The 62,598-nt window shown below is 40.3% G+C and overlaps 3 protein-coding genes and 1 pseudogene across 6 annotated transcripts; 3 read left to right on the top strand and 1 right to left on the bottom strand.

Moving 5' to 3' along the window:
• Positions 1-3,297: 3,297 nt before the first annotated feature.
• On the bottom strand, positions 3,298-8,320 carry Mrpl32 (mitochondrial ribosomal protein L32). Its single transcript, XM_052727264.1, has 3 exons — positions 8,131-8,320; positions 6,601-6,782; positions 3,298-5,921 (listed from the first exon to the last, which is right to left on the bottom strand). Exons 1-3 carry the CDS (start codon positions 8,252-8,254, stop codon positions 5,667-5,669), a joined length of 561 nt encoding a protein of 186 aa, XP_052583224.1. The 5' UTR covers positions 8,255-8,320; the 3' UTR covers positions 3,298-5,666.
• A 111-nt stretch (positions 8,321-8,431) lies between these two features.
• Psma2 (proteasome 20S subunit alpha 2) lies at positions 8,432-19,668 on the top strand. Its single transcript, XM_052727263.1, has 8 exons — positions 8,432-8,554; positions 10,909-10,985; positions 11,590-11,722; positions 13,474-13,596; positions 14,922-15,003; positions 17,554-17,627; positions 18,880-18,937; positions 19,026-19,668. Exons 1-8 carry the CDS (start codon positions 8,514-8,516, stop codon positions 19,140-19,142), a joined length of 705 nt encoding a protein of 234 aa, XP_052583223.1. The 5' UTR covers positions 8,432-8,513; the 3' UTR covers positions 19,143-19,668.
• A 3,868-nt stretch (positions 19,669-23,536) lies between these two features.
• On the top strand, positions 23,537-30,352 carry CUNH7orf25 (chromosome unknown C7orf25 homolog). Of its 4 annotated transcripts, none has more exons than XM_052727261.1 (3): positions 23,537-23,966; positions 25,950-26,145; positions 28,431-30,352. In XM_052727261.1, exon 3 carries the CDS (start codon positions 28,709-28,711, stop codon positions 29,972-29,974), a length of 1,266 nt encoding a protein of 421 aa, XP_052583221.1. In that variant the 5' UTR covers positions 23,537-23,966; positions 25,950-26,145; positions 28,431-28,708; the 3' UTR covers positions 29,975-30,352. The 4 variants fall into 4 exon arrangements, with proteins under 4 accessions (XP_052583221.1, XP_052583220.1, XP_052583222.1 ...); XM_052727260.1 differs by having other exon boundaries at positions 23,537-24,048; XM_052727262.1 differs by lacking the exon at positions 25,950-26,145.
• LOC128104897 (uncharacterized) lies at positions 27,617-27,682 on the top strand (annotated as a pseudogene).
• Positions 30,353-62,598: the final 32,246 nt, after the last annotated feature.

Genomic DNA, 62,598 nt, shown 5'->3' with positions numbered 1-62,598 from the left:
TGGGACTAACGGTATGCATCACCATACCCAACTTAAAAAACCAACCAAACAAACCACTAAGTCCAGTTAGTATTGGCATATGTGCATGGGTGGGGCCATCCAAGAAATTTTTAAGAAAAATTACATAAACTTAAATTCACATATTTCCACAAAGTTTTTAAACTTTAACTTTTAAATTTTGTTTAATAATTTTTTTGTTGGATATTATATTAATGTAACATAGAAAATTGTAGGAAGAAATATCTAAGGATGAATATGACACCTAAGGACATCTCTTTTCCACAGGTGAGTAAATCTGTTTTCCCTTATTCTTTTTTATTTTCTGTTTTGTCTGAGACACGGTCTCTCTATATAGCCCTGGCTGTCCTGGAACTCACTTTGAGAATCAGGCTGGCATCAAACTCAAGGAGATCCGCCTGCCTCTGACTCCTGAGTGCTGGGATTTATTTTTCCCTTATTCTTAAATATCACAATAATTTTGCTTCACTTAGCATCATCCTGAAATTCTGTTCTGTGGTATAGTCAAGAATTTGCCTTAATTTTACATTTTATTTACTTATTTAGTGTGTGTGTGCACTTTCCTAGTCTCAGGTGTGGATGTCAGAGTATTTCTGAATTTGGATTTACAGTCTATAACTCAAGAAGCTTGGTTTAGCAACTCATCCTTGAAAAGTCAATTAAAACAGCCAAATTAATAGCAAAACAAAGAAAAGAGATTTATTCAATGTGGGATTACTCACATTGGGAAGAAGGCCCAAGAGATTCAGGGAGACACCCCCGCCCCTCCCGCCATCTTCAGGGCCCTGAAATGAGATTCAAGTTTAAACAGAGGGCCAGGAATATGTACATTTTACCAGTCCCATTCAAGTTATGGCCCTGCCAATCATCTGGGCTTCATTCTTAACTTGCAAGGCAGTCTTACAAATCAGAGTTGTGTGAAATATCTTTTCTGGGAGTCAATACATTCCTCTGCCTGGCATCAAGTTTCAGTGTTTTCCTTCTTCCACCAAGAGATCACTGATGTTCATTGTCTTAACAGTCCGGCAGCTAAAGGAAGGGAAAGGGAGCTTCCTGGCCTGCTGGCAGCAGTTATGGGCCGACTACCCACTACCTGATGTTTGCACCTTCTGGTCTCTATACCACCAAATGATCACCAAATCTAGTTTGTCCTGTTTCTGAAATAGGACAATTTCCATTAGTTTTATATATATCCTATCTATATATCCCATTATATCTCTCTATATCACCGTCATGGTCTGTACTACATCACTTGGTCCAGGTAACTAACTGCCAACCTGTATTCTAAGTCCTTTCTTGCCCCACTCCCATGCATTTCCCTTCCTGTCTCTCTAAATTAAATGTCTTTGGAGACAGAGGATAAAGTCAAGTTATTGCTCACTAACTGCTGTGCTTGAGAAGGAAAGAGAAAAACAATATGATTGGAGTTTTGCTGAAGCAACTTGATTGTTTTCAAAGTGGTAAAGCAGGGTACAGATTTAGCTGGTAGGGGTGGGTGTGAGTGGCAAGTGGAGATGGGTGTGAGTGGCAGGTGGAGATGGGTGTGACTAGCAGGGGAAGATGGCTGTGATTAGCAGTGCTTTTAATGTTCTAACCTCAAAATATTAGTTTGTAAAGTAGCTATATTTACTGAATACGCAAACCAAGCTAGGCTACCAGAGAAGCAAATCTAAGGAGAAAGACTGAAAATGTTGAGGTTGTGATGTGTTCAAGGTTTAAGTGATATTCTAATGGACAACTTGTACTACTTGGATATTAGAGAGCAGGGTAGAAAGGAAAATTAGACTTGGAGGCACAGACACAAAAGCTATCACTGAGTTTAAAATATGGAAAGGAGCCGGGCGGTGGTGGCGCACGCCTTTAATCCCAGCACTTGGGAGGCAGAGCCAGGCGGATCTCTGTGAGTTCGAGGCCAGCCTGGTCTCCAAAGCGAGTTCCAGAAAAGGCGCAAAGCTACACAGAGAAACCCTGTCTCGAAAAACCAAAAAAAAAAAAAAAAAAAGAAAAAAAAATATGGAAAGGAGAGGATGGCACAGTGAAAAAAAATTATGTCACATCTAAAAAAATTCAAAAGAGAATTAATTTTGACTAAGATAAGGGGAAATAATGAGTATCATTCCTGACTTCTACTGAACAGAATTCAGTAGCTCCCAACCTCAGCAGCTATAACCCATGTCTACAGATATTGTGTCAAATATCACAAGGGTACAGACAGGGAATTGCTCCTGATTAGCACTACTGAATTTGCCAGGCAGTGGCGGCCCATGCCTTTAATCTCAGCACTTTTGGGGCAGAGGCAGGTAGATTTCAGTGAATTCGAGGCCAGCCTGGTTGGTCTACAAAGTGAGTTCCAGGATAGCCAGGATTGTTACACAGAGAAACCCTGCCTTGAAAAACAAACAAACAAACAAAGAACTACTGAATTCGAATAGTACTGATGAAAAGGTATTTTTCAGCCCCTAAAATCTTGCTATTGGAGAGACAATATTTTTTATCATTCTGAGCTTATTTATCCTGAAAAAATGCTCATGCCAAGGAACTTGCATTAAGCAGGCTGCATGTACCCAAGAATGTAGAGCAGGAAAGGAGGCTATGAGAGAGTATCACTTGACTCCCAGGTGGAGTTAACAAAGTACTAAACAGAGTGATGTGAGACTCAATTGGTGGTCTTCACTCACCACTACAGACTGCTTTTTTTTCCCCCTTGAAGTAATCTTGCCCTCTAGTCACAGGCTGGTGGCTTTGATAGAAGCAGACCATGTCTTTAGCATGGCTAGGCCTGACAGTTTATTACTTGAGAAGACTCTGCAATTAACTGTGGTCCTATAGTGTGGCTGCAGAGTGATGCTTACCTGAATTATGGCAGTGGTTTAAAGGCAGAAACTGTAAAGCTAGCTGAGTTTGCCTACCTGGGTCCAGGAGACTCGAATATGTTGGCCCTCTAGTTTTCTTCCCATTCTCTTCCAAATTGCACCCTTAACACTAGTGACTTCATGAACTTGGAAAAGGTGAATGAATACACAGGTCAATGGGGACACATGAGAAACATTGGTAGGTAACACAAAGGCCTTCTAAGGTGCGCTTTCAATGAAGTGAAGAGCTGCTCCATTAAGACTATGCCATGGTGTCCAATGAGCACCATGCTGATCTAGATGCCCTTTGCTGTGGAGACCAGTGAAGAACAGCAATTGGAAAAGATACTTCTGTCAGAGAGATAGAGACAATGAAGTTATTCAAAACACAGCCCCCCATATGATGCTGCTACTCAGGAACTGTAGCTGAAGATAGAGCAGTCTATTTATTTAATGATAATCACAGGCAGTAGAGTTCCTTATCACAGATCTAAACCCAGAGACAAATCTTTTCCCTAAAATTACCAACTGCATATAGAAGGGTGTGGGGGTAGGGTGAGGCTAGAAAAGAGTTCTGAGAAGATAGAACCAAATTTTTATCAACTGGTACTTTAAAGGCCCTACTCTGGGTATTTACTAAATGGTTTATCTTGGGTTTGCTGCACAAAAACTAAGAAAAAATAACTCATACTTTAAAAGAATCTTTTAAAAACTGAATACTTCTCCAAGGGAATTAGTCCTGTGTGTGAGGGGCTCAACCCTTATAAACTGCCTCCCAACTGAAAGATTTGTTACCTAGCATACATTTTGCACTTTTTTTTTTTTTTTGGCTTTTCGAGACAGGGTTTCCCTGTGTAGCTTTGTGCCTTTCCTGGAACTCACTTGGTAGCCCAGGCTGGCCTTGAACTCACAGAGATCCGCCTGGTTCTGCCTCCCAAGTGCTGGGATTAAAGGCATGTGCCAACAGTCTTTCAATCAAAGGTACATCCAGTGAGCCTTGGCTTTCATGAACCAAGGATTTAACTTCAAGTAGATCCAACTAAAAGTCTGACATATAGCACATGTCTGACTTGCCAAGATAAAATAAATCATTTGTGGAGGACTGCTTTAACAATGTCCAAAAATCCATAACCAACTCCTATGTTTTTTTCTCCTTCTTGGATTGAGTCAATCCTTCAAAGAGCTATTTACTGGGGTTCTATGCTCTCTAGGTTTAAAAGATTTTTGTTGTATATTTTGTTTGTATTCTGACAAATAAAGCTTGCCTGGAGATCAGGGGGTGGAGCTAGTCATTAGTTAACCATAGAGGCTAGGTGGTGGTGGCACAAGCCTTTAATCCCAGCACTTGGAAGACTCACATGTTTGATCCCAGCATTTGGGAGGCTTACACCTTTAATCCCAGCACAATCAGGAGGTGAAAGACAGGAATATAAGGTGGGTGGAGACACAATCTTGGCCCCCCTTTCCGTCTGAGGATTCGTAGAGGTAAGAAGTCTCCAGAAGCTGCTCTGCTTCTTTGATCTTTCAGGTTATTACCCCAATAATTGACTCTTGGTTTTTATGGTAAGACTAATTAGGATCATACTTCAGATTTGCTTCCACTGGACTACAGTTTAATACATTCCATGAAATTGGTCATTTGTCTGTAGAACACCCACATGGATGACCTTATTATATTCCCTTCATTTGGAAGCCCCATGGGAGAAGCATTTGCCCAGTTTAGTATCCAGAGACTTCTAGACTCACATGAATATTCCTTCTCTTCAAATAAAAGTTCAGAGTTGAAATTATTTTCAATTAGTAAATGTTCAGATTATCATGGCACATACTTTGTTTTAAGTATATTCCAAGTATTTACTGTGGTTCTTAAAAATTTTGTTGTTTTTCATTTAATTTTAATTCCCTTACTTCAGTGAGCTATCTTTATTGTACTTGGAGTGAAAAAATAAGCTAGCAAGCCATGGGCTACAAAGGGACTCAGAAATTGAAGTGAAAATAAGAAATGGATTGAAGAATGTTAAAGATGTTATTGCTCCAAGTTAGGAAAAATACTAGAATATAAATTAAACTAAAAAGTTATAGTGGTAGAAAAGTTGAATCTATATCCATAGTACATTTCTTTATATACTAGAATTTATTAATCTCACTAAAAAAAACTTTCTCCAAACAATCTCACAAACATCTACAATGACACTGGGATGTGATTTTGATTACTGTAAAATGAGAACTATTTCTATTATTTAAGTAAATTACTACAGTATATTCCATAAAAAGTAAATCCTTCCAAAGACAATTTTGCTAAAACAACAACAAAGAAGAAAGTCTCTCTCTTTCCTTTTTTGAGACAGAGTCTCACTCTATAGCCCTGGATGGCCTGGAACTTGAGATCCTCCTGCTTCTACTCCTGAATGCTGGGATAAAAGAAGTGTGCCATATGCCTGGCCTACAACCTTTTCTTATTGACACAACTATCATTTAAAAAAATCTGCAAGAATTCAAACAGACTATATAACCTGCTATGAATTTTATTAAATTACTTTTTGTTTTGGTCTGGAAATTTTAGGTTTAATTAAAACCCAACAGCATTACAGGAACACACATATTAATCTACTGAGCCTTTGCATAAACATATTGAGTTTATTAAAGATACACTTTTCAAATTACCTCATTTAAAACTAACAGCTACTAAAGTCCATTTTAAAACACACTGATGATATGAAAACAAAGACCCCTGATTTGAGAGACTTACTATGGAACCTTCCTTACTATGAACTCATTCTTTTAACTTCTTCAGTGTCAATTCTGGGTGAACCAAGATGGCCTCTTCATGTTTCGTTCAACAATCCTCTTGCCCTGATCTTGCTCTGATGGTTTCTCTCCTGTGTACAGTACCACAGTCTCGACGGTGGGAGCTTTAAAGGGGCCCCCTTCTTGAGCCCATATTTGCTGTCGGATTTTTGTTGTTTCCTTGCGTACTTTCTCATAGCAATAGCCACAAAGGACATGTTTCTGCTTCATGTGACCACATTCAGGGCAAATGTCTATATTGTTCTTGAAAACAAAGAAAAACATATTGACAACAGGCAACATAATACACAATCACCAGCAGGAGCCCTAAAATGCTGACACTGTAGCTTTCTGAGAAGGTTCATGCTATGCGAGGTTATAGACTATCTTGTTCAACCTTAACAGTAAAACTGAGAAACTAGTAACATTGAGTTCAAATTAGTAAGATAATTGGGGCTACAACTCAATCTAGCATACTTTTATTTGTATAGCCTATGAATAAACTATTCTCAGATTCTCTTGTCTACCCTCTGGCCTGAGTAGAATATTCTGATTATGTAAGTCCCGTGACTTTAAGCATTCCACATTAAGCATAGCCAAAGAAAACTTTGGAGATTTTTAGAGAGGAATTGTTTGTGAGGATCCCATGTGACTTTTGAATTGAGAGATCTTTCAGTTCTCTAATTTCAAACACTAAATAATCAACAAGGAGCCCATCAACACAATGAGCTGAACCACTAAGGGTAACTTAAAACATCAAGGAAAAGTGAAATTCCTTTTCAATTTGTGTGGCGCCAAACAGATGATTAAGACTATTATAAAGCCAGTTCCTCTCCTATATAGATATGAGGTTATTCAACAGTAGGCTTGAGGAAAAGAGTGTGTGTGTGTGTGTGCACACACCCACAACACACACACACCCACACACCCACCCACGAATTACCTTAATTGCAATAAGCTTCCGGGGGTTTCTTCTCCTACACCGGTTAACTTCAATGGTGCGTCTGTTTTTGGGGGCTGCCATCCAAAAGATACTATCTAAAAAGCTGGACTCCTCTTTATTTCCACTGGTATGATGTTCTAGTTCTGTGAGTATGGGTGGACCCTGGACTGCTAATGCTGGTGCTGTAAAACAAAAGGGAGACCAGAATCAACTTCTAGTCCCTAAATGACTATTTATACTGTTCTCTTTAACAATCAACATGTCACTAGACACACACATGTATGTGTTTGTGTGTATGTACGCACACATGAAGGTCGGAGCTAGTTCTCTCCTTACACTGTGTAGGTCTTGAGGCTAGAACTCAGGCCTTGAGGCTTGGCAGCAAGGCCCTTGACTACTGAGTCATGTGGCTGGTCTGACATACATAGTTTAGCATGTTAAACTAAACAAATATTAATAATAAGCCCCAGCTATTAAAATATACTAAAGCTCACACAAAAGGCAATTTTAAATAATTCAAATGAAATGTTTTCTTAATCCAACCTCCTGAAGCAACGGGTCTGTTAAGCATTTCTTACTTTATGCAATACAGGACGCTGTGGTTTAGTAGTAAATAACGTACAAGTAAATCTAATCTTGAGATTCCTTACATGCACTTTTCCTAGCACTGAGATGACTACCCTGGCCATCACCTGTACCATAGTATTCAGACCCAGTTAGCTACTTTAGAAACCACATATGTTTCTAAAGTCATAAACTTTTTCCTTAATATTTAATCTTGACCTGTGTGCTAAGAAAAGGAGCTTTATTATTTATGAGACCATCCAGTGTTTCCCTTTTGTTTTTCTAAACTGCTTAGAAAGGCACTCCTTTGCCCTTCCTTTTTTCTTCACACTTGAAATAGTTCGCTCTATTCTTTGGACTTTACCAGTACATAAGCTGTCCAAGCACCGGCCTGAAATCCCAGAATCAGGAGGTTGAGGGCAGGAGAATCAGGTCTGCCTGGGCAGACTGGACATGGATAAGAGACCTTGTCTCACCCCTCCCTCTCCACACCGCTGACCAAAAAGAGTAAAAAGTACATAAAGCTTTCTATACAGGCATTCTTTCTCAACAGACCTTTTAAGTTTTACTACACATAGCTCAGCCTTTTATAACAGCTCTAGACTGCCTGCATGACCTTGGGGATTTTTTGGCCTATTAGACACCCAATGGATTGAAATGATTATCTCAGGTAGCAGATGGAGACAAATATTTATTACACTACGTTTATGATCTAATGGAATATATCTCTGTTCAGACTGTCTGGGTATTATCACTTCTGGGATACGTTGTAAATGCTATAGCAATTTAAATTTTAACATCCAAGATACCAGTAGCTCGAAGCTAGCCTGGGATACACAATGAGTTCCAGATCACCCTTAGTTAGCTACAGGGACAGTCTCCAACCCAAAAAAGCACGCCCTGTTTCTCTCATACAACTCGGAAGCCCCCGCCAACCCACTTCCCACCAACTCTCGCCTTACGGACCCCACTGAGGACTGGCAAGCCCGTTCCAGCTCTGTTGCAGTTGCTGCAGCAGCTCCCAGCACCTCCGGAGCGGTGCGGGACGCGCGGGGCACGGAAACGACAGTAACAGCAAGGCGGACGCCATGTTTCTCACTGGAACGAGATGCGTGCTGGGACCTTGCGCAAGCTCTCGTCTCCCCTGCCTCCCTGCGCAGAGCATGCGCAGGGCCGCTCCTACACACGCGCACCGACTCAGAGCTCCCGCTGCCTCGGATCCTCAAACTCCAACTCCCAGCTGCCCCTAGAGCGCTGCTGACTCTCCTCCAATCAGTGAAAAGAGAAAAATTAAAGGAAACAGATGCACTGCGCATGGGCGTGGCTGTTTTCCGACTTCCCGGGTAAAGATGGCAGAGCGCGGTTACAGCTTTTCGCTGACTACCTTCAGGTACCCGGGAGACCCCAGGTTCCACGCACCTCAGGTCCCAGGAGCGTCTCAGACATGGCCCCCATGCCCTGGATCTGGCTGGTGTTTCCGCAGGGGCGCGTGGGGCTGGAGCTGGACTCGCAGCTTTGCAGAGTCATGTGCGGTGCCAGGCCTGCTCCCCGGCTGGGGCCCGCCGCGTTTGGGGCTGAGGGTCAGGAGGCTCCGAGACAGGCACTGGCTTTCCCTCTATAGATTACAAAAAGGGTGCTTTGGGATAGCCTGTTTCCAGCTGGTCCATTCAGGACTAGGATTTCCTTCCTGGCCCAGATAGGCCTGTGCGGGAGCTTCGGAAACTGGCTCCTGTTCAGACGTGTGAGACGCCCGTTTTCTTTTGGGAAATCCTTCTTTACTGTTAGTCCGAGACTTAGTCTCCCGCTTAGGAGCATGCACTTTGAAGCTCACTCAGCTTTCGGTTTCTACTATGCTTCAATAGAAGCCTAAGAGCTACAGAATGAAAGAGCTGATTTCCTGGCAGGTTTTCGTGGCGCACTCAAACCGATAAGCCAAAGTTGATGTTTTGCTTGATTCGTCACGAAAAAAAAAATGCTTTAAAAAGATTTTAGACCTTTCTGTTATGGGACAGAGAGTTAAATATGTTTTCTCAAAGTACACTTGGTGTGTACTTTGTTTCCTCATCGTTCTCTGTTTAAGAAAATTTATCACGGAAGAATTTAAATAAACGACTGTGGTGTGACCATTTTCTTAAGGATCCGACTGAAGGCAACCAGGATCTACTTGTTGAATTTAACTGTAACTGGTTTTTCCACTACCACTATATGATGAGTTATGAATGAACTAACCACAGCCTAAACAATTGAGCATTTTCAAGGTTGTTCACGAGTAGCTAAGTCGATATTCAAACTTTGTTCGTTTTGAAAACAAAAATTAGTGTACTTTTCGTTACAATATATTGTTTTTCTTTTGAAAATTGCCTTTTTGTAGTTTAAAATAAAAAGTGAGGGTATGCAGTTTTGCTGTCTATGTTTTGGATACTTTGAATGGATTCCACTTAATTCCTTAGCAAATAATTTAATTATATAATATGACAGAGACTAATTGTGCTTGGTAGTCACTTATATTTGTAAACAAAACAGATGTGGTCCTAAGTTTGGTTTCACTGGAGCAGAAACAAAAGAATATAGAGCATAAGGGGCTGAAAATTTTTTTTAATTCCTCTTTGAGACAGAATCATTTGTAGCCTAGGCTAGCTTAAAATGGCCAGTAACTAAGGATGACCTTCAAGTGATCTTCCTGACTCCGCTTCCCCGTGATGGGATTATAGTAGTGCACTGCCATGCCTGGTTTATGCTGTGTCATGCATTCTAGGCAAGCTCTCTGCCATAGGAGCCACAGCCTCACTCCCCAAATCTTGTACAGCAAACATCTGAATGTTTTCACAACAGATTTCTTTCCTATAACAATTTTTTTTAACATGATAAGATTTATCTGTTTAGGAAGAAAGTACTGTTTTTAGTCTTAAAAACTACTAGTGGTGCAAGCTGCCAGAGATAGGAAATGAATTGAGTTTTCTTCCAGTTTACATTTGACTGAAGATGGTAAATGAGCAAAAGAAACTGGTGCCTACTGGTGCAAATTCTGCAAAATACTTTTCTGTTAGTGGAAATCTTATTGAAAGAGGTGAAAGGAGTGTAACCTCAGACTGAGATCTCAGGAAAGGCCTGTGCTTGGTGAATTCTGAAACTAGAAGATGAAGAGGAGCTGGCTGCTTGAACACTTAGGAATAAAGAGAATTGTTGACAGGCTAAACCATAGTGAGGAAGGAAGCAGTATGGATGGGGCCAAACATGAAGGGTAGACAAGGGAACAAGAGTATGCCTGCCAGAGTAGGTAATTTTTGTTTGAACTGAACTAGAAGTTTTTGTGGGATTTACATCAGAGTGACAAGGTACAAAGGAACTGAAGATGAGAAGTAGTCACCGGCCTGTTGAAATTACCCCTGGTTGACGCTGGTGTTTGCCAGTGGGGTACGGGGATTACTGACTGCAGAAACTGCTTGATTGCTCGGTACACTTGCCTAAAGTCAAGGCTGGTGAGTGGTGGACAGAGGCAATAGTAATAATGCTTTACTAACCAGCGCGGGGGAGAGAACAAAGCAAAGGAGAGAGAATTAGTGCGTGACCCTGAGCGTATCCAAATTGTAAGTATAGTTTCCAAACAGCTTCATGGCAGATCTCAAAGGCCAGTAGGTTTGATTAGTGAGGTTTGACCCATATGTCTTCCATCTGTCAGAAGTGTGCCTATAGTAAATATTTGAAAATGTGTGAACATAGCAAATACCTTTGTTTCTTTTTAAGCCCATCTGGGAAACTTGTCCAGATTGAATATGCTTTGGCAGCTGTAGCTGGAGGGGCCCCTTCAGTAGGAATTAAAGGTAATTAAATGTTTCATTCACTTTGGATGCTTGTTAGTAGTTACCTGAAATAGATTCTTAACAGTCTTTTGGTTAGATTAGAGGATTTTGAAGTTAAAATAGCATTCAGCCCAGTAATTTAAATTTCACAGCAGATATAGCATTTTAATCTATTGTAATAATCCATATGTAGTCTTTTCCTCAGGAAACCATTATTATTTTATTTTTCGACGAGTCTCTTTCTTTGGAAGTTTTATCTTACTTATAAAGGGCTAATTGTAAAATATCTAAAGATAAAATTATTGTATGTTCTAGTATCCTTGTAGAAAAATTTCTTACTGTTTATATTAGAAGAGTTAACGAAGTTTATTGTTTTTAAACCAATAAACCTGAAAATATTGAGAGGGACTGGGTAATACCTGCAGCTGTGGGGATTTTTTTTGTTTGTGTAGTATAAATGATCAGTGACAGAAAAAGTGATGTATTATTTCTTAGGTAATTTTTGTATAAGAATCCAGAAAAAGGTTTTATAATCTAGAGAAAGCAACAGATTTGTTTAATGCATCTGTAAGTAGAAAGCTAATGAAAAACACATTATAATATTTGTCTTTTTTTTTCTCTTAAGCTGCAAATGGTGTAGTATTAGCAACTGAGAAAAAACAGAAGTCCATCCTGTATGATGAAAGGAGTGTACACAAAGTGGAACCGATTACCAAGCATATCGGCTTGGTGTATAGTGGCATGGGTCCAGATTACAGGTATTATATACTGTTTACAGGGTTTTCTCATCATCTCATATCTTAGTCTTTCTTTGTGGTTGTTTCATTTAGTCCTGGCAGCCTAATGATACCTAAGTTTAGTTTACTTGTAAGGTTTACTTTATGGAGGTTGATCTTGTGATACACAGTTGTAAAAGAGGTGATAAATTACCTACTCACCTGTTTTTTCTCATCACTATCCCATTTCATCCATCCAAGGACTTGGTAGGAAGGGCTTTGGTGTTCTGATGCACCTTAAAATTGATCAAATGCATTCATTTTTTATAAAATATTGTTAAGGTGATTTAGGCAACAAGAGAAAGCATGGACCATGTAGAGTTAACTTCATTCTGTTTATTTCTGCTCTTGTCAAAGGACAAATGTCTTTTAGGCCACTGAAGGCTTCTGAATGGCCAGCCGGGATTCATAGGCTTATAGAATCACTCCCTTTGTATTTCACCGGAAAAGAGAGAGTATCCCTGTTATACTGGGGCACCAGTGAGTTGAAAGAGATGGATACCTTTCTTTTGTCATATACAAATAAAAACAAGATTACTTTAGTTTTATGAAGCAAGATAGAGTTTCACTTGGAATTATAAGCCAACAGGGTTACCAGAATATGATTAGCTTTCCTGTTGTGGAAAATTCTACACCACTGTGTAGAATGGACACTGCAGTAGACTGTTGCTAATAAGCTAAACTTCAGAAGGAAGGACAGGAGTGTCTTAGAGATAATGTGAATATTTCAGATAAGTAAGCATGAGTGGGTGAAGATAATCATCTTTGTCTTAATATCTTTGATTACTATGTGGTTATATTTGTCAGTGTTCTCTAAAGGAACAGAACTAATAGAAGACACACACACACACACACACACACACACACACACACACACACACACACCCCCCGTGGGATTTATTAGACTGATTTACAGGCTGTGGTCTGGATAGTCTAACATTGGCTGCATGATGGCAGAAAGGCTGAGAATAAGGCAGTTGTTCAGTCCATGAGGCTAGATGTCTCAGCAGCTCAGTCTAGTGCTGGAGTCCTGGAAGATTCCTGCAGGGCTGCTGGTCATCGGTCTGTCTTGGAATCCTCAAGAAGTTGTGTTTAATACTGGTGGCAGCAACAGTATAGACACCATCCAGCTAGAGTGAGGCCAAGAAGGCTAAAAGCAGTTTCCTTGTTCTGTGACCTTTTTATCTGGCTTGCCACCAGAAAGTATAGCCCAGATTTAGGGTGGGTCTTCTTGCTTCAAATAATCTGATTTTTAAAAGCCCTTGCAACATCTTGGATCCCAGTTAATTCCGATTGTAGTTATGTTGACAACCAAGATTAACCATCACAATAGTACGATTTTCATACCTTATGTAACAAGAAGTTTCTTACTGTTTGTTTAATCTTTGAAGACTATTCTGAATTGAGGCAGAGCTTAAGGTAGATTACAGAAAAGACGGAGGCTGAGGGATAGAAATATGCCCAGAATTGAATGTGTGTATTCATATGCATCTGTGTTCAGGGTGGCTGGAGTGAAGTCTAAATAGACTCAGGACAAGGAGGTCAGTTTGGTAGGAGTCATAGGAGGAGACATGAAGCTCTCATTTTGTAAATTAAATCTGTTACCTGCATATATGTCTGCACTATGTGCATACACTGCCCCCAGCGGCCAGAAGAGGGCATTGGATCCCCTGAAAAATGGAGTTAAGATGGTTGTGAGTCAGAATTTTAATTGTTTTTCTTTATTGCCTTAGAGTGCTTGTGCACAGAGCTCGGAAACTTGCTCAGCAGTACTATCTTGTCTACCAAGAACCCATTCCCACAGCCCAGCTGGTACAGAGAGTAGCCTCTGTGATGCAAGAGTATACCCAGTCAGGGTAAGTTGTTTTTATTACTTGAAGAAATGAATCATGAATTTGAAGAAGTAAAAGAAAACAGATAAGTAGGAGTCTTATTCTTTCTGCATTTGCTGAACAAATGAATAAAATCACTATGATAATGAATATTTTTTATTTTGACTTGAAATAATTTAAGGTAAAAGTGTGACTATATATGGTGGTGCACACCTGTAAACTGAGTACTTGGGACATTTAGGGAGGTAGATCACAAATTCAAGGCAAATCTGCATTACATAGTTAAATAATGTCTCAAAGGAAGAAAAAAGAAAAAGAGAATGTGTTCTTATTCAACAGCAGAATAAAGCATCTTGCTTTTAAAAGAGCCATTTGCCACTGATTCTTTATAGGTAGTCTTTAGTGCTCCTGTACTTAGCTTTTCAACCTAAAGTGATCGAGCATATGAAAACAGCAGTAACATTTTAATTCCAGTATTATTTTTAAAAAGAATTACTTGTTTATGCATTTTACTTATGTATGTGGATGTTTTGTCTTTTTGTATGTCTGTACACTAGAAGAGGGCATCTGATTCCATGACAGTTATATGAGACTACAGTTATTAGACAGTTGTGAGCTACCATGCGGGTGCTGGGAATTGAACTTGGGATCTCAGGAAGAGCAGCAGCTACTGAGCCATCTCTCCAGCTCCCCAGTAGTCTTAAGTTATACTGTGAATGAGCTAGTTTAAAAGTAATTGCTGATACATAAGCCTAGTGGGAAAGAAGTGTTTATTAAATTTGTTAGTAATGCTTTGATAGTAACACCTTTCTAGGCATGTGTCTGACTCCACTTTGTGTTGCTCTAACAAAACAGGTTTTTAGTTCAGAGCTCTGTGAGTCCAAGGATGTGGTTCATAGTTGTTAGGTAATTTGGTTTTGTTAAGTTTTTTCTGGCAGATTGTATTGTATGGCCAGAGGTCACACAGTAAGAGAAAGAAAGAAAGTAGGTGATGACCTACTTCATTGAAACTAATCCACTTCTGCAACACCTAACCCACTCTGAGAAACAAGCATTATTAATCCTTTCCCAGGATGGCACCATGTTCCACCTCTTGACACAATTTTGTAATTATGTTACACTGAAAATGAACCTTCTCCTGAACTTTTGGGAACCAAACCATAGCAAAGTGCTACATCATTTGATTTAGGCTTACTGCTGTTCCTAACTGTAATAAAAAGAATTCATTTTAAGTGAGTTCATTTAGAACTTAAAGCTAAGAAGTCTAACTCAGTTAACTTGGTAATTTGCTTTACTTGTGAGTATATATAAATTCTTTATGCCAAATCATTTTCATTTTCTTTCTACAGTGGTGTTCGTCCATTTGGTGTTTCTTTACTTATTTGTGGGTGGAATGAGGGACGACCGTATTTATTTCAGTCAGATCCTTCTGTAAGTATCATTACATATATTTGAAACATTTATTAGAATTGCTTTTTATATATCTAATAAAAGTTGAAGCCATAAAACTTTAAAATTTAGCATTTTTTTTCACTTGTTTTTAAAGATTTATTTTTACCTTTAATTATGTGTATTCCTGTGTGTGTCTGTGTGGGTATGTACATGTGACTGCAGGTGCCCAGGGAGGCCAGAGGAGTCAGAAGTTGAAGTTACAGGTAGCTGAGAGCCACCTGACTTGGTCTGAGAGTAGAATTTGGGTCCTCTCCAAGAGGCGTATGCGCTCTCTTAACTTACCTAAGCCATTGCTCAAGCCCCTTCACGTTTTTGGAAAGTTTAAAGTAGTACACGTTTGTTTGCACATTCAGCAGTTTTGTATTCAGCACTTTCTTTGATAAAGAAGCTATGTGCCACATTAGCTTTTGCCCTTTTTTGGTCATCTTTGTTAGCATGTACTAGAATGAGTTGTTGCAGTTGCCAAATTTCATTAGGTCTCTCGAGCTGTTATTTTGGCAAACACATCAGTCAGAGATGTGTAACAGGAGGCCAGTGTTACATTCTTTGCCATCACTTGATGCTGGGCCTATTTTGAGTATGACTCAGAACAGAAGCACTGCTCTAACAATCTTGAATTCATTGATTTACAAAATGACGTGTAACAGTGTCTTGGCTGAGCTGTGTTTTTCTAAAGTAGAAGGTTGATATCTGGATTTAGTCTACATTGTTGATTTGCTGTGAGAAGCCATAGGTAAAGCTCAAGGTTAGGGAGTGAATTTTTTTTTGTTTATAAATTATTAGATAATTGCAGGTTCTCTCAAGGCAAGCCTTACACTCTTACCTTAAAAATTGAAAAGGTAAAATAAAAGTCATCAGATTGGGAGGCCTTCTGTGAGCTTCTGGAGGTCAATGTCCTGGGTTCGGTCTTGCCTTCCTAGCCAGTAGAGGAGGGCGGTGTCGGGCACGGTGTTCACCCTTGGCTGTCCTCCTCCTTACGGACTCTAAAAGGCAGTTGTCTAACCCACGCAGTGAGCTTTCCTTTATGTGCATATCTTCATCTTCCCAGGTGAGGCTGTTCCATGTAGTGCTTCTTAAACATTCCACTTGCCGCCCTTTTTCACCTGGTACAGTTGTTTGTAACCATGGTAAATATAAAATACATAAACAAGCCAAATATTGACTGACAATAAATCACAAAGAAACCTGTCTTAAAACAGTTATTTGATGTACTTACAATTTTACCTTTTATTAAAAACAAGCAAGTTTTTTTTTTTTTTTTTTTTTTTTTTGGTTTTTCGAGACAGGGTTTCTCTGTGTAGCTTTGCGCCTGTCCTGGAACTCACTTGGTAGCCCAGGCTGGCCTCGAACTCACAGAGATCCGCCTGGCTCTGCCTCCCGAGTGCTGGGATTAAAGGCGTGCGCCACCACCACCCGGCAAAACAAGCAAGTTTTTAATGAGATGGATGGGCTCATTTATTTTTACAGAAGGAGTAAATCATTATAGGATACTTGAATCTACAGGCCCTTGGAGTTTCAGAGTTATTATTTTGATTTTATACTTGTCAATGCTTAAGGATACCATTTCACATAAATACTCACTACAGAAATGGCAGAAAATGCTTAAGGCCATTTCAAAAATTGTTGGAAATTTAATCCCAATCCAAAATTCATTTAATAAATCTTTTTATGAAACTTAAGTCAGCAACCCAAACAACAATTAATATTCTAACAGTGGCATCTAGGCTGAGGAATGGTGATATGAAAACATCGACCTCTATTTCTTGTAATTAAATCGTATGTTTCTATAAAGGTAGAAAACTTTTTTTTAAGCACAGTAAAAGCACCACACTCCCTAACATACAGTAGTCTGAAGTCAGTGTTGATTGGTGTGGTGGTGTGGCATGATGGCCTAAACAGTGCCAAAGCTGTGGTGAAGTCATTTAGGTAGCATGGGAGAGAGCTGCCAAGATCACCTTGGATTCTTTTACACATTGATTTTGAACTAATTTTTGATTGTTAAATGTTTAGAAATCTTTTGCTGTTGCCAAGTCTTTATGACCCTATTAAAATGTTCAAAGGTTCTGATATTTGAATGAAAAGCCATCTCTGTTCACTAAAGATGAGTGATCACCAGTTTTCAGGATGCTGTGACACAATCTTAGGTCCATTCAATCCATTAAGCTAAAGCATTACTTGGTATTTTACTTTAATTCCTACTTCCTTTTATCTGGTTTTGAAAGTACATCTTATATACTTTCAAAAATATAGATGATTGCTCTAACTCATTGTCACCGTTTGGTGGGTTTTGATATGTATGTGTGTATGTACGTGTATAAATGCCTGAGTAAACCGTTACCACAGTCAAAATTAACTTCTGAGTTTCTTCCTGACTCTGTCATCTGTTGTATAGCCTTTAAACAAACCTATGCTGGAAATTTAACTTCAGTAAATAATCCTGACTTTAGAAGTTAGAGACTAATTAGTGTTAGATACAGCTGTCAGAGCAATAGAGTTGTGGAGGATTTAAACTGTCTCTCTCCTGATTAGGGGGCCTACTTTGCCTGGAAGGCCACAGCAATGGGGAAGAACTATGTGAATGGGAAAACCTTCCTTGAGAAGAGGTAGGCCGCCCAGGATCGGATGATCTTACGAATTTCAGGACTCTTGAGATGATTAATTTCATGGATCTAACAGATTGGTTGTATCACTCTGTATTTGAGTTTAGTTAGAAATAAAGGAGAAAACAGTCCTAATATCTTGATTTCCTAGTTTTCAGTGTATTTAGTGTTAAAATTATTCATTTCCTAAAGATACTGCTCAGCCTTTTTTCATTTTTAAAATATTTATTTATTCGGGGGTTTGGGGGTAGCTGAGACAGGATTTTTCTAGGTAGTCCTGGCTCTTCTTAAACTTGCCATGTAGACCAGATTGGCTTCTAACTCACAGGGATCCACCTGCTTCTGCTTCCTGAGTGGTGTCCCAGCAAGCCCAGTCCATTGGTTGTTTCTTAAATGTTTACTTTTTAGTTCATTTCCCCCAGCATATTTTTTAAAAGCCATTGTATTTAGAGTAGAAGAACGTTTAATAATGACTTATGGAAATTAAAAAATTGAGGTAGCTGAATGTGGAGGCCCATGTCTGTAAGCAATTGTGAGCTGAGTCAGGAGAATTGCTTCAAGTTAAAGCAGCCTGGGCTACAGAGTGGGCTCTGGTCCAGGCTGTGCTACAAAATAAGGGCTTGTTTCAACAACAACAACAACAAAGATTGTGAGACTAGTAGTTGGTATTGAGCAGATCCCATGTGTGTCTAAGAATGGAGTGCTGTGGGAAATCTGCTGTCAGTGCTGAGCACACACATAGCTGCTGCTTCCCTTACTCACAGTTACATTCCGGATTCAGTGTTGTCGCTGCCCTCCACTGTCTCTGAGAGTTTGGACAGGAGGTTTTATAACTGAGGTCTAACAGATGATCCTTTGTCTATTTTTCACATAATATTCATGTTAAGTTATTAAATATGTTAGACTTTTAATCAAATTATAAACTCAATCTTAAATTTTACTTGTTAATGATTGTGTTCAGCGTGCTGTGCTATAACTAATAATAACAATGGATTTTAGCAATGGTTTGACTTTATTGTATTACTAAAACATACAAGTGTTTTTTTTCATGGTGTTAGAAGTTCAGTAGAAGTGTCACTCACTTCATTATTGGGGAAAGCTGTCATTGAGATGATGAGGGACTGCTTTTACAACTAGTATTTTTAAGAGGGTTAGATTTTTAAAAGATTTCATGTCTTTGCTATTTTTTTATTTAAAATAGCCATGAAGAATCTAAACTGCCATAACATCATTGTTTTTCAATATTTTTCTTTAGATATAATGAAGACCTAGAACTGGAAGATGCCATTCACACAGCCATCTTAACTCTAAAGGTTAGCCCATATCCACTCATAGTTTTAAAATGATGGTTTTTCTCAAAACTTCTGTGAAGTTGACCGTTTTCCTCCCCTCCTCAATTAGGAAAGCTTTGAAGGGCAGATGACAGAAGACAACATAGAAGTTGGGGTCTGCAATGAAGCCGGCTTTAGGAGACTCACCCCAGCTGAAGTGAAGGATTACCTGGCCGCCATAGCGTGATAAAGACGTGCCTGACAACCCAGATCTCACACAGTCTATCTGTCTACTTACACATGTGTAAAGTACCTTTTGTTTGTGCAGACTTATTTCTACATGGTTTAATGGAGTCACATTTTTAAAATAATAATCATAATAAACTGTCAAAACCAATTTCTAGCTTGTAAGAGTGAAGTTTGAACATACTTCTTTCTTACTTTATCATAGTTAATTTTGGAAATTATATTGCAAAGTAAAATGATAAAAATCACTCTAATTTTCATATATTTTCGTTATTAGATTTCACTGCCCCTTTTACTACCAAACATGCCTATGTTTCCATAAAAGACAGCTCTGGGTTTTAATATATACATCATGACTTTTAGGACTGAACGAATCTGTATACTTTGATAAATTCATGAGACAGACTGAATTGTGATATACACTTTTGGGTATGGATCAGTGATGTCCTGGAGTCTTCTGAAGTTGTACTCCAGCAGCATTGGTCTCCTCTCAGAGATATGTGAGTGAATAAACATGGTGTGCGAGAGTCTCTTTGTTTCTCCTTCTCATGTAGGTAGACATTTAAAAGGATTCCCTAGATTGTGGAAGGACCTTTCCTAAGGGTGAATGTAAATACTGGTAATAAAATACTAAGGTCAGAACTGCACCTCCCTCAGTAGTGTGAGAAGAGCCTTCACTGTAAGTAGCAGTAAAGCAAGCAGTTAGGCATTTAAGCCCATTTCCCTTGTGGAAGCACGGTGTATACTTCTAATTCCGTTTCCTCCCTCAGGCATCATAGGGTAAAAGACACTCTTACAGAACAGACTGTTTATGAATGTCATCAGTATGAAGAGGTAGGCAGTTCAGTGACTTAAAAGTAATTGAAGAGATTTTGACCAACATTAAATTTTAGAAAAACGTAGCTTAGAATATTTTTTGAGAGAATGTGTGCTGTTTTGCTACCTATTGTCACTATACATCCATATGTTGTTAATGGGAGGCAGTAACATTTTAAGAGATGGGAAGGTGGCACCTTGACCTTCTGGAATTATTCATGTATTTATTGCATGTGTGTGGTGTGTATATGGGCATGTGTGTTTGTGTGGGTACCAGTGATGTGGAAATTGGTGTTGGGTGCCTTCCTGAGTTACTCCACCTTATGTATTGAGACCCAGAGTTTGCCTGATGACTAGCTAGTATAGCTAGTTTACTCTGGAAATCCTGTCTCTGCCTTCTGAATGCTGGGACTAAAAGGCTGCCATGCTTGCCACACATTCCTGTGGGTACCTTGTATCCATATTCCAGTTCTCACACTTCACTGCAGGCAGTTTAGCTGGTGAGACTTATCCTCTGCCCTGCCCTTCTCTTTTAAGATATGTCTAAAGGAGCTGGAGAGATGCTCATCAGTTAAGAGCACTTGTTGCTTTTGAAAAGAATTTGGGTTCAGTTCCCAATACCTACATGGTGGCTCACAACCATCCATAGCTCCAATTCCAGAGGAGCTGAAATCCCCTTATGGGTACCAGGTACACACATGTGCACAGATACATGCAGACAAAACACAAATTAAAAATAATGAAAGTTGTGTCTTGAGAGCACCATATCTCTAGATAGGCCTTAGTGTATTTGAATCTAGCACAATAATAAGCATAACATTAAAAAGGGTTTTTTAAAGTCAACTAATATACTGGCTGAGTTTGTAAAGAGCAGTGGTTCTCAACCGGCGGCTGCCACCCTTTTGGGGGGCGGTTGAAGGACCTTTTCAGGGGTCGCCTAAGACATTCAGAAAACATTTACATTATAATTCATAACAGCAAAATTACAGTTACAAAATAGCAATGGAAATAATTAGGAAGGCTGAGAACCATTGAATTAGAGAGTTGTTTTCTTTTTTGGCTGAATTTGGTATTGTAGGTGAAAAGACTGGCATTTCTGTTAGCTTCTATTCAATTTAGACCTCTGATGTCTAAATTAAACAAAACAGGATGCTGAGTGATGGTGGCTTACTCCTTTAATCACAGCACTCTGGAGGCAGAGACAGCTCGAGGACAGCCTGGTATACAGAGTTCCAGGACAGGCAAAGGTATACAGAAGAAACCCAGAAGAATGTCAACATTTATAAATCAAAGAAAAAGAAAAGTAAAGGTATATAAATTTAGGACAGGGAAAGGCGCAGCAGAGGCCGTCCTGCAGAACAGAGGTGAGAGGTAACATGCAGGTTAGATGCAGGGCTAGTTTTCTTCTGTCTCCGTTAAATGCAGAGCTGCCTACAACTCCATTCTCCACAAAACTGAACAAAATAGTTTCTTTCATTGGCCTTGAAACTAAGCTGGTTCCTTTTTGTCAGTTATTTCAGAAACTCAATTGTTTAATGTAGGGACCCATCATATTTCTAAACATTCTTAAACTCTCAAATCACTTTAGGCTTGTGGATTTTAGTTTCTTTTAATCTTATGTATTATAATGTTCCCAGTGTTCATAGCTTCTCCCAACATTTGGTTCAGTCCGTATCTGAAAGATTTTTGTCTTTCATCCCTTACTATAAGTTTACAAAGTTACTAGAAGAGAAACATGGATGTTATTAAAATTTATGTATGTTGAGGGGATAGAAGGGAATTGGAAAGGGAAGAATGAGGAGGACTCTGCTTTATAATGGAGCACCGAGTACTTTGATGAGTTTTTGTAATTTCAGTAATTATCATAGACAGAAATTTCTGGCTCTTGGTATTAACCTCACTGACTTTCCTGCCAGTGTTTGCAAGCTTTCCCGGCCCTAACCTCTGCCCACTGTACAGAGAGTAAACTGATAAGTCAGTGGGAGGGCTTAGTACTTTCCTTGCATTAGAATTTTAATTCCCTGGCAACCTGTCCAATGGCCCTTTTTTTTTTTTTTTTTTTTTTGGTTTTTTGAGACAGGGTTTCTCTGTGTAGCTTTGCACCTCTCCTGGAACTCACTTGGTAGCCCAGGCTGGCCTCGAATTCACAGAGATCCGCCTGGCTCTGCCTCCCAAGTGCTGGGACCAATGGCCCTTTTATTAGTAACAGTTCTTGTCTGTGAGGAAATACTTTCCTCTCTGTGGCCTTTGGAATTTTCAGTATTCTGGAATCTCACAGTGGTTTTATTGACCCTTTGGTGAGTTGTTTGTTTGTTTACATATGGATGACTTGGTCCTTCTCTTGGGGGCCGTGCTAATCTCTGGCTCACTGGGTGTAGTTGATGTGCTGCCAAAGCAATCACCTTTGCTGTTTCTTAATGTTCATTGCACCGAACACCCAAGCAGGTTCTTTACTGCGAACATTAAATTCTCTTCTCTGTAAATTTTTTAGTATATTTAAATTTTTCAATTTAATTTTCTTGATTAAGGACCTAAATTTTCTGTTAATTGGATATCTGACTTGCTTTTTGCTGTTTTTCAGTCTTACTATACGTTCTAGTCAATTGTTTAAAGTTTGAAGAGCTGTTTCCTATGCTATGCCATCTCTTAAGTGAAGAAACTTCTTATTTGAGGGCCAAAGTAACCGATCATTTGAAGGTTCTATGTGTAAGGTACTTCTTAAAACCACTTTGTTGCTCTGTCTCTGCCCTCTAAATTCCAAACGGAAGAATCTTTGGAAGCATGTAAATGAGTCTGGTAACTTGGAAGCCTGGTACCTACCTGGTTTCTTGTATACTGTGACTGTCAGATTTCTTTGGAGTTTTATGTATTTATTTATTTACTGTTTCCAGGGGAAAGGTGGAGGAGGATGGGTAATGGAAGTATTTACTGTTTCCAGGGGAAAGGTGGAGGAGGATGGGTAATGGGTAACTCTAGGAGCAAGCAGGCTAGTAGCACAGTTTTAGTCAGAAAAACTTCACAATAATGGGGCCAGTCTTTCGTTGGTCTTTAATCTGGCACCCTTGTCCACCTTCCATCATCATAAACTTATTTCTGGGGAAGGATGAGGAATGGACCAGCTGTGCCGGATGGAAGAGAGGACTCTGGTATGTTCTTAACAAAGGCTTTTAAGGAATCTGTTTCTAATTCTGTCCCCGTCTAGACACCTGAAGTTCGGTTCCAAAGCCCTTCTGGAGTTTGTGCTTGATAAGCCCTGGCAGGTGTTTTAGGCTGTGTCAGCGGAGGCATGTAAACCCAGGGGCTACCTGGGTTTAAATAACTTGTTTGTGACTCCGCTGCAAAATTCATGTATCTACCGTCAGTTTATCACTAAATAAATCAGTGCGTAATGTATTTGGAATAGCGCTGGCCACCCACCGTAAGCACCAAATGGGACATTGCTCCTGTCTTCAGATGATTTGGGTAGTGTGATTTGCAGTTAACTTCTATCCTCCAATTACCGCTTGGGACAAGGAGCAGATACCAGGAAAAAAAAAAAAGATGACAACTTAAGTCTAATATTTAAAATTAGTTTTTCTTTCTCAGTTTCTTTTCCGGTAATGTTGGACACTCCACTTGGCTAAATATTCCCAGCCCGTCAGAAGCCACGCAGTTCTCTGCTCTGTTCGGCTGGACAGCACATTTAAAGGCTTCTATGAAAGGCCAGGATGGTGCAACTGAAAGTGCTTCCGAGCGGCGTTTGGAGCCTCTGCTGGCTCTCCGGTTTTTATTTTGTTAAAAATAGCCAAACCTGAGACCCAAATAAGTTTTACCATCCAGGACTCAGTGCGAGTGAGACCCAGCCCTAGACCCGCCTCTGCTCTCTGGCAGCTCAGCTTTCAGTCACACTGGTGCCCTCAACAAATATGGCCGCTGCGCTGCCGCCTGCACTCGAGCTCAAGCTCACCCGGCCGGAACCACGTAATGCCGGAGGCGGGACTCAGCAGGCGGAGTGTCTCAGCAGAGCAAGGTGAGGGCTGGCTGGTGAGCTGTCCCTGCATACTGCCTCTGTGTGCCCTCGCCATGTGCGCGTGGGGTCTGTGGCGCTGCTGGTGAGGATCCGGGGTCTGAGGGAGTGAGTGGGGAAGAGAGGGAGGTGGGAAGAGAGGGAGGGGCTGGGCCGGGTGTCCCGGCAGGAAGGGTCAGTTCTGCCTCTTCCCTATTCTGGCCTCTAAGCAGTGGGCCAGCAGGAGCCTGTTTGATCCGGACCTGTTGGGCCAGGCTCAGCTGTGCAGGTAGACGTACCGGGAGGGGAACCATACCCACCCAGAAGCACCTCACCTCCGGCCCTCCCACCTGCTTATAGTTCAACAAGCCAGCCTGGCCACCCTGCTGTGTGCTCTTTTGAGTCCTTCTTCCAGCTTTTCCTTCAGAATGGGAACGGGAAGCAAATTGGTTGTCCCCTTTGTTCTTTTAAAAACATGCTAAGTTGACATCACATGCAGAAATCATGCAGTCTTGATTCCTTGGCATCTGTACCCTGTGGAAATCAAGAGGCAGCTCCTTAAAAGACATCTATCCGGGCGTGATGGTGCACACTTTTAATCTCAGTACTTGGGAAGCAGAGGCAGGCAGATCTTCGAGTTCAAGGCCAGTCTGGTCTATAAAGCAAGTTCCAGGACAGCCAGGGCTACATATAGAAACACTGTCTTAAAAAAAAAACAAAGCCAGGGAAACAGATCATGTACTGAAGGAGTAAAAGGTGATAGACCCTGGTATTGCCAGTTTAGGAGAGACCCTTGCTTTGAACAGTTTGTATCTTCTTTATGTTAAATGATTGTTTTTACATTTAAAAAAATCAGTTAGTCTTTTGAGAATTTCATATCATGTGTTTTGTTCATATTCACCCTAGCTCCCCCAGCTATTACCAGATCTACCACACCGTCCCTATCCATCTACCGCTGCCCCTCCTTCAGTAGTCTTGAATGTGTGATCTTTCACTGGAGAGTGGGTAGCATACTAGGGGCAATACTCTTAGAGAAACTCTCTTTCCCTCTCCCAGCAGCTAAAACTTGCCAGTAGTTGCCTGGTAGTGGAGGGATTCTGGGCCCAACTCCCCTCTTCATGCTCGGTATTTAGTCTGGCTTGTGCTTGCACAAGTTTTGTGCATGCTGACACAACCAATGTGAGTTCATATAGACAGCTGCCCTGCTGTGTCCAGAAGAGGTTTTCTTGTCATCATCCACGACTTCTGTCTCTGGGGCTTGGGAGAGAGGATGTTACATATGTTCCCTTTAGGGCTGAGAGTCATGCAGTCTTACATTCCCTGCACCTTGACCAGTTGTGAATCACAGTTTTAATTACCACCTATTATAAATAGAAACTTCTCAGAAGCTTCTCAGATGAGGGTTGAGCGGTGCATTCATCTATGGGTGTAATGATAAGTCATTAGGAGTTAGTTTGTTATTATTATTAATTATTATTATTATTATTGGTTTTTTGAGACAGGGTTTCTCTGTGTAGCCCTGGCCATCTTGGAACTCATTTTGTAGACCAGGCTGGCTTCGAACTTGGAGAGGCACATTTGCCTCTGCCTCTTAAGTGCTGGGATTGAATGAAGGAGTACTCCACCACTGCCCAGCTAGGAGTTAGTTTTTTACTGTCTATTTAGCAACATAATAGTAGTAAGTTTTCCTCTAGGGCCTGTGACCTGCCTAGCACAGGTTCTCAGCCTAATAATGATGCCGGGTATGGGTTTTATCCTGTGGGGTAGGATTTAAATTCAACCATAAAGTGGTTGGTTACTCCCTTGATATTTGTGCTGCTATTGTACTGATGGGCCTGTCTTGCCAGGCCAGTCATAATTGTAACTCCAAGGATTCATAGCTGGATATTATTGAAGATAACTTTTCTGTTAGCCTGCATAATACCTTGCAGAAGAATGAAAACTAGCCAGTGGGAATGAAACTTCCAGGTGTTTACCAACCTGATTTCTCCATGTTCTGTGACCCAGATGGTGGTGTTTTCAGCAATAAGGTCATACTGTCAAGTTCTATATGATGACCAAGAACATTGGCAATACCCTGTAATGTCTGGAGATCTATGGGAACTCACTGGCCAGCAGCTCCAAAAGAAGTAACCCATTTCTGACACTGGGCTTTTTATTTGTTAGCCTTGGGTCTCAGGGACACATGACACTCTGTTGTAAGGTAACTACATTTTTACTCTTGGTGTGTGTGTGTGTGTGTGTGTGTGTGTGTGTGTGTGTGTGTGTGTGTATGAATGTCAATGTAGTAGGTTTCCATGTGTCTTTTTTGAAAGGTCATTAGTGTTATTATTTCCCTCTACCCTACACTCCACTCTCACCCTAGTTTAGTCATTCCTGTACCATTTTTCCATTTTACCCTTAACACCAGTGTATTCTATCTCTCCTCCCTTAAAAGCCCCTCCCTATGGTTCTTTAGTAATGTCCTGACCTCCATGGGTATGTTTTCAGTTCTTTATATATTCTAGACACTAACCCTCTGTCAGGTGTATAGATGGCATTCTCCCCCCCCCCCCCCCCATTTTGTAGGCTGCCTCTTTACTCAGGTAATGGCATCTTTTATGGAATAGAAATGTTTTAGTTTCAGGTTTCCTTTATTAATTATTGTTCTTAATGTCTGTGTCTTAAAGGTCCTGTTTAGAAAGTCCTTTCCTATGTCAATGAGTCTAGTATGTTCTATACTCTCTCCTCTATCAGAGAGAGTTAGGATATCAGATCTTAGGTTGAGGTCCTTGACCCATTTGGAGTTGAGTTTTGTGTAAGGTGAGAGATGGGGATCAAGTTTCACTCTTCCACTTTAGCTGTCCAGTTGGACCAGCACCGTCTGTTGAAGATGCTTTATTTTCTCCAGTGTGTATTGTTGACGTCTTTGTCAAAAGTCACGTGGCTTTAGGAGTGGGACTTCATATATGGGTCCTCGATTTATTTTCCCTTGATCAATGAGTTTGTTTTGATGCTAGCACTCTGCTGTTGTCATTGTTAGAACTCTGTAGTATGGCTTGACGTTTGAGGTGATACCTCCAGCCATTCTTTTGCTGTTCAGGATTGATTTTGCTATTCTGGGTTTTATTTATTAATTTATTTTTTTGTAGTTCCGTATGAAATTTAATATTGCTTTTCAAATTCTGTAAAGAATTGTTTTGGAAATCTGATGGGGAGTGTGTTGAATATAGTAGTTTGCTTTTGGTAGAATAGCCATTTTCACAATATTAATCCAACAACACTTGCGTGGTCTTTCCAACTTCTGATATCTATTCAATATCTTTTTTCAGTGTTGAAAAGTTTTTTTGTTTTGTTTAATATAAATTTTTTTCATATATTTTATATAGTCTTTCCCCTCCCAGATATGCCTTCCCTCCCCTCCCACCCAAATTCATGTTGTCTCAAAACAACAAAAAACAAAGCACACAAAAAACATGGAGTCCGTATTGTGTTGGTTTACTATTCCTGAGCATGAGGCTTGCCCTGGAGTTCAGATGATATACACAGTGTCACTCCATTGAAGAAAACTAATATTTCCTCCCCCAGCAGTAATGAATTGCAAATAGTGTCTTGGTAAGAGATGGAACTTTGTGCCCGCTTCCCCTTCCCTATGCTGGGTTTTTTTTTTTCTGGTTTGATTTTATGTAGGTCTTAGCTTTGCGCAGTGGCAGTATCATAGCCAATGAGGTTTATCCGAGGCGTGATTATTGCTAATTGATTTTATGTAGGTCTTGTGCATACTGTCAGTTTCTTTAGAGAGAGGATTTTCACAGTCAATCTTCAGGAGTCTGTGGGAGGTACTCGGTACTTTTCCTCAGGCAGTGAGTGCTGGTGGAGTTACTGGTTTCAGTCTAAAGCCTCTCCCTAGAGAGAGGTGGTCATCAGGTTGTGTAGTTGGAGACATGAGTCTGCTGTCTACCTAGAAATGGGACTAGGTGTGCATATCAGCGAGTGGGGTGGGTAGAGTTGAGTTAGTGGGTGAATCTCGGCTACCCAGCTAGGGATGGGGGCAAGGGCTTTCAGTGGGAATGGATGGATGCAGTTAGTGGCAGGAGTTGCTGGCTCCCTACTTGAAAGAGGGATATGGGAAAAGGTGCTGGAGGCAGGCAGGACATTTGGGAGGAGTTGTTGGGATGGGTCCTTGGATAGTGAGGATGGTTGTAGTTGAAGGCACAGTCTGATGTCTTTCCGGAGAAGAGACCAGATGTAGGCAGTAGGGAGTGGGGTTGGCTGGAGTGGGGAGAGTTGAGTTGGGGGTGGGGAGAGTCTAGGTTCCTGGGGACAAGCACTTTTGGCAGGGATGGTTGTTGGGGTTTCCTAATTGAAAGAGTGTATGGGAAGCTATTTTAAACTTTTAATCTTGATGTTCGGGACCTTTAAAATTTTTTCAGTAGCTGAATAGTAAGACTAGTTATTGATAGAGATACAGAGCACATTGCCAAACTCCTGCTTTTTATCCTGACATAGGGCTTGCTGCGGATCTCATGGCCTGAAGAAATGAAGGTCTAAACAAGTGTCAGAATCTAGCACACTTGAGGAAGAGTTCAAACATACTGCTTGTTTCTGCTGTCAAAGGAGGGAGGCAAGCTCTCCCAAAGTCCCTCACACGGAAGCCCAAGTTCATAGTCTCAACCTTCCTGAACTCTGTTGCTAGATCGGGCTTTTTAATCATTTAATTACATCATAGAAGTACATTGAGATTGTCGCTGTTTGTGGTCTTCCATGAAAGGAATAATGCTGTCAGCATGTCTGCCCACTCCATGCTCTCTGAAAGAATTGCCATAGCCAAGGAACTGATCAAGAGAGCGGAATCCCTTTCCAGATCAAGAAAAGGTGGCATAGAAGGTGGTGCAAAGCTGTGTAGCAAACTCAAGGCAGAGCTAAAATTCTTACAGAAAATAGAGGCTGGGAAGGTAGCTATTAAAGAATCCCATTTGCAAAGCACAAATCTAACACACTTGAAAGCCATTGTGGAATCGGCAGAGAACCTGGAAGAAGTTGTTAGTGTTCTTCGTGTTTTTGGTTACACAGATACCTTGGGAGAAAAACAGACTCTTGTGGTGGACGTAGTAGCAAATGGAGGTCATACTTGGGTCAAAGCTATTGGCCGGAAGGCTGAAGCACTGCACAACATCTGGCTGGGCAGGGGCCAGTATGGCGACAAAAGCATCATTGAGCAGGCTGAAGACTTCCTTCAGGCCAGTCACCAACAACCAGTGCAGTATAGCAACCCTCACATTGTGTTTGCATTCTACAACAGCGTCTCTAGCCCCATGGCAGAAAAGCTGAAAGATATGGGCATATCTGTAAGAGGAGACATCGTAGCCGTCAACTCTCTGTTAAATCACCCTGAAGAGTTACAGCTGAGTGAGAGTGAGTCCGATGAGGAGGGCCAAGAACTTCTGCAGGTGACAAGAGTGGACCGAGAAAATGTACTGGCACACGTTGCATTTCCAACAGAGATCAAGGTTGATGTATGCAAAAGAGTGAATCTGGACATCACGACTTTAATCACATATGTGTCTGCCATGAGTTACGGAGGCTGCCACTTTATCTTCAAAGAGAAAGTTCTCACAGAACAAGCCGAGCAAGAGAGGAAAGAGCAGGTTTTGCCTCAGCTGGAAGCATTTATGAAGGACAAGGAGTTGTTTGCCTGTGAATCTGCTGTCAAGGATTTTCAGTCTATTCTAGATACCTTAGGGGGACCAGGAGAGAGAGAGAGGGCCACTGTACTAATTAAACGAATCAGTGTGGTACCAGACCAGCCTTCTGAGCGTGCCTTGAGACTAGTGGCAAGTTCAAAGATTAATAGCCGTTCATTAACGATTTTTGGGACGGGGGATACCCTGAAAGCCATCACGATGACTGCCAATAGTGGTTTTGTCAGAGCTGCCAACAACCAGGGTGTTAAATTCAGTGTGTTCATCCATCAGCCCAGAGCACTCACTGAGAGTAAAGAGGCGTTAGCTGTGCCCTTACCAAAAGATTTCCCCAATGATAGTGCACACTAGCGGTATTCTTTAGGTGTTGTCATGGAAATACATTATTTATACCAAAGGCTGGCCTTCCTGTCTATATTGAGAGAAAAAAGTTTATAGTAAAAGTAATATTTAGAACTCATATGTTTAAGTAGAGGTTTTTTGTGTTTCGTCTATTTAAGGTCTGAAAATTAGAGAACACTCAAGAGACAATCTTATTTATCTCTGTATTACATCACAAACTACGTTCTGGCAGGTAAGAACAGAAATACATCTGTTTAAGGCTTTTAGTGATCTTGTAATGCTTTTGTTTGCCTCAGCAGGGCTGCAGACTCTACTACAGGAAATTGCATTTCATGGAATGTGGCTACATGATTCTTGAGTTCATTAAATATCTGGAGAAAACTCTGAGGCCTGCCTTTCATTGTATTTATTTATCAGTTATGTCCGTTGAAAGTGGGAGATAATAGTTATTTCAGATCTTAAAGTTACTTCTTGTTATTAAGTGAAAAGAAAATGCTAAAAAAAATTAAAACTAATACTATTAAAAATTTTTTAAATTAAGCCGGGCGGTGGTGGCGCACGCCTTTAATCCCAGCACTCGGGAGGCAGAACCAGGCGGATCTCTGTGAGTTCGAGGCCAGCCTGGACTACAGAGTGAGTTCCAGGAAAGGCGCAAAGCTACACAAAGAAACCCTGTCTCAAAAAAAAAAAAAATTTAAAATTAAACTAAAACTAAAATTCTTATAGGAAATAGAGAATATTTTTAAAATGTTTAATTTTTAAAACAATTGCTTTGTGTCAGACACAGTCTAGTGGGTATGTTTATAGAGTTTATAATTCATCGGAATGAAAGTTCACTTTGATCTGTTGAATCCCATCCCACTTGTCTTAGCTGGGATTACTATTGCAGCAAGTTGGAGAGGAAAAGAGGGTTTATTTGGCTTACATATCCTGAGTCACAGTTGACTGAGGAAGCCAAGACAGGAACTCAATCAGGTGGGAACCTGGAGGCAGGAGTTGATGCAGAGGCCATGGAGGGGTGCTGCTTCTGGCTTGGTTCCCCAAGCTTGCTCAGCCTGCTTTCATATAGAACCCAGGACCACCAGCACAGGGATGGCACCACCCATAATGGACTGGGCCCTCCCCCATCAATAAATGCTCCACAGACTTGCCTACAGCCCAATATTCTGGAAGCATTGTCTCAGTTGAGGCTTCCTCCTCTCAGATGACTTCAGGTTGTGTCAAGTTGACGTAAAACTGGCCAGGACACTACTGTAAAAAGGAAAAGTAGCCAGGAGACTTCCTAAGCTAAACCTAGAACATTGAAGGTAAAATATTAATTTGGACAAGTTGAAAAATGTAATTTTTAAAACTCAGATTTTACTTTTAAGTCCAATCAACCCTGTGTTGCAAGTATTTTGATTTATAAAACACCGCCTTTTCTATTAGCTGATAGCAAGTGGTAATTGCATTACCTCACTCAGGAACTAGTGATGGAAAAAAACAAAGAAATGGTGGTGGGGATAGTGAATGATGGCTGCTGTTAATTGAAAATAAGTTTTATAACTGCAGTGTACTCAATACTTTATCGTTTGCATAAAATAAGTTAGCAAAGTAGGTATATATTTTTCCTAAAAACTGAGAATTTGAGAGTCATGCTGTCTTTACTAACTGTAGGGATTAGTATTGGAATTTGATTTGGCAGCCTGATTGCTGTACTGTGCCAGCTTTGCTGAATCACGAGAAGGGAAACTCAATTTCAAGCAACATTGTTGAGGTGAAGTTTGGTTCTCAGGATCTAGGAACACTGAAATGAATACAAAATTAAATATAGGGTATATTCTCTGGGGAAAGAGATCACTAAACATATTCCCCTCAAGAAACAGCTATGAATTAGGTTTCAAGTTTAGTGTGGAGAGGCATTGTCTAGTTTTAGAAATAAAATTTACAATTTTGCGTGCCTGCTTAAGGCAGTGGTCCTCAACCTGTGGGCTTCAATCCCTTTGGGGGTTGAATGACTCTTTCACAGAGATCCCCTAAGACCATTGGTAAACAGGCATTCACATTACAATTCATAATAGTAGCAAAATAACAGTTATGAAGTAGCAACGAAAATAATTTTATGGTTGGGTCACCACAACATGAACGGTATTAAAGGGTGCAGGGTTAGGAAGTTTGAGAACCACTGATTTAAGATGTTAAAATACTTAGTGCTAGTTAGTACTAAGCATGGAATAGTTTAGTATGAAACAGCAGATAATTATGAGGAATGATTAGAATGGAGGAAATGATAAATACATAATATATTAAATTATGCCAAAACACTGTAAGTACATAGTAAGGGAATAATTCTTGATCTGGGGTCAGAAGTCAAAAAGGAATGATGCTTAATGATTTCAGGGGTGAAGCTTTATAAAGTATGTAAGTGAAAAAGTGTGATCAACGAATAAAAGTGAGGAAAACCAGGCCAAAGAAATGGAAAATTTTTAAATTTATTCTTTTTATTATATATATCATATTATATATTATTATATTATAGTTAAATATATTTTTTTGTTTTGTTCTGTTTCTTAAGATTTATTTATTATGTACACAGTGTTCTGTCTGCATGTTTGCCTGCATGCCAGAAGAAGGCATCGGAGCCCATTACAGATGGCTGCTGGGAATTGAACTCAGGACCTCTAGAAGAGCAATTAGTGCTCTTAACCTAACAGCCATCTCTCCAGCCTGAAATGGAAGTTTTTTTTAAAGGTAGTCAAGATTGGCTTAAGATCATATCAGATCTCTTTTAGGAAAGCAACAAAAACCTGTGGCATCTAGAGATTAGAGTTTTAACAATGTAATAAATGCAAAAAGTAGATGTGAGGCACTAGGTCCTGGAATGTAACAAACTACTGTCTCTGGAACTATTTCCTGCAGCATACTCCAAACACCAAAGGCCTACTCAATTGACTAAGAGATCAATTCACAGTGTAAAAAATGATGGAAATTACAACAGGAATGTCCGGTTAAATGCCAGCTAAAAACTGTCAAATCGTGTTAGAAAGTGAAGCAAATGTCTAATGTCTGAAACATTGTGAAGGGTGAAGATAAAACAAACAGCCTACATGTGTACCAGGAAAAGTGGTAGTGTTTCGGGGAATCCCTCTGGAATGAGCATCCTGACACCAAGGGTAGTAGAAGTGAGTAGATATCAGTGGGCAACTGGAGCCACAACTGCTCCTGGAAGGCTTTGGACACTGGATCCAGCTTGTCTTCTCATTTCATACTCAAACATAGTGGCTCTCAACCTTCCTAATGCTGTGACCTTTTAATACAGTTCCTCAGGTTGTGGTGGACCCCCCCCACCATAAAATTATATTTGCTGCTACTTCATAACTGTAATGTTGCTACTGTTATGAACCGTAATGCAAATATCTGATATGCAGGATATCTGATACTTGACCCCTTTGAAAGAATTGTTTAACCCTCAAAGGGTTTGTGACCCACAGGTTGAGAACTGCTGCCCTAAAACTACAAGGCAGGGTGGCAGTCAGTAGTTTGTGAAGGGCAATGGCCCGTTATTTCAGCTAGTCCTCCAGGTCACTCTGTTCCAGGTAGCAAGTGAAGTCAGGCTTGGCAGATAGGCCGTACAAGGAGTACTTTAAGTAAATCACTAAAAAATAAATAGATCAGTATTTAATAATTGGCCTTTTCTACCTTATTCTACTTCAGTAGGCAAAATCTAAGTATTTTTTTAAAAAAGCCACCTTGATCTAGAAAGATAACTTTAAAATCTGGTTTGGGAAAAAATCTGATTTTAAGAAACACAACTTGAGGCTGGGGAGGTGGGTCAGCCAGCAAGAGTGCCAGTTGTGCATGCCTGCTGACCTGAGTTTGCTCGAGAGCCTACATGAGCCAGATGCTGCAGTACACACCTGGATGCCCGACCCTTCTGCAGAAGGATGAAAGGCAGACAGAAAACTCCCGAAGCTCACAGGCCAGGTAGCCTGGAGTACGGCGCAGTGGCTGAGGCAGCAAGAGATACCCTGACCCCACAGGGTGGGAGGTGGTAACTCATCCCTAGGAGTTTCCCTATGACTTGCACAATGACATGTTTCTGTACGCACACACCCAAGTTGAAAAGAAAAAAAAAATGTAACTCCTACAGTAAATCAAGATGGATCAATTCCAAATGAGGTGTGAGGAAAAGAATAATGTAGTCCATATAAGAAAAAGTAAGTCAAGCCGGGTGGTGGTGGCGCACGCCTTTAATCCCAGCACTCGGGAGGCAGAGCCAGGCGGATCTCTGTGAGTTCGAGGCCAGCCTGGGCTACCAAGTGAGTCCCAGGAAAGGCGCAAAGCTACACAGAGAAACCCTGTCTCAAAAAACCGAAAAAAAAAAAAAAAGAAAAAGTAAGTCAAAAGAATTCCCAAAGAAGCCTACAAACCTGAAGAGCGGGAAGAAAGAGAACCTGAACATGAGAGCTTTGGAGAAGATTAACTATAGGTGAATATGCTATTTTGGTAAGTTTAGAAATGACATTGTGTTGTACAGGCCTGTTGTCCAAGCCAAACCACTGCCATCCAGAGTTCCCATCACAGCTGGACTTGTTGACTGTTGATTTCTTCTCATAGGAAGAAGGAGCCAGTTGGATCTTGAGACCCTCACAAGAGTATCTAGCCTCCCCTCTCAACCAGCTATGTGCAATTCCTGCGTGCCCTAATTGCATCTAGCCTTGGAGTCTCTGGGAGAGGTTAGGGGAGGGGTCTTTCTCTACACAGCAACAAAGAAGCCATCATCCTGCCTGGGTGGTAAGGTCCCCTAAAGCTGGAGCCCCTAACTCTTCACTCAGTGCCCTATAAGCCTAATGAACACATTGGTTTTCCAGGGTGAACTGTGGTAGACTCTAACTTACATTTGTCATCGGAACCTTGGGTGTGTGTGTGTGTGTGTGTGTGTGTGTGTGTGTGGCAGGGAGATATTTTCTAAGTCTTTCTTGTGGTGAAAATTCTTGGAACACATTGAAACAAATTCCTTAGGAAATATGAATTAGAATCAAGGAAGAAGTATAAGACCAGAAGAAGCAATAATTGAAATCTTTTTTTTTTTTTTTAAGTAGGTAAGCAATATTCTCCAAAAGTGTTCTGGTCTGGTCAGCTTTATCAGGTAAGTTTTTAGTTTTAGATATCAAGTCTTACTTTAAAGGTAATATGGTGAACACCTTAACTGGGGCTGCAGTATCTCCCGTGGAAAAAAGGATCTTAGGAGGCACTGTTTAGCTTCTGTTTCAGTGAGCTGGTTGTCCGAGCATCACTGTATTGTGAATATTTTCAAATTTATTTTCTAGGATATGAACATAGGTCTGATATTCAAACTTGCAATACAATATAAAACAGAAAATGTAATACGCTATAGAATACACAGCTCAGATAAAAATAGCAGAAGCAAAGCAAAACAAAACAAAAAACTTCTTTGGGAACCTTGTTCCCCAGAGAAAGCCAGCAGAGTATCCACCCTTAACGATTGGCTAATTCCACCATGCAGGAATTAGCCTGTATCATGAACTAGAATGAGGCTAGGCTTGTTGATCCCTGAGATCTCGCGCAGGGAGCAGAGGAAGTTCTGAGTGTGTGGAATCCTCAGTGAATGCAGGTTGCCATGGAGACGGCCATGCCAGGACCCTGGCTTCAGCTCTCCTCCCCACTGCAGCAAGACTCAGAGAAATGGCGAAAGCCTTCCTCAAGGGTGCAAGTATGGATGTTGATCGTGTGTGCAGAAAATGTCCCACATAGCTCCCCTCCCCCGATGTTTACAGCCTGAAGACTGCTCCCCTACAGAGACTGCCCCTGCTGAGATTAGCTAAACCTGTCCCCTTGTCCAGCTGTGCACCATAAACTGCCTCCTTGTTTTAAATGTAATAACCCCTTCTTGCTCTAGTAATTCTGCCTGCCTGTTCAACTCTGTGTAATATACACACTGAGCTTCCGAGGTGCTGCGGTTTCGCTATCAGAGAGCGCAATGCACTCAAACCCAGCTTTTCTGTGTGTCTGTGTGTTGCCTTTTGTTCATTCCCTCAACACCCCAGTCAGGTCCCAGTCCCTGAGGCTGTGCAAGGATGTGATGTTCTTGAAACTAGCACCTGAAAGCCTGCAGCCTCTGTGAAAGGGAATCCTCTATACTTTGTCCGGTGACACAGCATGGAAATTTGATTGTAGCAGTTTTGAAAGGTAGAAAAAGAAATCTGAGAAACCCAAGTTCTATCTGTGTTCTCCAGAGTCCCAATCTTAATAGCACCATGGGAGATTATTAGGTAAATAAAACTTGTATTAAAATTGGAACCAGGCAATACTATCAGTTACATGACATAAACATGAATAGCTTGAGAACACTTGTTCCCAAAACCTCATCGATTCCAATAAGATTATGTTTTTGATTGGCTGAATTTGCAGTGAGAAGCCTAGAAGGAAACTTGCCACCACCAGATAGAGTGGTAGCATATGTAGTGTGTGTGTGTGTGTGTGTGTGTGTGTGTGTGTGTGTGTGTGCATACGTGTGTGTGTGTGTGTATGTGAGAGATGGCACAAGACTGTACATAGAATTTATGAAATGTTTATATATAAAATAGTAGCAAAATATGAAATGAGTTTAGAGTCTTTGAAATGTTCCCCTTCCAATTTGGAAAAAAAACCCAGAAATATCAAAGTGGCTACCACACTGCATACCACCAAACATTGCACGCAGTTGAGTAGGAACCTGTGGTTCATACCTGCAGCTAGTGTGTTTCCTGATTCTGAACTCCAGAATGAGGCAGACATGTAGGGGTTGAGTTGGGGTATGTGATGGGAAGAACTTTTCTTAAGGAGATGAGAAGAATGCTGCCCTATGAAAGCTGAAAAAAACAGAGATGAGCCAAGCAAAGGTAGATATTCTTTCAAATTTGCAATCCAACCATTTTTTTCTGTTGTGTGAGAAGGGGGAAAGGCTTGGAGTGTGTTGCTGTGGAGGAAAATCTCCCATGTCCCTTCCTTCATGGAAGTCATTGAATGAAAAGCATTTCCTTGTGTATACAAATAAAAAAAAAGAAAAAAAGATTAAAGGAGAAAAAAGAAGGCATAGAAACAGTAATAGAAAATGCCACCTATTAGGACTTTGGGATAGTTCTTCTGAAATGGAAGACTCTGAAATAAATCGTTAAGAAGTAGGGTACAAGCTTCCTGTCACTCTGACAAAATGCCTGGAAAAAAATCTACTTAGAGGAGGAAGGATTTATTTTGGCTATCATTTCCAAAGCTCCCGTGTGTGATTGCTGATTTCATTGCTTCAGGCCTGTGGTAGGGCAGAGCATTATGGCTGCAGGAGTGCATGTCAGATGAAGCTGTTTGCCTTACGGCAACCAAAGGTGAGGGGGGAGAGAGGAGAGAGAGAGAGAGACAGAGAGACAGAGAGACAGACAGAGACAGAGAGAGAGACAGAGACAGAGAGAGACAGAGATCAGAAGAGAGCACTCTGGGAGGAGTCTGTGTATATTACACAGAGTTGAACAGTTTGAGGTGAGTCTGGTGTTCTGCGACTCTGCCCGCTCCAGGCTGAGTGGTCCAAGAGCTTCTGAGATTCTCCTGTCTCTGCCCCTCGTCTTGCCACCAGTGTTGGGATTGCAGATGCTCACCCCCTTTTGTGTGCTCCTGGCACTGGATTGAGGTTGCTTTGCTTGTGTTGCCAAACACTTGGGTACCAAGTCACCTTGCTGGCCCTCCTAGTTCATTCTTTTTTAATATTTTAGATTTTATTCATTTTCATTTTATGTATATGGGTGTTTTTACTAAAGTTGTCTGTGTACCAGGTACATGCAGCACCCATAGAGTCCAGAAGAGGACACTGGATCCTTGGAACTGCAGTTGCAGGGGTTGTTAGCTACCATGTGAGTGCTGGGAATCGAACATAGGTCCTATGGAAGAGTAGCCATGCTCTTAACTCCTGAGTCATCTCTCCAGCCCCGTTCATTCTTATAAATGATCTTAAATTCATTTGAAATAACATGGTGATAAAAACAAAATAAATTATTGTTCTTCTAATTAACACCCTGTTTATTGAACAACATGTATGACAGAATGTGAATTATAAAGTGCAACTTATAGGTTTTTGACTGTGCTTTATGCCTTTTATATTTTACCATAAATGTTGACAAGTAATGAAGATAGTCATCGAATAGGCAGGACTTGGCCTGAGGAAGAGGCTCTTGGTGCATTTTCTTGATGTCATTTTCAAATTTTGGGTTTTATCATTCATTCTCAATTTATCCATTGTTAATCCCGCCATCTGTAAGATTTCAAGTGTCTTGATAATTTCTTTTGTTTAAGGTTGTGAACTTAGGCTATAGAAGAAAGATAATTGGAGAACACATGAGAAGAATTTATTTCTCCATTAAAATTTTATTTTTAGTATTGCATATGTATGCACATTGTGTGTGTGTGTGTGTGTGTGTGTGTGTGTGTGTGTGTGTGTGCGCGCGCTTTTACAGTCTGTGACTTCATACTGTGTCAGCCTTGGTATGTCTAGAAAATGCTGTTACTGTGAAGTAATAATCCACTTCTGGCTCTTAACGTCTTTTGGCCTCCTCTTCCACAGATTCCTGAGCCTTGAGGGGAGGGGTGTAATATAGACATCCCATTAAGACTGGAGTGCTCCATAGTCTCTCACTCTGATCATTGTCCAGCTGTGGGTCTCTGTGTTAATTACCATTTATTACAAGTGGAATACATGTGTGTGTACACATGTACACATGAGAGAGATTCTATATATGTGAGAAAATGTAAGATAGTTTGTCTTCCTTCTTTACAATCTCTTGTACTACCTTCCTCTTTTTCTTCAGAACCTCTCCTCTTCATAGCCCCCTGCCTTAGTTGAGTTTCTTTTGCTGTGAAGAGACACCATGACCATAGCAACTCTTATAAAGGAAAACATTTCATTGGGGTGGATTACAGTTTCAGAGGTTCAGTTCATTATCATCATGGTATGGAGCATGACGGCATGCAGGCAGACATGGTGCTGGGGTAGTACCTGAGAGTCCTACATCTTGCAGGCACCAGGAAGTCAACTAAGACACTGGACAGTATCCTGAGCACAGAAAACCTCAAAGCCTGCCCCTAGAGTGACACATTTCCTCCAACGAGGCTATGCCCACTCCAACAAAACCACACCTCCTAATAATGCCACTCCCTGTGAAATTATGGGGGCCAATTACATTCAAACTACCACATTCCCTTATGGTATGTACAAATGTATGAAGGTAAACACAGCTCTCCACACTAACTATTCTCTTTAGCATTGACCAAACACCAACAGTGTGTCACAGCAGACAATACTCCTCTCTTGTTCTTATCTACACCCCATTCTTTCAGTTGGCTACACTGGACTGGATATCAAAATCTCACAGTAAACTCTTTCTCTGGTGATTACAGTCTTCCAACTCCCATCTTTCACAATGTTCCCTGAGCTTTAGGTGTAGCAGTTTATTTTGTGAATGTACCCATTTGGACTGGGCTCCACAAGTCTATGGTTTGATTGGTTGTTTCCTTGATCAGGGGTGAAAAGTACCCTTATATGTGAGTATAAAGACAGATGTTTATAATGTAGTTGGGGATTATGCTGGTTTACCACAGTGGTGGTTATAGATTCTCTTCCAAGATCCATGTCTTCACCAGCTCTGGGCTGTTGACTAGGTTTTCAGTACCAAGCATGATTTCCCTCTTGTTGAAGCAGGTCTTAATTCCAACTGGAGAGCTGTTGGTTACACCAGGGTATTAGTGCCACTACTACATCCTTAGTGTTATTGTGGCATATTGGTTATTGTTATGGTTCATAGGAATCATAGCTGGGTAGGACAGTTATTTGTTTACCTCCTTAGGAAGTTTGCATAGCACCTTCTCATACCATGAAAGCTAATCCTCAGGGAGTCAATTCTAGCTCAGGGACCTCTGGGTCCTGTTTCTGAAGTGTGTGGTATCTTTAACAATAGGGACTTGCATTCCTCAGGGAGGCAACCAAAGTAATAGCAATAATCTGTAATATTTTGGGAATCTCCAAGGCAACCCTGACCAACAAATTAAAAGAGGCTGGCATTAGGGTTTTGGTTAGGTGGCCTTTGGCTCTTGGAGGGAGCATTGTCAGCCTAGATGAAAAAATTTCACTTAAGCTATATATGTATATTTATATGGGGGCTTACATGTATTATAGTGTTTGCTTTTTAGGTAGATAGTGGTATGATTCCTTATGACTTTTTCAGACATCCTTACTGTTATTTTACATTCCTCTCTCCTGTATTCATCTCCCTCCTTCCTAATTAGACCAACCCTTTCCCACTTTCCTATCAGATCACGTAAGCCCTGCTATTGTCCTCTTTATTGCTCCTCACCCCTACCCAGACAATGGTCCCATTTTCCTTTCCTGGTTTCTGTGGCCACTCCATGATATGTACTGACACCTGAGGATTTGAAACTAGGAGCCTCTGATGAGAGTTAACATGTGGCATTTGTCTTACTGGGTCTGGGTTCATCTCACTCAATATGTATTTTTTAGTTCCATCCATTTACCAACAAAGTTCATGATTTAATTCTTTCTTAGAGATGAATAGTGTTCCACAGTGTATATTTACCCAGCCATCAGTTGAAGGACGTTTAGGTTGTGTTTCCTAGCTATTGTGAGTAGAGCAGAAATGAATGTGTCAATTATCTGTGGAGTAGGATGTCAAGTCTTTGGGGCATATGCCAAGGAGTTACGTATACCTGGGTAATATGGTTTATTTGTAGCCTTTTGAATATTCTCTACACTTATTTCCATAATGGCTGCACCAGTTTGACATCCCAACAAAGTGAATGAGGGTTCTCTTTTTCTTCACATCATTGCCAGCATTTGTTGGTGGTTGTTTTGTTAATCTTTGCCATTCTTAGTGGGGTAAGATCAAATCTCAAAGTTGTTTCAATTTGCATTTCCCTAAATGCAATGATGAACTTTTTCTTTTTAGTTATTGCTTAGCCATTTCTTTTCTTCATTTGAGGACTCTGTGTTCATGTTCCAGGCCCATTTTTTTGAATGGGTTATCTGATTTATTGATTCTTTGCCTTTTGGAGCTCTTCATATATTCTTGATACAATTCTCTGTCAAATGTATAGTTGGCATAGATTTTAACACAGTCTGTGAACTTCCTCTTCACCCTGTTGGTTGTTTCTTTAGCTGTACAGAAGCTTTTTAGTTTTATCAAGTACCACTTGTCAATTGTTAACCTTAATTCTTGGGTAAATGGAATCCTATTCAGAAACTACTTTCCCACAACTACATCACATTGGATACTGCTTGTATTTCTTCTAGCAATTTCATTGTTTCAAGTTCCAGGTTTAAGCATTAGGTCAATTGGAGTTAGTTTTGTGCAAGGTGATAAATACAGGTCTAATTTCACTCTTCTGCATGTAGATGGACACCCAGTTTTCCCATACCACTTGTTGATGATGCTTTCTTTTTTTCCTGCATATGTTTTTGGCATCTTTTTCAAATGTTAAATGGCTGAAGTTATGTGTACTCATATTTGGGTCTTCAGGTTTATTCTATTGGTCTACTTACTGTCTCTTTGTGCTACTACCATTTTGTTTTTATTACTATGACTAAACACTGTCTTATTTGTGATTTCTATTGCTGTAGTAAACACCATAGCCAAAGAACAACAACAAAACCCTCAACAACTTGGGGAGAGATCAGTTTATTTGGTTTCTACTTCCCTATTACAGTCTCTTATCAAAGGGAGTTAGGGTAGGAACCTGGAGGCAGGAATTGAAGTAGAGGCCATCTAGGAATGCTGCTTACTGGCTTGCTTTCATGCCTTGCTCAACCTGCTTTCTTGTACCACCCAGGACCACCTGTACAGGGGTGATACCACCCAAAGTGAGTTGGGCCCACTCTTATCAATCATTAACCAGGAAACTGCACTACAACTTTCCTACAGGCAAATCTTATGGAAGCATTTTCTCAACTGAGGATCCCTCTTCCAAAATTATTTTACCTTGTGTTGAGTTGACATAAAGCTGTTCAACACAAGTATGTTCCTCCATTTTATAGAGAAGAAAATAGAGAACATAGAGTTAGAACTGGGTAAAAGAATCAGGTCTGGTGACCTACAGACCAGGCCTCTGGCTTCATGTGACATTATTTCTTTATTGATGAGCTGGCCAGAGTAGAGGGCAGTGAGTTATTTTTCTACTTACTTTGAAAAAGACCTTTCTACCAAGGAAATTTTTTAAGCTCTGGAAATAATGTTGAAAAAAGCCCTATTAGACAGAAAAAAGAAATCCAAAGCACTCCTTGACATGCTGTCAGCCAAACAAAGAGAGTTAACTGTCAGATAACTTCCAAACAGGGCTCCATGGGCTGTGGTTGTAGATCAGTGGCAGAGTACTTGTCTAACATGTCAGAGGCCCTGAGTGCAGTCTCTAGTACTGCAAAGCCCAAACCAAATCTAAATATAGTAAGCTCAGGAAGCATGTCTTTGATGATTAGGAGGCATCAAATTCCTCAAAAGGAGTCTGAAGATTTCAGTGTCTGTCAAGTAATAAAGTATAGTTAGTGGTCAACAAGAACATAGGTAATAAAGTCCTTTATTCTTTTTCTAGAACATGTCCACAATTCTGTATTCAAAAATTTTGCAGCCTGTTGTATTTTGGAAAAGAGATAATTTTGGATTTATGAAGAAGCACAGAATGTATTATGTACCCCTGAAAGTATCTGGGGACCAGTCATATATCAGCAATAACACATATATGTGGGGCATTTACCCACCAACCCCACAGCTCCCCAGAGTTTTCTTGAGTGCGAGCAGCAGGAAATATTAGATAGAAGGATTTATATTGTGGAGATAAACAGATAGAAAATAAAGGATAGCCTCAAGAGGGCCTGGAACCTATTCCAATGGGCCCCGACTGTCTCTGCCCCAGGGTATTTATAAAGACGCCAAGGGGTGGAGCAAAAGACCTCCCCCCAGCACAGCCAAGTGCAGACCATTTCAGACACCTGCACTCAGACCTGTGGTCCTAATCATCCTCTATGCGGACCTGCTGAGTAAAGCCACGAGGAACCCGAAAACGGGCTCCTACACATATATTTGTAATAACTGTAATGAGTTAAAGAGTAGGGATAATTGGTCAGTTCTGTAGCTGAAGTTTTCCTGTGTCCTGTCTGGCCTGCGGTCAGGACAAATCTCTCTCATCCACCAGTCCCGCAGCTACTCAGACCCAAGTAAATACACAGAGGCTTATATTAATTACAAACTGTATGGCCTAATGGCTTAGGCTTCTTGCTAGTTAGATCTTACATTTTAAATTAACCCACTTCTATAAATCTATACCTTGCCACATGGCTTGTGGCTTACCGGTATCTTTACATCTTGCTTCTCATGGCGGCAGCTGGCAGTGTTCCTGACTCAGCCTTCCTGTTCCCAGAATTCTCCTCTCTGCTTGTCCCGCCTATACTTTCTGTCTGGCTACTGGCCAATCAGCATTTTATTTATTAACCAATCAGAGTAACACATTCACAGCATACAGAGTGATATGCACAGCATAGTCCAGTTCAAGTCTTCATACTCATGACTTAGTTTTATGGTCTTTTAGTGCTTTGTGGTTCTGAGAATTTCAGATAAAGGGCTGAAGGGAAGTATAATTTTTTAATGTGTGTGTGTGTGTATGTGTGTGTGTGTGTGTATGTGTGTGTGTGTGTTTTGAGACAGTGTCTTTCCGTGTAGCTCCAACTGGCCTTAATGTGGCTATGTAGACCAGACTGCCCTTGAACTCACCAAGATCTGCCCACTGAGGTTGGGTTTAAAGATGTGTCAGTACGGTCAGCCAAAACTGAATATTTGTGATGTTTTAATCTGGACACATTTCTTAGAGTTAACTGAAAATTATTGTTTAAAAACCATGTTTATAGAAAAGCCCCCAACATGTAATTCTAGTTTTTCTCATTTTCACCTTACAACATTGGCTCTCAAAGCATATTGTACAGTTTGAATGAAGCTACCTAGAAGAAAACAGTGAAACTGCATGGAAAACGCTGCTGTGCACACACACCTGCAGGAGCAGAAGTCATGAAATAGCACAGTGGTCCCAGGGAGCTCCTGGGGAAGGACTCACAACCACGTTTCTCCTACACATCAGAATCCCAAGAACACTGAGGCTGCAGAGACCAAGGGCTTCTCACCCAGTACAATGTGGAACCCACTAAAGCTAGAGGAATCTGAGCGCCTCACTTTTCCACTAAGTTCAGCTGTGCTAGTAACTCACTCCATCATTCTCCTCTCCCCTTCTTAGTTTGTATTATTTAATTTCCATCCCTGCATATGTGTCTTACGATGATTTTGTTTTTGTTTATATATTGCTCAGCTGCACTTTAGGTTTTTTTTTAAACTATACTCTTCAGCCATATCTCTTTTAACCCTTTCTTGTTCATACATCTTTTGTCTCTTATCCTTATCTCTGCCTCTTTTTACTATGTAATTAAAACCTCCACAACTTTAGTAATCTCTAAAGTTTGTGGACTTTAACAGTCTCCTGACATCCTCTTCCTATCTACTTTGTACCCCTGACATTAGAATCCTGTTAATGTTCCTGGTGCTTTTCAGATGTGAAGTCATTGAGGAATTACATTAGCAGCCCCCATGATGCCCACCCTTCTTCCCTGAGGAAGTCTTTCCCTACAGGGCAGTGGATACGTGTTTCCTGATTCTGCATTCTGCTCTGTTGTCCCTTCCTCCTAAACTCAAACACTGAGATTTGATTTAAGCATACTCCTGAGTCCATTTACGCTACTAGTTTTGGTCAAACTCTTACGTTTCATTATAAACAGTTAATTAAAAATGTTCCTACCTTTTCTCCCAACCCTACTCATTTCCCCCCTTTAACATCACACACTGTCATGGTTGTGTTATATGTCACTGAGTCCATATCTACCCTTATGAACTCTGCTATCTGCAAAATGTATTGTATAAAACCATAAACAAATTATTCAATCACTTTAGAAACACCATTATTGAAGAATATTTGGTTGGTTGTTATTTCAAAAACAATGTCCTGGAAAATTTACTTTTTATTACCATTGAGGAGAGAGGTTTTAATTAATTTATGAGAATATGAGATTTAGCAATGGTCTTGAAAAATCTCCAGATATAGCTGCCATTTAGAATAAGGTAAGGACGCACTAGCCACTTTTACACAGTGAGAAGCGATGGCTTTGTCTTAACCCGTACTGACCACATGGGGGTGCTCTAAGCCTTTTCTGTGTAGAGTAGTCTCCTCTCCTAACACATTCATAGCATCTATGCCAGTCATTGCCTTCTACTTTTGGCCAATGGTCCTGTTTTGACAGCATCCCCAAACCTGGCTGTCTGAGGTAGACCTTCTCACTAAAATCTCTGTCAGTTTAGAGTAGGGCAACATTACAAAGTTACCTTGTTAAAACTATTTGTAACTGGTTATCTTTGCTAAAGAAAGGAACAAATTTGCAAAAATAAAACAAGCCATACATGTCATTTGCTCTATTTTGCAACATCAGTTAATATAATTTCTTTATTAGGGCAATCTGTTGTTCCAGCTCCTCCTCTTGGCCAGGATCTAAGGTGCCGTTGTGCAGTTTGCTTTTCTTTTCAACCTTCATTTCTTTGTACTTTATGTGCACGGGTGTTTTGTCTGCACGTATGTTTGTGTACTGCATTGGTGCCTGATGCCCAGGGCAAGGGGACTAGAAAAGGATATCAGATGCCCGGTAACTGGAGTTACAGATGGCTCTGAACTACCATGTGAGTTCTGGGAATGGAACCTGGGTACTCTGAAAGAACAGCCTGTGATCTTAACCACAGAGCCATCTCTTCAGCTTGAGTTTTTAGGGGGCTTTGAGCACTTGGATTTTTTAATTGATGAGGATGTCAAATGCATACAGAGAAAATACTACAATGAATCTGCTTATTCATGTACACCATCAACAATATGACTTGAGTATATGGTATCTTCAACAATATGTCTTATTGTCAAGTTCTAGAGGGTAACTAACTGTGATGTCAATATCCTGTAATGTTTAGGGTAGGGTTCTATGGGACCCCATCAACCAACAACTCAGAAATAGTTAACCCATTCGTAGTACTGGGCTTTTTATTTGGTAGTGTGAGACCTAGTTGGTGTATTGTTATCTCATTATAGGCTAACTTCATTTAAACTTTAACATATATAATATATGTATAATATATATATACAAACACACACATATATTTCCATATATATGGAAATTTATACAGTATAGGTCTGCATAAGAATTTTTCAAAAGGCCTTTATTGTTAGTTATCCATCTCCACCCCTCCTCTACAGTACCTTCTCCTTCCCCATACCATTTAATCCTTCCTGATCATTTCTCCCTACATAACACTGTATTCTATTTCCCTTTACATGAAAGGCCATCTCCTCCAACTATGATCCCTTATTATGCACCTAACCTCTGAGTATTCCAAATACCCAGAAAATATTATGAAAACTTAAAAGCTAACATCCACAAATGAGAGAAAATCTATTGTTTCTGGGTTCCAGTTACCTCAATCAGGGTGATTGTTTTTAATTCTGTCCCTTTACCTGCAAGTTTCATCCTTTAATTATCTTAACAGCTGAATAATATTGCATTACTTCAATTTTCCACATTTTCATTATTAATTCATCAGTTGACCAAAATTTAGGCTGCTTTTATTTCCTGGCTATTGTGACTAGTGCAGCAATGACTTTGAAAGAGCAAATCTAGCTAGGTGTTGTGATAGATCTGTTTTCAGCTTTTTGAGGAACTTCCACACTGATTTTGATAGTGCCCATCCCAGTTTGTACTTTGTATTAGTGACTTTTCCATTGCTGTAGCAAAACACCATGACCAAGGATACCTATTAAAGAAATCATTTAATTGGGCTTATGGTTTCAGAGGGTGAGAGTCCATGATGGCAGAGCAAAGGCATGGTGGCAGGAACAGATGACACTTAGATTTTAGGAGGCAGAAAATAGCACACTGGGAATGATAGTAGCCTTTTGAAATCTCAAAACCCTTGTCCATTGATACACTTCCTCTAATGAGGCCACACCATCCCAAGGTGTGGCACTACCTGGGGACCCAGTATTCAAACATGAGCACACGGGGCTCATTCTCACTTAAACCAGGGCACACCACTTTACTCCATTCTAACCAGTGATGCTGTCATTTGAATTTTTTATTTTTGGCCATTCTGATGGAGATGAGATGGAATCTAAAAGTAGTTTTAATTTGTATTTCCCTGATAACAAAGAGTCTTGAAATTTAAAAACTATTTCTTAGCCATTGTGTTTCATTCTCTGAGAACTCTCAATTTAGCACCATATCTCATTTTTCAATTTGTATGTCTAGTTTTTTTTTTTTTTTAGTTCTTTGTATATTCTATATACCAGCCTTTGGTCAGATATGTAGCTGGTAAATATTCTTTCCATTGTAGATGCTGCCTGTTCACTCAAAAGGTATATTGTTTGCTGTACAGAAGCTTTTTACTTTCACATGGTTTGTGCTATTTCCTGTTGAGAAAGATCTTTCCTTGCGTATAAATTCAAGTGTATTCTGTACTTTATCTTTGATCAGATTCAGCAGGTATTAGGTCTTATGTTGCGTTTTTTGATCTATTTAGAATTGTTTCTTCCAGGATGATGGATATGGATCCAGTTTCATTCTTCTACATGTACATGTCTAGTTGGACCAGCACCATTTGTTTAAAAGTCTGTATTTTCTCAAATGTGTATTGTTGACCTCTTTGTAAAACAGTCATGAGTAAGTGATGCTTGGACTTGTGTCTGAATCTTCAATTCTATTTTTTTCTTCGATGAGTCTGTTTTGTGGTGCTTTTATTACTTTAGCTCTGGGTTACAATTTAAATCAGGAATGAAGATATCTCCTATGGTGATTTTATTGCTCAGGATTGTTTTAGCTGTTTTGTTGATTTTGTGTTTCCATATGAAATTTAGGATTTTTTTTTTCAGTTTCTCTGAAGAATTATTTTGGAATTTGATGGAGATTGCATTGAATGTTTAGATGACTTTTGATTGGATGGACATTTTCACAATATGATTCATGTTCAGGAACTGATGTATATGTGTCCCCTGGGGCTAGACTCTGCCTGATTTATTGATCTTTGCATTGTGCCCAGTTGTGGTTTTCTTTGATGGTCTCCATTTGATGAGGGGTTGTAGCTTCCATTATCTGTGGGTCTAAGGACAATATAAATTTAGAATGTAGTAAGCAATTGTGCTAGTCTAGCAAAGTAGCAGCAGTAAATTCTTTTCTAAGGATCATGATCAAACTGTGTGATAGATTGTGTACCCTAATAAAATTCGCCTAAAAATCAGAGAACAGAACAAGCCACTAGATTAAACATAGATGCCAGGCAGTGGTGGCACACACCTTTAATTCTAGCACTTGAGAGGCAGAGATCCATCTGGATCTCTATGTGTTCAAAGCCACCCTGGATTAAGTGAGATTGATTCAGTCTAGGATAGAAACAGAACCAGGCAGTGGTGGTACATACCTTTAATTCCAGCACTTGAGATCTCATGCTTTTGCTTGGGAAGCACACATGCCTTTAATCCCAGCACTAAGAAGGAAGTGATATGGTGGGCATGAGGAGACAGGAACTAAAGTCTTTTGGCTAGAGGCTTTTCAGGCTAAGGAGTCCTAGAGGTAAGACATGGCTTGTTCTTTTGTCTCTCTGATCTTTCAGCATTTACCCCAATATATGGTTCTGGGAGTTTTATTAAAAGAGCATTTTGCAATTTGTGTTACACCAAACTAGTTCCAGGAAGCTGGTTAGGTTTCTAGTACCAGGAACGACTTCCTTCCTGTTGAGTGGGCCTTACGTCCAATTAGACACCTGCTGATTGCCACCAACATGTGAGCGCCACTTATTGCAGCTTTATGCATACTATGCCATGCTGGTAATTGTTGTGGTTTGTGGGTGTTGCAGCTGGGTGGGATTGTTTAATTATTTCCCTCCCTTGGCAGATTACATAGTAATTTTTGGAACAGTGAAAGCTAGAGCACAGGAAAAAGGCTTTCATATCAGATTCAACTCAAATCATCTGAGTCCTGTGTCCTAAGTGTATAAAGTGTCTTCAACAAAAAGCAGCCCACGCACAACCCCTGAGAGGCAACCATGGGCTACATCAACAATCTGTATTGTTTTCGCAGTCACTTGAACTATCCTGATGAGCCATTCAAAAGAAAGTTCTTTGAACCTGGCTCTGGGGTTTTTGAAAATCAATGGTTATTATTGGGAGCACTGTCAGCTCAAATAGTGTATATTGTGTGTGTGTGTGTGTGTGTGTGTGTGTGTGTGTGTGTGTGTGTGTGTGTTACGTGTATAATTTTAGGAAAAGATAAAATATGTTTGTGATAATTTTAGGTAAAGATAAAATATGATTGAGGCTTTGCTGTGGGATGTTCTGTATGTCAAATGTGTTGCTAATTAGTCAATAAATAAAACACTGATTGGCCATTGGCTAGGCAGGAAGTGTAGGCGGGACAAGGAGGAGAATAAAGCTGGGAAGTGGAAGGCTGAGTCAGAGAGACACTGCCAGCCCCCATGATGACAAACAGCACATGAAGATGCTGGTAAGCCATGAGCCATGTGGCAAGGTATAGATTTATAGAAATGGATTAATTTAAGCTGTAAGAACAGTTAGCAAGAAGCCTGCCACGGCCATACAGTTTGTAACCAATATAAGTCTCTGTGTTTACTTGGTCGGGTCTGAGTGGCTGTGGGACTGGCGGGTGAGAGAGATTTGTCTTGACTGTGGGCCAGGCAGGAAAACTCTAGCTACAGGCTTTATCAAATAACCTTGTCGATATTTGTCCCTTGTCCCTCATCCCTTCTGTATTGATCAGCCTCCCTCCTTCCAAGTTGGAGCCTCTTCTGAATTACTGCATTTCCCATTTCATATCATCTGTATCCTGTTATTCTCCCCCACAACCTCCTACCCTGGTTCCTTTATATTTTTTCTGGTTTCTGTAGTTGCTCCATGTTCTATCCTCACATCTGAGGGTTTAGAACTAGGAACTGAAGATGAATTCATGCAGTATTTATCTTTCTGGGTTTAAGTTACCTCATTCAATAGAATTGTTTCTAGATCAATCCATTAACCTGAAAATTTAATGATTTCACTTTTTTTTATACCTGAATAGTATTCCATGTGTATACATACCACATTTTAATTATTCATTTGTCTGTTAAAGGACATTTAGATTGTTTCCATGTCCTAGCTGTTGTGAATACAATGGCAGTCAACATTGCTGAGCAAGTATCTGAGTCCTTTGGGTATATGCCAAGAAGTGATATAGCTGGGTCACATGGTAGATTTATTGTTAGTTTTTTGAAGATTCTCCATACTGATTTTCAGAGTTGCTATACCAATTTACATTCCTACCAACATTGGGAACCTTGCCAGCATTTTCTTTTTCAGTTGTTTTGTTGATCTTAGCCAATCTGAATGGGGTGAGATGAAAAGAAAATCTCAAAGTTGTTTAAATTAGAATTCCTCTAATTGTTAAGGGTGATGAACACTTTCTGAGCTAGATATTTTGTAGCCATTTTTATTTCTTCTTTTGTGAACATTGTTTGGATCTCTAGCCCATTTTTTTAAAAAACCGTGTCACTTGTTGCCTTGACTCTGTTTTTTGAGTCCTTTGTATATTATGGATATTAGTCCTTCCTTAGATGCAGAGCTGGTAAAGACTCTCTCCCATTCTGTGGCTTCTTCGTCACCTGTCTGTTTCCTTAGCTGTGCAGAAGCTTTTCAGTTTTATGAGGTCCCAGTTGTCAGGTTTTGGGCTTAATTCCTTGGCTAATAGAGTCCTGTTCAGAAGTCCTTTCCTACACTTATACCTTGTAGAGTGCTGCCTGTGTTTCCTTGTAACAGTTTGCATTCTTCTTCAGATGGACGTTCATTCTCCCAGTCCAGTTCTCGAAGATGTCTTTTTCCAGTATATGTTTTGTGCATCTTTGTCAATTAAAAGGTGGCTGTGGCTATGAGTACTAATGTTTGGTTCTTCCATTTTATTATTGGTTTATATGTCTGTTTCTGTGCCACTATCTTTTTTAAATTATAGTTTTATAATATATCTTGAAATCAAGTTGGAATAGCAATCTCTCTAGCATTCTTCTTTTGCCCAGAATTGCTCTGGTTATCTGAGGTCTCTTCTGGTTCCATATGAATTTTAGAATTTTTTTCTAAATTTCATTTATGTGAAGAGTATTGTGGGTATTTTGATTGGAATTGCATTGAATCTGTAAATTGTTTTTGATATGATGGTCTTTGTCACAATATTAATTCTACTAATCCATGAACACAGGGTGTTCTTCCGTTTTCCAGTGTCTTTATCAGTCTCTTTCTTCAGAGATTTGAAGTTTTTGTTGTAGAGGTCTTTCACCTCCTTAATTAGGCTTATTCCAAGATATTTTATTGTCTTTGATGCTGTTATAAATGGAAGTGCTCACATAAACTCTTTCTCAGTGTGTTGTTGATGTATAGAATAGCTGCGGGGTTTTGTAAATTGATTTGTACCTTGCCAATTTGCTACAATTGTTAATTATTTCTCTAAGTTTTCTGGTGAGATTTTTGGATTTCTTGTGTATGATATCATATCATCTGCAGTTAGGGATAATTTGACTTTTTTTCTTATTTGTATATCTTTAATTGCCTTCTCTTACCTTATTGCTCCAGCAAGTGCTTCCAGACTATGTTGAAAATGAATGGGGACAATGGACAACCCTATTTCCCTCTTGATTTTAATGAAATTACTTCAATGAGTTTGCCATATGTAACCTTTATTACACTGTTGTGTGTCCTCTCTCATTCTACTCTGGCTAGGACTTTTTATCATGGAAGCATGTTGAATTCTGTCAATGGCTTTTTCAGCATCTATTGAGATTATCATGTGCTTTTTGTCTTTAAGTTTATTTATATGATTTATTATATTCATTGATTTAAATATGGTGCACCAACACTGTATTTCAAGTAAAAAGCCAATTTGATCATGGAGGATGATCTTTTTATTGAAAAAATGTTTTTCATACAATATATTTTAATTATGTTTTTCTCCTTCCCCAATTCCTCCCAGATATTCCCCATATGCCACACAACTTTACCTTCTTTTTCCCTTGCTGTTTAAAAATTAAACAAATAAAAAAGTGAAACAAAAATTTAAAAAATAACAAAATAAGAAACACAACCCCTACATGTAAAAACACAAAAAAATGGAAATAAAAAATAAACAAATGACAAATAAGAGAAAAAAGATAAGCCAAAGCAAAGCAAAATGAGACAAAATGTTCACAAAACACTACTGAATTTGTTTTGTATTGGTCTAATCCTGACCATGAGGCCTGCCATGGAGTGTAGCTGGAAAGTTTCTCTCTGAGTCCCACCAAGCTTCCACAGTCCCGCAGCCCAGTTATAAAATAATCACTCAGAAGCTTATATTACTTATAAACTGTATGGCCGTGGCAGGCTTCTTGCTATCTAGTTCTTATATCTTAAATTAACCCATTTCTATAAATTTATACCTTGCCATGTGGCTCGTGGCTTACCAGTATCCTACATCTTGTTTCTCATGGCAGCAGCTGACAATGTCTCTCTGACTCAGCCTTTCCTTTCCCAGAATTCTCCTCTTTCTTTGTCCCACCTATACTTCCTGACTGGTTACTTGCCAATCAGCACTTTATTTATTAACCAATCAGAGCAACACATTCAGAGCATACAGAACATCCCACAGCAATGGAGTGTGGTTGGTAAATCTAGTGGGACTCTCTGTTCACAGTACACTTGTGGGTCTCTTTGCTGATTCCCATCTACCACAGGAAGAAGTTTCTCCAATGTGAGTAGAACAAGGCACTGATCCATGGATATAGCAATATGTCATTAGAAGCCATGCCATTGCTATGTTCCTTTATCAGAGTAATAGTAGTAGGTTTTATCCTGGCACTGTGACCTGTCTAATCTCATATTCTTTGTCACTTTATTATTGTAAGGTATGGGCACCATCTCATGGAGTGGGCCTTAAATCCAACAACACATGGTTGGTTGCTTCCATAGCATTTGTGCCACTGTTGCACCAGCATATCTTGCAGACAGGTTAGTGTTGCAGGCTGCAGAGTTTGCAGTTGGATGATATTGATGCCCAGTCATGTGAAGAGTATCTTCCAGTATCATGAGTGTTAGTCACTAAGGATGAAGCTTCTAGTTAGGCACCAGCTTGACTTCTCCATGTTTGATGAAATAAGTAAATTGTATCTTCAGCATTAGGACCTTATCATCAGGTTGTGGAAAGTAATAAAAAGCCTTGGCAATAGCTTGTGCTGTTTTGTTTGGGTGTGTGTGGGGGTGTTCCATGGGGCCCATTTTGGTGAACAACTCAGTAAGATGTAACCCATTCCTGGAACTGGTGGTTTTAATTGGTGGCATAAAATGTCTTGTTGGGGCATTCTCTCCCCCCCATTAGATGGTGTCTCCATTTAGATTTCTTTCATATATGTATATATTTTAGGATACTTCTATGGTAGTAGGCGTCCACATGGTTTTTCAAATGTCCTGTAGTATTAATTGTCCCTCATCATATTTCCTCCTTTACCCTTCTCTCCCACAGCCTCAGGGTAAAAGGATGGAAAAAGGTTCCAGGCAAATGGAATTAAGAGAACAAGCAAATATATATTTGAGTATCTGACAAAATAGACTTCAAACTAAAGCTAATCAATTGGAAGAGATAAAAGAAGACTCTATACTCATTAAAGAAAACAAACAAACAAACAAACAATAGGATACTATAATCCTAAATATCTATACACCCAAGCTGGAAGCCTCTGATTTCATGAAGGAAATACTATTAGTTTTAGAACCATAATTGCTTCTTTGCCTTTGCCTAAGATCAAGTGTAGATTTAAAATAATAGTGTGTGATTTCAATACCCCACTGGGAAAACTAAACACAAATCTCTGGAGTTAAATGACAGCAAAAACCATATGGATCTAAGAGATATCTGCAGAATATCACACTCAAACACAAAAGAATGTACATTCTTCTAAGAAGTCCATAAAACAGTCTTCAAAAAAGGCTTCAATTTGGACACAAAACAAGGCTTTAAAATACACATAACTTGAAATCACATCCTACATTCTGTCCACTGTGGATTAAAGCTAGATATCAACAATTACTACAAAAAATGACAGAAAGCTTATAAACTTATAGAAACTAAACAGCATACCACTGAATCAAAATTGAGTGAAGGAAGGAATCAAGAAAGAAATTTTAAAATGCCCACAATTGAATGAAAATTTTGTACATATTATCCAATTACTCATAAAATTTTATCTTATTATAGCCCTATCACACATTTTTATGAATGTCTATTTTCTTACACTCCAGAGAGCTATGGGTGTTTTTGAAAATGCTTTTTTTTAATGGCCCAGTGATATGACTCAGGGAGTAAGGAGTCTGGTTGCTAAGCCCGATAACCTGCATTCAATCCCTAGGACTCTCATGGTGGAAAGTGAGAACCAATTCCTGTGTGTCCCCTGACCTCCACATACATGTTGTTTCAGGGACACACACCCTCTCTACACACAATAAAAATGTAGCAAAAAATTTAAATGCTTTTTTCACGCTAGTGTAGTGGAGACATAGTTCTAATTGATTGCTGTTGAGTTAAGTATTTTTATGTGTTTGTTAATAGTTGTTGACATGCTTGATTTATTATTTTTTTCTTGGTTTCCTTAGGTTGTAGAATGCCGGATCTTAACTAGCCCTGACTAGTCACCTGCCCCAGCGTCCTTCAGTTCTTCTCTCTCTCTCTCACTTTTAAAATAAGAACAGTACTGTTCATTTTCCAGATGCAATTTTATATAGCTAAGTCTCTAAAAATACAAATACAATGACTCTTTTGCTTGTGTGGGAGGAGAGGTTCACACGTGCAGTAATTTACTTTCCCTCTCCCCACCAGAAAAACTGTGGAATAGTTTTCAAAACCATCCATTTGCCACTAGTATTGCCTTATGCTCTCTTTAAAAAAAAAAAAAAAAAAACTTATTGATTCTTTGTGGATCTCACATCATGCATCCTGATCTTATTCTCGCTTCTGCCCTCTACCCTTGCAACCTCCCCACAAATTTAAAAGTAAAGCCAAATCAACCAACCAACCAACCAAACCAAACCAAATAACAACAAAATCTCCATGTGGAAGCTGTAGTGTGGCCCAGTGAGCCACACAGTGTACCCTTTAGTCCATACATCTTAACTTGTAAGTGTTCATTGCAGTGAGTCATTGATCTGGTTGAGGCCTCCGGCTTTTGCTACACTATTGATACTGGGCCTTCACTGGGACTTCTCTTGGATATCTTGTTGTTGTTCTGTGTCATGGAGATCCTACAGCTTTGGATCTGCTGGTCCAGCCCCTTCACCTGCTCCAGCAGATCATAGATGGGGTGGATATTGGGGCAGGCCAACTAATCACCCTGGTTCTGGGCCTGGGTAGTTGCAGGGTTGATCAGCCTGCCATGTTTCCCTCATTGTCAGCCCTCACTAACTGCAGCACGCAGGAGAGCGAGCCCTGCACCTCCCCAGGGCAGGACAGTAGAACCTTCCCTGCTGGCAAGGGAGCCGGTGAGCTGGCCCTGAAGAGGAGAGAGTGGGAGAGCTAGCCTCACGGTCTGTCACATGATGTGGGCAAGGGAGAGATACCCACTTTGCCTCTCACCCCTCGCCTCTCACCACCTACTGCAGGCAGGAAAAGCTGGTCCCTGGGTCACGAGAGTGGGCCCTGCACTTCATCTGGACAGCACAGTAGAGCTGACCCCATTGACCAGGGCACAGGTGATTCCATGCTGCAAACTGGAGTGGGAGATCCGGCCCCACCCTTCATCTGCCATATGGTGGAGTGGGAGAGGAAGGGATGCTGCCCCTGCTCCTTGCTACCTGTGGCAGGTGAGAGAGCTGGCCCTGAGGTCATAAGAGTAGGAGAGCAGGCCCTACACTTTGCCTGGGCAGCACAATAAAGCTGACTCTGCTGGCGGGTGTAGGTGAGCTGGCTTGGATGGGTCATGAGAGCAGCAGGACTAGTTGTGCGTCATGTCCCATGCCCCCCTCTCCCACCATGTAGTGGCATGAGTGAGGAAAAAATGCGCTCTCTCCCCTTGCTCCTTGACACCTTCCGCAGGTGAGAGAGCTGGCCCTGGGTCCACGAGAGTGGGAGAACTGCCTCTGCCCCTCACCAGTTGTAGCACATGGGAGGGAGGGCACAGCACCTTGCCTGGGCAGCACACTAGAGCTGACCCTGTTGGCGGAGGGCATGGGTGAGAGTGCATATGCCTTATGCTTCTTGTTGAATCCCTGTAGAGGTAATTTAGTGATTTGGATCCACAGTCTGTGTATGGTCTGCAAAGGAACAAAGTTGCTAAGAAGCACTGTACTTTGAGAACATAGGCAAGGAGTATGGTCTATATACACATTGTTCATGTATATGTGTGTATGGGTGCCATGCTGGGGATATCTCTGCAAAACAGGATTCTATATCACCACACTCATCACTGGGCTTTAAATATCCTTCATGCAAAGTGAATCAATAAGAAGTGTAATGACTCATATTATGAAAGGGCCATAGAGTTTCTTTAAATGGCATCTTCCTAGGAACTTGTTTGCAGATCATTAACTGTTTAATTGAGGGAGAATGCGAAATAATTTGTGTTTCAGTTCACTGGCCTTTAAATGACAATCATTATATAAACAAAACAGGTCAGAAATTATGCTGATATGTGTCTGATATTGAAAATTTACATTTGGTATGCTAGAGAGCTAAAAGTATGAAAGCGGGCAGTCCCTAGGTATTTGTAAACTTAAAAGTGTATCATCAGCATATGCACACTCGCTGTAATGCCTGTACAGTGCACTTCAGTGTACATATAGTCTCCTGGTTTGTTGATCTTCTTAACAGTATATATTCTCATTTCAAAGTCTAGGGGTGGCACTAGAATGCCTTCATTTCTCAGGTGGTGCCAATGGTGTTGGTTTCTGAACCACATCTGAGTAGGAGAGTCTAGAGCCTCTTTCCAAGGGTTCGTGAGAGAATAAAACTTTCCTCTCTTCTCTTGGGACAAATTAGCATTGTTTCCTTGGGCAGAGAGCAGCAGCCAACATTTAGAATCACTCTAATTAATTGAATGCTTTTGGCCTAATAGCTAACCAGATAACCTAAAAGCTTACATCCCAGGAAGTTATTATGCTTACTCTAAAGTGCTTGTGATTTCCAAACCTCATTTTCTTGTTATTACTTCATCTTATTGTGTTAAATGTGTTTGCTCACAGAGCTAAAGAACTTCAGCATGCAAATGCTGAGCCAATTTGATTCTAGCACTTATCAATCTTGCCATTATTGACATTTGTGATCTGGATGATTCTCTGTTGTGGAGGCTGCGCTTTGCAATGTAGCATGCTTATCCATGTCCCTAACTTCACAGATGCCTGTAGAACTGTCACCTCCACCAGCATGGCACACACTACATGGAACCCAATCCATTGTCAAACCCTAGTTCCAAAGGAACCAGGAATACCAAATCACCATTGGCAAGGACAGAGGGCAGACGGTAGGAGTCTCAGTTGGATTTTGTAAGAACAAGTCCGTGAATCCATCCCTGTTCCCCAAATCTGACTTACCAGTGTTACCAGTAGTGACTGAAAACTGCCTTTGGCTAAACCCACTAATAAATCCATGGACAATTCCCCTGAAAGGCCTTAAAAAATAATTTTTTCTATAGTGCTTTTTGTTTTGTTTGACACTTTTAGTGTTTTTGTTTTGCTATTTTAGTTAGTTTTGATTTGATTTGATTGATATTTTGAGAGAGAGGAAGGACATGAAGTTGTCTGGGTAGGGAGGTGGAGGAGGGGTAAGAATATGATCAAAATAGATGGTATGAAAAAAATTGAGTAAAAGTAAGTTAATTAAAAAAACCAAAAATACGGTTTATTAAGACCAAAACTAACAGGCAGATGTGCAAGACCTAAGCTAGGGAAATTTCTTTAATTTTTGCTACATTTATTTACTCACCTAATTATTTATTTACTAATTGTGGGGCATGTCATGGAACATACGTGGAGGTCAGAGGACAACTTGCAAGAGTTGACTTTCTCCTTCTACTGTGTGGAACCACAGGATTTGAACTCAGGTGTTCAGACTTGGTAGCAAAAAGTACCACCATGGTACTGTTGATAAGTAAGGCCAGCTCAGAACTGTTATTGAGTAGTTACACAATCTGTTGCTCCAGGACAGAGGAAAAGTGAGATTATAGTATTTATGCTCTGCTCTGAATCCTTATCACCCTCATTCCCAAGGTGGGCCACTGGAATTGCACAAGGACATGTTTAGAATTCCTATGAATGGAATAGGTATAGCCAAGGAGAAAACAGTAGCTTACCTGTAGCTAGAGTTTTTCTGCCTGGCCCACAGTCAAGACAAATCTCTCTCACCTGCCGGTCCCACAGCCGCTCAGACCCGACCAAGTAAACACAGAGACTTATATTGGTTACAAACTGTATGGCCGTGGCAGGCTTCTTGCTAACTGTTCTTACAGCTTAAATCAATCCATTTCTATTAATCTATACCTTGCCACATGGCTCGTGGCTTACCGGTATCTTTACATGTTGTTTCTCATCATGGTGGCTGGCAGTGTCTCTCTGACTCAGCCTTTCACTTCCCAGCTTTATTTTCCTCCTTGTCCCGCCTACACTTCCTGCCTAGCCAATGGCCAATCAGCGTTTTATTTATTGACTAATTAGCAACACATTTGCCATACAGAACATCCCACAGCACTTACCTTTCTTTCAAGTGTGTCTATATTTCAAGAAGACATTCCTGTTTCAAGTACTTAGGATCACCTTCTACTCTATTATTAAAGGACTTGTTTTAAATACACTTAAAACCTGCATACTGGACCTTAACTTACACCATTTATTCTGTATTGACTGGGAGTCATTTCAGGGAATTTTTCTTGATGTAATTGTAGCTTGAGACGAAGTCAGCAATCAGAGAAGTTGGTGAAATTGGCCACTATATTCAAGATGAGACTTGGAAAGGAGAAGGATAAGTAAAAGCAGAAGAGATAACAGCATAGGGTTTCTTAATTTGGGTGGAGAAGTGGTTTCTTTCTACCATAAGTAAGAAAGCTCTCATGTGATTCCTATAGACACAGCTGCCAGAAGAAAGATGTTTTAAAACATCTAAGTCAACACTCATCACGGTGTCAGTCATCTTTGTCTTTTAAAGAGGGATCTGAGGTCTTTCACAGTTTACAGAGTAGACACTATCTTCTGGTCCTCAGGTGGGCGGAGCCCTTAGTCTATTGTCACAGCTTTTATCTGGGACATATGAACCCAGCTGTTGATTGTCAGCCATTTAAAAGCCATGGGGGTGATGAGGGCTACCTGTTCCTTTGCCAGTTTGTTTAATACCATCAGATGCTATGAAAACTAGCAGTCAGGAAGGAAGCTTCCAGGTCAGCTACACCTCAATTCTTCCAAGTCCAAGGTCCAACATGTGTTGTGTTGGGTCTCACTTTCAAGTTTTGGGAGACAACCAAGGGAGAAGTAATAAAAGGTGTAACCATTGTTACTATTTTTGCAAGTTGATCATTTATTTTCATTTTTTGTTGTTTGAGAATTTCATACATGCCTACAATGAATTGTAACCATTTCCAACCCTCAATCCTTTCTCCAACTCCCTTTCAGTAGGTTCCCCCACCAACTTCATATTTCATTATTTTGTTGCCCTCTTCTCCTCCTCCTCCTCCTCCTCCTCCTCCTCCTCCTCCTCCTCCCCCTCTGCCTTTTGATAAACCACTAAGTCCAGTTGGTTCTGCTCATATGTGCATGTGTGTGAAATACAGGGAACCTATCAGTGGCCCACCCTCCAAGAGGAATGTTCTTCCTGCTCCAGTATCTATCTACTGTCACTAGCCCCTCAGTAAGAGGTGGGAACCAGTGAACACAAACCCCATCTCTGCTTGGATTTTGGCTGGCTTGATCTTCAGCTATGACTGACTATACTAGCTATATCAAGTCAAGAAGACAGCAATTCACAGTATCCCTCTCTCTGGCTCTTACGTTATTGTCTTTTTAAACACTTCAACCTATTTTTATTGAAATCTGGCCCTGACACAGCAACTACATGGTTGAAATGGGGGTTATTGATGGGAAATTAGTATTTGTGGCTGAGCAGTAAAAGTCAGATGCCTAACCCTTGAACTATGCAGCAGTTACAGCTTAGAAGCAAGATCAGGAAGTCTGAGTCTTTCAAATGCTTTGACATCCCGTGCATGCTGGATGCTCAAAACTATGCAACAGGCGCCCTCTTCTGACAGCCTGAGCACTGAGGGAGAAGATGAGGATCCAAGTTGGAAGACTTTAGTTTTTCATGGAATATGCCTTGTCTTTCTGCCCTGGACTCTGACATCCCGTTTTCTGATCATAGACTCTATTGCTTTAACCCCACAGCTCACAGGAGTGCCTCCTGTCTAGCCTTCCTACTGTAGCATGACTTCTCTAGAGATGTTCTCCTGCTGCATTCTGTGTATGTGACTAGCCATGATACACCTACTGTTTCAATATTCAGACTTTCCTGATTTTTTTCTTCCCCCCTTTAGAATTCATACATGAATACCATATTTATACCATTTCACTCCTTACTACTCTAATTCCATGTTCCCCTCACACCCTTGAAATTCATGACTTCTTATTTAATCATTTTTTTTAAATTTGAGATTATAATGTAAGTACATGTCTCCCTATCCTTTTCTCCCTCCAAACCCTCTTATACACCCCTCCTTGTTATCTTTAATATTATTGCATGCACACACACACACACACACACACACACACACACACACACACACACCACATACACACACACACACACACACACACACACACACACACACACACACATTTCTGAATATAACCTGCTCAGTCTATATACTGTTGCTTGTATGTATGTTTCCAGGGTTGACTGTTTGGTATTGAATAACCAATTAGTATACTTTTTTCGATAGAGGAGACTATTTCTCCTGCTCCCAGCAGTCCTCAGTTACCTGTAGTTTTTTTTTTTTTTTGTGTGTGTAACATTTCTTTGACTGAGTGATCTATTTTTTTTTCTATCTTGTCTTTGAGACTTGATGATTCTCTCTTCTATTTGATCCAATCTGTTGGTGGGTTTTCCTATGCAGTTTTTCTTTGACATTCTGAAATTTTTATATTAAGTTTTATTTCAGTTTTGCTCTTCTTCTGAGATTTTTATCTCTTTAATAAATTTGTTTTTCATATATTGAATTGTCATTATTCCACTCAAGTGTGTGTGTGTGTGTGTGTGTGTGTGTGTGTGTGTGTGTGTGTGTGTGTGTGTGTTTTCATGGTCTTTATTCAGGCATTTATTCACAGCCTTCTTTGAGTTTCTTGAAATATTTATAATTGGTATTTTTGAAGTTCTTGTGTTGTAAATCTGCTAAGTTGCTTTTCTTGGGAAATATTAGGTGGGGGTGCTATTTTGTAGAGAAGGTGTCTTAGTTAGGGTTTCTGTTGCTATGAAGAGATACCATGACCATGACAACTCTTATAAAGGAAAACATTTAATTGGGGCTGGCTTACAGTTTCAGAGGTTCAGTCCATTATCAGCACGGTGGGAAACACAGTGGGAAACATGATGGGAAACACGGTGGGAAACACAATGGGAAGCATGGTGGCATGCAGGCAGACATGGTGCTGAAGAGGTAGCTGAGAGGTCTATATCTGGATCTCCAGGCAACAGGCAGAGAGGGAGATACTGGGCCTGACTTGAGCTTCTGAAAGCTCAGAGTCTACCCCCCCAGTGACACACCTCTTTTAACAAGGCCACATCTATTCCAACAAGGCCACACTTCCTAATATTGTCACTCCCTATGAGCCTATGGGGGTAATTTTTTTTCTTTCAGTGGGTTCTGTGCATTTGGAAGTAGGTGATGATTTGTTGTGTTGCTTGGTGTGGAAATTTGGTCTTGTCTCTGTTGTATGGGTGTTTGCTGTTACCCCTAACTTGTCACGTTGTGGATCAACTAAACAATGTTTGGCTTTTAGTCTTATGGATACTTTGGGTTTACAAGTGTGTTTCCCCATGTTCCTAGGTCAGCACAGTTGTGTGGTGACTGATAAGCTGGCATGTGGGGGTGTGGGATGGTTTTGTGGTTTTTTTAACTTGGGTTTCAGGTTGGGCTTCACACAGTCCTGGAAACCTAGAGTGACCCATAGTTATCTCTGGTAATATCTAGCTAGGCAGGCAAGCAGGGACATAGTCTGTTTTTTGTTTTTTGTTTTTTCCTTAGAGACAACAAAGAAGGCTTTTTGGCAATGCAGCATGCAGTTTATAAAGCCATCCTGTATAGTCAGCATGCTCCCAATGCAACATGAGTGAGAATCTCAATATGCTGCTGAAGAGATTTCCATATGGGCCCCATATCCAGTACGAGTTCTTCCTGGTTCTTGACGATGAGTTCCCTCTGCTTTTCATGTTTAGCTTAGTTTGAGCTCATCACTAT

This window comes from Peromyscus californicus, unplaced genomic scaffold, assembly GCF_007827085.1.
Source record: "Peromyscus californicus insignis strain IS unplaced genomic scaffold, ASM782708v3 Scaffold_8__1_contigs__length_139910024, whole genome shotgun sequence".
In the NCBI taxonomy this organism is placed as follows: Eukaryota; Metazoa; Chordata; class Mammalia; order Rodentia; family Cricetidae; genus Peromyscus; species Peromyscus californicus.
Note: the sequence above shows the minus strand (reverse complement) of the source record. Positions and strands in the feature narration are given on the sequence as shown.

Bases quoted from the DNA above. Each gene is read 5' to 3' on its own strand.
- CUNH7orf25 (XM_052727262.1), top strand. From the start codon at position 28,709: ATGTCTGCCCACTCCATGCTCTCTGAAAGAATTGCCATAGCCAAGGAA.
- Psma2 (XM_052727263.1), top strand. From the start codon at position 8,514: ATGGCAGAGCGCGGTTACAGCTTTTCGCTGACTACCTTCAG. The intron at 11,723-13,473 runs GTATTATATACT...TTATTGCCTTAG, and splicing joins GGCATGGGTCCAGATTACAG to AGTGCTTGTGCACAGAGCTC. The intron at 18,938-19,025 runs GTTAGCCCATAT...CTCCTCAATTAG, and splicing joins CAGCCATCTTAACTCTAAAG to GAAAGCTTTGAAGGGCAGAT.
- Mrpl32 (XM_052727264.1), bottom strand. From the start codon at position 8,254: ATGGCGTCCGCCTTGCTGTTACTGTCGTTTCCGTGCCCCGCGCGTCCC. The intron at 6,783-8,130 runs GTCCGTAAGGCG...TTTGTTTTACAG, and splicing joins GCTTGCCAGTCCTCAGTGGG to CACCAGCATTAGCAGTCCAG. The intron at 5,922-6,600 runs GTAATTCGTGGG...TTTGTTTTCAAG, and splicing joins GGAAGCTTATTGCAATTAAG to AACAATATAGACATTTGCCC.